The 72,089-nt window shown below is 38.8% G+C and overlaps 2 protein-coding genes across 2 annotated transcripts; both read right to left on the reverse strand.

Moving 5' to 3' along the window:
* Window positions 1-23,462: 23,462 nt before the first annotated feature.
* hs2st1b (heparan sulfate 2-O-sulfotransferase 1b) lies at window positions 23,463-33,918 on the reverse strand. The gene is made up of 7 exons (XM_018669894.2): window positions 33,290-33,918; window positions 31,372-31,610; window positions 26,866-26,951; window positions 26,301-26,439; window positions 26,076-26,173; window positions 24,831-24,988; window positions 23,463-24,740 (listed from the first exon to the last, which is right to left on the reverse strand). Exons 1-7 carry the CDS (start codon window positions 33,411-33,413, stop codon window positions 24,514-24,516), a joined length of 1,071 nt encoding a protein of 356 aa, XP_018525410.1. The 5' UTR covers window positions 33,414-33,918; the 3' UTR covers window positions 23,463-24,513.
* Window positions 33,919-39,237: 5,319 nt separating this feature from the next.
* Window positions 39,238-44,009, reverse strand: LOC108878889 (claudin-18). Its single transcript, XM_018669895.2, has 5 exons — window positions 43,706-44,009; window positions 41,220-41,384; window positions 40,984-41,122; window positions 40,786-40,899; window positions 39,238-40,114 (listed from the first exon to the last, which is right to left on the reverse strand). Exons 1-5 carry the CDS (start codon window positions 43,923-43,925, stop codon window positions 39,973-39,975), a joined length of 780 nt encoding a protein of 259 aa, XP_018525411.1. The 5' UTR covers window positions 43,926-44,009; the 3' UTR covers window positions 39,238-39,972.
* Window positions 44,010-72,089: the final 28,080 nt, after the last annotated feature.

Raw genomic sequence — 72,089 nt, forward strand, 5'->3', positions numbered from 1 at the left:
AAGCTGGAGAGCCACATTCAACATGGTGGTTAACTTCAGATTGGGATTCACTCTGTGTTATATTCTATTAACGTGACATGAGCCACAGAGAGGCCGCTTTCAATCTGCAAGTTTACACACCACAGGCAATCTTCTAACTAAACAACATGCAGGTCACCATAACATTCTCTCATGCTCATTTCATGAGATCACATTGGACTGTTTACCACAGCTACGTGTGGCCTTGTGCTCTGTTTGTGATATAGCACCACACTAACTATACTGCATGTGTGTGTGTGTGTGTGTGCGCGCGCTGTCTTTTAGAGAGAATGATATTCAGTTAGCTGGGCCAACTGATGAGGGAAGATTAGAGTTTAGATTATCTACAGATAGAGAGGACCCACTCCATGACTGCATGGAGTATGGCAGACTGGGCAGAAAGATCTCAAAATGAAATCTACTAAATGAGCAACTGGCTATTTACATAAAAACACATCAAAGGAATAGTTCCACATGTCAGGTTTATTCACCTGCTGGGAGTTAGATGAGAAAACTGATAGCCCTCTCATGTTTGTGTGGTAAATATGAGGCTAAACCCAGCTGCCAGTTAGCTTAGCCTGGCATAAAGACTGGAAAAAGGAGCAACAGCTTTTTCAATTTTAGTTTCATGCTCGTGTGTTGAGTTGAAAGCTGGAGCAATTGTTTAATCCATACAAAAATTCAAGAGTGAAAATGACAAATATGTGGTTTAATAGTTTGGAGTTATGAAATTTTTGAAATTTGTTGGCTTTGTCCAGTAACTTCATGGAGTCTTGTCATCAACTGGACCAGGCGACCTCGGCCCCAACAAGAAATAGTCTGATACTTAACCTCCATTAAAATACAGCATGTCAAGATATATAGACTTAGAGTGCTGGTAGGCAGATTTTGTTACCTGTGGACAGAGCCAAGCTAGCTATTTTCAGTGATGCTAATTTATCCAGCTGCTGCTGGTGGCAACATATTTACTGTAAAGTCATCAGAGTTATTTCAACCTTTTCATCTAACTCTCAGCAAGAGAGCAAAAGAGCGAATTTCAAAAAACATTCAACAACTGTGTCAGCCATCATATGAAAGACTGGTGGTAAGCTTGATAACATAAAAAAGAACAACAACAAAAACAACTAAAAGTCATTTCTGGTGCTTTTGTGGATGCTATAAGAGCACATTCCGTTCAGTACTTTGCAAATCAATACACTCTATTTCATGGTTATGGGAGACTACAGTCATGCAATGTGTAATTGAAATGGCATGAAAATAAGCACATTCAGAATGACTAAATTAGTGTAATCAAACCCTTCAATCTGAGTTCATGGTTGTGTTGCTTTGTCTTGTGGTATGTTCTCTGTACTCCTTCCACTTTACCATGTGGTTCAGCTCGACTTGGGTCACGAAACAATGAACCAGCCAGGAGTGTTTTGCTTGATATTCCCCTCTCAAAATATGTCTCACTTCATTTATTTGGTGGTATTGATCTTGTTCATTCATTGTTTGTAATTAAACAGAGAGCAAGTGAGTCTGAGTAAATAGAAATTAACAACTCAATAAATACCCCCTGTATGTCAGTGGATTTTTTTTAAAGCCTGTGCTGATAGTTCTTGTTTTCATCGGCCCTGGGCAATGCAACAGCTCTGAAAAATGTGTCAGGACCAATACAGTGGTCTGAAGATCAAGTGATAAAAAAAAATAAAATCAAGCAAATGTTGTATTTAAAATGATCTGTGAATCTAGTACAGCTCACTGAGCCCAGTATTTCACACAGAGTCACATGGACACAGTAGAAGTCACCAGTGAGTCACAAGAGAACAAATACCATTTCACAATCCAAAGGACTGAATTAGCAGCTTCTCTTGGCCTTAAAAATATTTTTAAGGAGTGTTTCTGAAGTGTCATTTCTTCAAACCATTATGTCAATAAAATTCTCTAGACCAAGAGATCCTACCTATAGTTTCTAAAGTTTCAGGTCACCAGTCACTTACAGAAGCAGATTTTTTTTTTCTAGATTTCTGAAAAGCATTTGAGAGTCAAGTAATATTACCAAGTAAACTGAGTGTTTTAATGGGCTGAATCATACCTCTGTACAACCATCAGTCAGCAACCCTTCACCCACCTACTGGTATCTGACAAGGGTCAATCCTAGGTCCACTTCTATTTTCTTTAAATATTAATGATGTACTTTTGTAGTGTCTTGAAACCAACATTCAGATAACTGCTGTTATATACAAATGGTAGTAATAAATCAGAAGTTGTCTCTAAACTCACAAACTCTCTTCAAAACATCTGGAAATGACTCAACAAATACTGTCAACTAAATGTGTCTAAATCAGTCCTCTGAAAAATCCTGCCTTTGAATTTAGGTTGATTCACATTTTTTTAATGTGTATTTTTTTAATTGGTCTTTGGCAAACTCTGGTATATTTATAGAAATTTATACCATCCTTGCAAATAAATGTAATCAAAAATGTTTTAGGAAATGCATTTATTTCCTTGCCAAGAGTGAGATGAGAAGATTGATATCAAGTCTCTGTGCATTGAATGTGGAGCTGAAGTTAAGGTATCTTTAGCCTAGTCTGGCATTAAGACTGGAAGCAGGGGAACTGCTAGCTTGGCTCCATCCAAAGTTCAAAAACACAGTGAAATACACCTCTACAGCTGTCTTATTTATTTATTTTATTTATTTACTTCTTCATAATGTAAAAACAGCTATTTTTGCAAGGGAGATTATGTGTTGGAACAGTTTCTTGACAAACAAAAGTTCCAGTTACAGCTGCACTGTGGTGAAAGCTGCTGTGATTTATATTTCTATATTAACAATTGATTAAATAGATTTGTCTAATGTGAAGGGTGTCATTGTAAGTGATAACCTTAACTTAACCATAGAGCAGAGTTTAATTTTAATGGACAGTATTGGTCATTCTAAATTCTCAAATGGTGTCATTATCAGGATATGTTTATATTTCCTCTATTTGTTTGCATTTTTTGGATGATCTTTCATAGTTTAACAAATTTTAAATTAGCTTTTTTCCTATAAAGGGCTTCTTATTTGATATTGCTAATCAAGAGGGGACTTTTGTTCCCAAAAAATAACTGTACTTTTAAAAGAAGTCTGTGCAGGATTTGGGCTTTTGAAGCAAACCTTTCCCTTAAAGCTGTATAATGAACCCATCTAGTCTGGCATGACATTTCTATATAAATGTAATGGATTTTGTAGGGGTTTGATGGATCAGAGTGCACATTTTCAAACACATCAGAAGCCCTTGACAGAACTGTGTGTGCACAACAGAGCCAGAAAACATCTCAGCAATGGGGGAAAAAAAAGATGCGAAATGATGGAATTCAGAAACTAAATGACAGAGAAGCAAAAACAGCCCTGCCTTTAAGTGCTTTAATCTTTGGATAATTACTTCTACCCACACATTTCAGACTCTCTGCATGCGCGCACATATAAACACAAACAGAACACCATGTGCTGCCTCTAACAACACTGCTTTAATGAAATGTCGTGAATCCTTAATGAGTCTCAATGTCTTGTGATAAATTTCATAATTATTCAACCCCACACAACTAGAGTGGGAAATTCATCAGTCAAAGCAAATTAGTTGGGATCCATTAGGGTTCAGTGTCTTGTAGGGACATTCACTTTATTAGCTCCTTACACCCATTGCCATAATTGGGAGCATATTTCATTTGGCTCTAACCCCACTTTACTGAATGGCTGCTCTTTCCCTTTTTTTTAATTTATGTGCTACATACTATGCATATAATCTCTGTAATACAGTACAATACAGTGTGGGAGGTGGGATGTTGTTCCCTTGTATAAACCAGGCTCTTTATTTAAGGAATGACATTTCTTCAACTTTGCCTCTTTAGAATTTGTTAATTTTTCTTTCAGTGAGACATGAGCCAAATCTACCTGGCCCATCTTTATTGATTCATCTAAACTTCAAATGAAGGAAGTGGTAAGAAGTGATATCTGCTCCCTTTAATGTAGATTAAAACAAGCCAATAATGAAAGAGCGTTTTGTCTTCTGTGCAAGGAGGCCATGGTCTGGGCACGCAGCTTCTTGTTGATCAGTGGGACACGGCGGAGGGGATAATTTCTTTAGGATGACTGATGACAGCTTCCACTCACAGATGCCTCTCTTGTTTGTCTTGGGGCTGCCTCGGGGTTCGCCCTATCCTCACTCTTTTTCCCGCTTGCTCTGACAACCTGCAGACATCTCAGATGAGCAGCATTCTTCCCACAGAGACACCAAGTCTCAGACATGTAAGAATGGACAGGAAAGCCTCTCTTTTTAGTGTCGAACCATGAGAAACCAATGGTGGAGAGAGGCACTTGATGGTCGATCAGTTTTTGTATTGCTTTAGAATTTTTGAGTTAGGGGACCAAGAACAAATACGAGTCAAAATGTGCTCATTATCAATACAATTTTAATTAGAATGACTGTAGTTTATTACAGTTTTCAAGAAGTACTCCATGCACAAACCTATGTCAGCCAGGTGATGGTTTCCTCTAAAGGTTTAACACTTTTGAAAAAATGTTTCAGTTGCCACTTTACAAGTCTTGGTTTGTGGGCAATGAGATTACAGAGTTTGTTGTGTTTTATCAATCAATACCATCACTGATTGTTTGGTCAAATGTCTTTAAAACAACCTACAGTAGGTTCACTCGATAAGGATGTTTGTGGCTTTTTGAAATATGACCACTGACTGTCAGGAGCAAAGGCAAATGTTATAGCACTGTAAAACCTCACTGGTGAATGTTTGGGTCAGTAAAGTGTGTGACTTTAATACGAGAGTCACTGTTGCTTTCTCTTAATTATAACAACAAACTTTCCCTAACTTTAATCAAGCAGTTATTTTAACCCAGTTAAAATAAGTAAACCTACAGTATATAATGATAATTTCTTGTGGATGAAATGTTTCAACGTACATGTCATCATCAGAACACAGTTTCATAAACATACTTTGGAAATCTTGCAAACCCAGCTGAGGTTTAACACACACACTATTCACCTTCTTTGTCCTAAACCTAGCCAAACCTTAACTAATGATCGGTTTAGTTAATTACTCACTCAGTTTGGAGAACATCTTGCTATTTGTGAGCTGGCACAAAGCCTGTGGTGGCACAAATGTGTTCACAATACAACCTTACTAAGGCTGTAGGCTTTTTTTGTTGTGCTTGGCTGGTTTGGTATTTTCATGGCCTCAGTACAAACCTATTTGCACCAAGGTGGTACAGACCAGGTGGCACAGTGCAACTTTGGTACCCATTCTGACATAAAATTTTGCTTCAGTTTGACCTGAGTTTCAGGACAACAAGGGTTTTATTAATGGGTGCTTCAGGTACAAGTAAAAAGATGACATAAAATTTGAAGGTTTGAAACAGGAGACAGCTAAAGACAGTCTGAACATGGCCTTAAAACACTTTATCAAAGGTTGGAGTTTTTTAAATTCTCTTTTTATTTTAATCTTGTGCACTCACACCATCAAGGATTTACTACACAAAAGAGCTATGATAACAAAGGATTTGAATGGTTAAATACATATCTTTTCATCAGTTTCATGATATGATTCAATAAAGAAGGCACATTGCACTGACAATAAATATTTGTGGATATTTAGTTATTGTGTTTTTATGAAACAGTAATGTTAGCAGGTCCTAGCTGCTGTCACATGGATATATTTTAGTTTTTTTAAGTAAATGGACTCTAGGATGAGACACTGTTTAATGTTGAAGGCCAAACTTACTTTCACATTTATTATCTATTGAATTATTTTTGAGTTAGTGCACACTGAACTTTCCACAGCAGCAGAGGGCCCTTCACTGAGGCCTTGCTGTAGTGTCTTAATCTCATTCTGCCCACATCATGGCCATGTTTGTCCAAAAAGCCTCCGCTGCAGAGCTGACCTGATTGGAAGGTAATAAAAATCTAAGTCGAACAAAGGAAAGAAATAAGCTACACTCAAGCACGCGCACACACATACGCACACAGAAAATAGCACCCTTATCATCCCTGTTTCATTTAGAGTTGATTGCTGTCGGATTATAATGCAATCACCACGCTGTGTGAGCCGTAACTATGGGAACTGGTTTTAACTGTTTATCTTGCCAGAGATCTTAATTTAAGTTTGAACACTCTGGATCACTTAGATGTGAGAGACAGGGGAAATTGACAAAAAGGGGACAACAAAGAGAAGGGAGGGAATGGGAGCTGTGGAAGAAAATGGAGAAACAGACACTTTCTTGTTCTTTCTGTTGTATTTCATATGCAATTTAATTTGTCTTTCAGAGAGAAAATCAATTTCTGATGACAATCCGCAGGGCAGTAATGAAAGCAGCCTAGTTCCTTTGCCATGGGAAAGTTTCTGCTTGAAGAATGCTACTAATCTTGGCAAAATGAATCATTCACACTTTATTTGGACATCTGTGTTAACCCCCTCGTCCCCACCCCTCCCTCCTCTACCCAACTTTCATTCATTTGTGACAGTTTTATTACAAGTTGTGCAGGTGGCTGGAGGCTCAGGAGCCAAAAAGAATGCTGCATGGAGATGGTCCAAAATGTTGAGGAGTTGCTGAGTTTATAATGGTGTTTCATTTGCGCTGTATGACTGTCGCCATACTAAGGATATTCTCAACTAATATACTACCAATACCTGAAAAGGCAGACTGAACAAGATTTTGTCTTCCTACAGTCCACCATCAACTTTTCTGTAGTCTACTCAACTCAAAGATGTTTGACTTGAAGGTGTGAACAAACCCAGATTAAAGTCTCTGAGGCTATGATTTCATGTAAGCCTGAACTAACCCCATCCTTAATACAGGAAATTGCACATGCTGCCACAGTATCCACAGTGTAGTTTGGGACTCACAGCAAGTAGGTTTATCACTTTTATGGCATTCCAAGAATTTCCTCAAGATATCCGCAAGCTGCCCTCATTTTGAAACTAGCAAGAAAAGTGATACTAGTATTCCACTGATTTGTCTTTAAGACTAAAGTTAAATACTTACAGTACATATGTCATTACTTTAAAATTATTAACTTAAAGTTGTAGTAGTCAGTGTTTTTAGAGTTACAAAGGGTTCAAGGGTTACAAAGGTCAGAATTCTACATTCAGTCTGCAACTAATGTTCTTACCATCACAGGTAAACTAACAGCAGTGCTCTTAGTCACCAGTGATGGGATCTCCACTGATTCATTCAGTGACAATGGTGATTTAGTATAGTCAGTTAAATTTGAAAATTGAAGACAAAGATTTGTTTGAACATACTGATCATCTCTAATGACTAATGCTGAAAACACCAGCCATAGAGAGTGTTAAAAATGGGGTTTGATTGATTGAAATCTTTTTTGTTCTTTGTTTTTGTTTTCATACTGTAGGTTTAAGAGTTTTCTTTCAGAGTGAAAGAGTCATAGCTTATGATAAGACAGTTATTTTCCTTTTTTAAAAAAAAAAATCTATTGCATAAGTGTGTTTGTCTTGGAAGATGCTAATTTATTTAAAGAGATACTCCTGAGTGAGATTAGAGATTTCTGCACACTATATCATGTAGCATTACTTGAAAATGGCGAGGTCAGCAAACAATAGGAAGTTAAGTAATGAAGAGTATACAACACTGTAAAGTATGGATTTCGGATTACCTATGATTGTGTTCCAATCATTGAAATGTCAACAGGTTTACATTTAGAAAAAAAAAATCCACCTTCATGTAATTCACCATGGATTTTATCATCAAGAAAAATATTTAGCTTTGTATTAAGTCAGCATCCCATACTGGAGTGTACATTTTTTATGGACTCCAGTTGACTTGTGAGTGAAGAAATGAATGAAACTGCAGCATGTCATGATTAAGATTTGTTATATAAAATCTGTGTCCCCAAAGACATAATTTTTATCTGGTGATTTATTGAATGTTGACTTCTTTTTGAAGTTTTTAGGTTTTAGAATATTCTATTCAAAGCTTCAACTGCTGGCTATGAATAAAGATGGTATCTACTTAATTTAGCATTCATTTTCATTCTGGCAGTTAAACAGGTTTAATCCAGATGGCTCTAAGGGGCCAAGAGGAGTTTAAATTCAAAGTTCAAAATGAAGTAAGAATTGGCAGGAACATCCTCAGTGTTAAAGCAACTGTTTAAACTGTAAGAAGAAGCTAATGAATTCTTTATGTTACATGTTTAAGATTAGAGTTATGCAAAGACTGAACTTAATGAGTATCCATCATCATTGACCCACATTGATGTAAAGCATTTCTCAGTGAAAAATCTCTTTGAAAATGGATGCGTGCATTTTACGTCATTGTATGTAGATCATAGCTGCAGTATTGTTCAAGCTTTAAAAGTTTACGTGGGAAAAGTTGTGCTGTGAAAGAGAACAAGGATAAAAAATTAAGTTCTGATTACAATTACGGGACGTGACACTTAGCTGATTTCAAATCAGCGAGGCCAAATTTCACAAAGCCTGTCAATGGTGGCAGCACGCTCGCCAGATCCCTCCCCAATCAAAAGTTTGCTCTATATAATTTTACGCAATCAGATTTCTCCACAGTCATCCAGTGCAATCAGGTAATCAGAGGGGAGCATTAACAAGACAAATGGGGTTTAAAAAGTGGGTGCACTCTGTTTGCAGGAACTTCCTATGGAGAAGCCCCCTCCCCTCCTTGATTACTTCTATCACCCTCATACAGCGCAACATCCCCACTAAATAGCTTTCTACTACAGTACAGGCAGTATGTGCAGTAGGAACCAACGTGATTGACTTTACATGTAAAAGTCGACAGGTAAATTGTTACTCTTAAGGCTATTTATGTCAAGTGATTAACTGCTCCCACTAACAGTTTCACTGAATGCGTCATGTGTACAGTAATGGCACTGCAGCCTCTTTCACACCTTTCATTAAACGTGAAATTTTCGGATCCAGATTGCACAGTCAGGGACTATTCATGCCGGGATGCATTTTCACTCCATGCGTGCAGATGCTGCATCTGTGCGAACTGATTTGCCCTGACTGCTGTATGACTTCTTTACACCTTGTGTGGTGGTATATAATTTCACCTAAATAAGCTCAATGTACTGTATAGTAGAATCCTAGAATCATATTAATACCAGGATTGGGTTGCACCAGGTTTTGTTAATGCATGAGTTTATGTGTTAAGTCCTTCTTGTAAGTGTATCACTAATTAGTTAGAACTAGCCAGTAGTTACTAATTAAATTGGATTGCATCATAAAAAAGACTAGTAATGTATAAACTGGTTGATATGAAACATCTCTAGCACCTCCAATCAAAAGCAGTGTAAGTGTAAACAGAGTCAGTACAGTATCACCAGCTTAACACAAATGACAAAACTCACAGTTTAAAACTGACTGACATAATGACAGGTTTAGATATTTTAGGAATGAGAAGATTGAGACCACTCTCTTAAAAAAAATGGATCCACAGCCAGACAGCTTAGCTTAGCACAAACACTGGAAACAGGAAACAGCTAGCCTGCCTCTTTCCAAAGATAACAAAATCTGCCGATTAGCAGCTCTAAATGTGCACCTATGGAAGTTATTGCTCTGCTGTGCGAAGCTAAGCTAACCAGCTACTAGCTTTAGCTTCATATTTATTGTACTGACTTGACACTAGTATCAATGTTCTCATGTAATTACAGAGCCAATAAGACTATTTCTTACACTGCAGATATTTGTACCTCACACCAATGCAGCACCTTACTGGAATAAGAATCTTCCATCTCAAACTTTAGTCCCTTTCACTTATAATGATATGATTCTGGGTAATCTAAGAGACTGACCTCTTCAGACACTTACCCAGTCCTTCCAGCAGATTTTCTTGGCTCTGAAATAATTAGAGAGGACGATGTGAGGATGACAAAAGACAACAGTAAAATGAAATAGGCCCTCTCTGTGGCCCTTGGGTTCTTTGCAGCAATTCTAATTAAGCCCATCCAGAAACAGAGGAGCTGGAGTGGGGCAGTTTCTCATCAGGGTCCCTCCATGAGCTTCTTTTGTCATGAACACACAGCCAATTACAAAGCTCAACAATAGAGTGGGGAAGTCTTATACCCTCCACAAAGACAGGGGACTATGGAGAACTCAAAATATCCATAAGCATGGAGTGACTTTGTGAAAACACTCTCACCTTCCTGAGAAGTGAAATCAAATATGCGTTCCTTTTTGCATGTGTGGCCCAAATTAGTGGACATGAGACTTGTAGGTTCAATTCCCAGTGGAACACATCCTAAAGTCATTTTATGTTTCCAAGGGTACACTACAGATCCAGTAACAGAGTGGTTTTCCAAATAGGCATGTTCCACTAATTAAAATGAAATAAATTTCACTGTAAAATAAATCTGTACAGCTCTCACTCTATATCAAGACAAGCCAAAGATAACCTCACTTGTTTATCATCTTTGCGTATTAGTCTTGGGGAATAATATGAGTGGCTGCATAATCTCCGAGCTTGCCAGACCATAGATTATGGAACTGTCTCTCATTTTATTCATTGTGCAAAGAGGGTAATTACCCAGAGATAAGTGTTCCTCTATCAGGGTCCAGTCACAGCGCACCGAAAGCAATCTCCTCAGACACGGGTCCCGTCCCAGGCTATTTGGGTGACACAGAGTGGGAAGTGGGTGCTGAAGGACGTCGGTTGAGCTTTGTGGTTGCCTGCGTTTGGATGAGGCCTCCTGACAGTCATGGCCAGGTGGGCCAATCTTTCAATCAGACACCCTATTTACCATTGCAAAGCTCTACTGCCCTGCCTCATTTATAGCCGCTTAGGTTGCTTGCGATGAAAAGCAGATAACAGTGTACATTCACCCCTTCCACCCCTCTCCCAAAGGAGAGGGAAAACATTCCTCTGGGGGGCTTGGACGATTATTATTTTTTGTGTCACATCAAAAATGAATGCTCCATCAGATTTGTAGAAAAATCAGACAATGTGTCAGAAAGTGCAATTAGTCACTGAAAGAGTGTTCTGGTGTCTGTATGATTTCTGATGAGGATAAGTGAGGCAAGATTAATGCTTCTACAAAAAATCAATGAGTAGAAGGAAAGCATAGTCTTTTGTATTGTGAAGACAGTTGAGCTGGACACTTACACAGAGAAACAGATGTAAATCAGGGAAACAATAGAATTCCCTCCACAAGGCTAAATGGACAGGCCTGTATAGATTTACATTTTTCCACTTGAAATCTGCCTCCTCATAGGGAGTGGGATTAACTAATCAGCTGTTAAATGTGTTTTATTGCTTTAAATCAAAAAGAAAAAATGCTTAAAATCTTAATTTGCAGAGTAACTGGTAAATTACCCATATCACCTTTACATCTGCAGAGACATGTTCATGTATTTTCATGTTAAATTCAGCCTTATTCTGAATGCTGAATATTTAAAACATGTCCCTGTGTGTTCAGTAAGTCTTACCCATGTCTAATTAATTTTCTCTGAGCTGAGCTTCCCCTTTTGTAGATGTTGAATGGTCATAAGAGGAACGTATGTCTGCCATGTCAGGGTCACAACAGGAATTCTGCCATGATTGCTTAATGAATAGCATTGAGTGAATGTCTTTAATTACACAAAATAAACATCTCACCCCCACACACCATATGGAGCCATCCCACAGATCAACCCCCCACCCAAAGTGCATACTGAAAATATGGTACAGTTTTTTTTTCTGATTTTACATTTTCATACTGACCCCTTAACATGAACAAGATTATCACAGAAAAAAGACCACCATCTTGAATAGAAATATAGAGAAAACAGCGGGCATGATATGTTGGTAATTGACAAAATACAGACAGTCTTAGGTAAATTGTTTGTATATTTACATATGTAGCTGTCACTTATACCTCTTTTGCTAGCCTCTATAAACATGCCTACCTGACATACTTGTCACCATTATGCTGCTAGCAAACAGACAGGCTGTATACAAATCTCTCGGAGTTAGTCAAATTTAGAAGGGAAAAGAAAGGCAAATGATAAAATTAGCCCAAAATGTAGCATAAACTGTCTGCTACCATGGATGTCTTATGACAGCTGGGCATAGTGTTACCGCTGCTGATTGGGCTGGTGCCAATTTGTCCCAGTGGCCACTTGTGGTACTGCAACAAGAAAATTCTCTGATACAGTCCAGATGGTGACGACCTCTGAAGGCTAAAGATTAGAATCATTGCACATTACACACTATATGATTTTACCAACACCAACTGACTCAGACTGAAACAGACCCTGTACAACCTGGTCAATTGTCATGCCTGAGGTGTGTTCCTGCCTCAAGGTGAGAAATCCCAGCAATTACTTTTGTGAGTCCAATGTTATCATTACTGTCAACAAACTGGATGCTGACCTTCATTATGATTAGCCTTGTGATCAGTACTATCAGAGGACACATCTTAGAGTAAGACTAATATGTATTAAAAGACACAAAGCAAGTTTCCATCATGTGTATTCTCTTCAAACTACATGACAGATGGGTCTCCAGAAAGTTTTAACCCCCAGGTGATGCACACTTGGAAGTATGCTAATATGCTAATGAGCTTGATTTAATGGGTTTATAGAAAATTCAGCATTACATTCATTCAAATCATGATGTTAAGTGAGTATCTCAAGCTAATAACTAGTAGAAATGCATGTATTTATTTAGATGATAAAAATTTAGTTTCCTCCAAATTGCTGTGTGAGTAACAGTTATGTAGTTTTCCTTAAATTATGAGACACACACATTGCTTTGCAAATGAGAAAGAAATAAATATTTAAAATTCAACAGTTAAGTGTCAAAGATAGTCCTCAAGTCTCTTGCAGCAGCTTCAACTCATAGACACTTTCCTACTGTAACACTACCTGATAAAATCACCTGTTCCACAAAAGAAACTCCAGATCAAAGTTAAAATAAGGACATTCACTTTAGACCAGTCATTCTATTTCCCTCGTGCCTCTAGGTTTTTGCCTCAGATGATCCCAATGAAAGTGACTGTGTCATTTGGGCACTCAGAGCAAACACAGGCAGGGCAATTGCCCCTGTGGCTGTTCATATTTTACCTTTATTTATCATGGGAAAGGTTTTGCTAAGCATGCACTTTCTTTTCTTGCTCCTGCAACCACGGATGTCTACTTTTGGACTTTGAGCAGCATTAGCAGAACAAATGGGAGCAAAGTGGTTGTTTTTGGAGGCGAAAACATTACTCATTCCTTTTCAGCACCGAGATTTTCCCAGCTGGTGTGGAGAGTCCAACAGATACAAACCGGCTAGCTTCCTCTGTGAAAGTTCGCTTTACTCATCCAAAAAACACTGTGCACATTTAAAATTTAATTGAAGTGAATTAAGGTGGTACGATATGACCATTATTGTTCTTATTTGTGGGATATACAGTAAGACCATCATTGCATCTTTACTAAATTCTCCAAACAGCATGTTGCTTTTCTCTCCCCCGCTGATTCCATGCTGTCTAACCAGTTTCTGAATAGCATCATCACTCGTCCGTCTTGCCAAAAAAATACACTCCTTCTCTCAGACAAGAGAGTAACAGCACCAAACCATTTCCTGGTGTCACATGTTTCAGCTCTGCGGGGCTGAAACAATTCTTTCTTTCATTATAATGAAACATGAGATGCCAGATAATCTCATAAATATGTGTTGTATTTCTTCTTCGGCACTCATGCTGGTCGGGAGAAAGAGGCAGGCCTTTGTTTGGAGTTTCCTGGCTCACAGGAAGTGATTGCAGTGGGACAGTGAGGGACACTCATCTCTTGGAAAGGGGGAATGCTCGAAGACGTATCCCTTTTTGATCAAGGCTTGCTGATGGATTGCCTGGAGAAAGGCAAATGGGGATCATACCGGGGCCTGATGACAAGAGGCCAATTTTGATGTCTCTTTTCTCTCATTGCGGTGCTTCTCTTTCAAGCCAAAATCTGTTTGAGCAGCCTGGGAAAATGGCCTTTTACCCACCTTCCTAGACACAGGGTTGACAGAACAACTAAGAGCTAAATGGAGATGAGATGAATGTTGAGACTAAATAAACTGCTCGTCTCTTAATTCTGGTAGCAATGAATAGACACCTGATTGCTTTGCAGATTTATTTTTCATGTTGTTATGAGGGATAAAATCTTCATCAGGAGTCCTTTAGCTGTGGTCATTCTTTTGTCTTCATCACTGGATTTGATTAATACTCATTCAGAAATGGTCACAAAAAGCACACAGGAAAAAGGAGAATTCTGTCCAGAAAAAGTGGACTGAAATGAGAGTTTTCGGCAAGGAAAAACAAGGCCACCGCTTCGTTTCATCCCAGATTGTTTAATTCAAAAATGTTGACCCATGTGAGAAACATTATATCTGAGCAACATCAAGCTCCATATTCAGTGTAACTATAACCTCAAAGGCCACATGTTCTCACAGTGTTTATAATGCATTAGTGGAACAAACTCTACACTGTACTCTCTTTACAAATCCCACCTGGCCATGTATTAGTTGCAGATGTGGCTCTCTAATTCATAATGAACTAATAATGGTTTTGTTAGTGCAAGATTGTTTTCCTTTCCTCCCTCGCACACACATAGATGGAGTTAATCTGCACTGGAGGTGTGGCAGTGCAGGAGAAGATATTGCACCCTGTATGAAACATAGACTTTGGAATGTGTTGTTGCAAGATAGCAAGCTTTGAATTGTCTCAGTGTGACTCACTCATCATGAATGGATCTGTATCATTAAATAACAGCTTTTTTCTTTGGGGAGCCACCTCTCTGTATGTGTCAAGATTATAATGACTTATTGTAAAGGGAAAAAAAATCCAAGTATGAGCTCTCCAACATACCACAGAGAAACCACAAGTTCAGCACTTTGTTTTATTGACAGTCTTTGACTGTATTTGCAGCAAATGAGACCACATGACACAGAACTGCAAATTAATGACTCCATATTTTGATGGTGCACTGATATAAAGGAGAGCTCAAGGACTAGACATATGAGATAAAGTAGAACAAAAGACTGAGATCTAAAGGCATCAATTAACAGCCTGATCCAGCTTTTATGTCAAAGGGACTGCAGTGTGAAAAAAAAAAAAAAAACACGTTGCTGAGGCATTTTTCAGCTGCATTGACACAGTCATATTGACTATATTGATGCACCCACTTTTACATTATGTTCGGTGAATCTATTGATATGTTGATTTTATCTCAAAAGATGTGCCTAATGAAGATTATCAGTGCTTTATTATTATGGTTATGAGAGTTATGCTTTTCATTGTCCATATTTTCAAACTGCATGTCTTCAAACTGAATGGGAGAAAATAGACTTTGAGGGTGAGAGCTAATCACTGTGTTCGGCAAACATAATGCTGTTTTGGTTGACAGTTGTAACAGGGTTGCAGGAGAGTAAATTTCTTAAAATCAGGAAAAAGGTGCAAACACTACAAACACAGAGCTATTGTATATCAGAACTCTGATATAGTAGCATCCAGACCAGGCTCCCTGACAGGGTAACAACTACACAGTGGATGTTCCAGTCCTGAAGGAGACGGAAGAAACAAGATGATAGATGCTGGAGGTAATAAGCTAGTCAGACATGCTAAGATTTACATCATAGCAGATGAACACACTGTTAGATCTGTTCTTTACACTTGCTCTTGTTTTTATTTGTCGTAAAGGAGAAATAGAAGAAACTGTTTTCAAAAGTCTTTAAATGCCAGGCATTGCTCTTTCTACAGCCCAATGCACACTAATACATGTGGAGAAACCCAAACCTATCTTGCCTAGTTATGGTTGCTAAGCTATATAGCAAATGGCCAGTGTATTCCAATTTCATGTCAGGCTCATCTATCAACATGGAAATCCCTTCTACTGTACATGCTGCCAAATTTAAGATCAGCCTATAACTCCTAAAAAAATCTGCTTATGATTTTAAAATATCACAGGCAAGGCCAAACACATAATGTATTTTGGATTGAGCAGCTTATTTTTATGATTTATCGGTATGGATTTGGCCAATCGCTTCTGCTAAAATCCAAACTCTGAGGAAACTGGCGTAAAGGAGGCATTTGAAAGCAAAAGGTCTGACCATGGTTCATGTTTTAAATTTATATCTAGTGTGCCTACACAGAATGACCCATCATGTATTAGATTACACTAGATTCAGAAATAGAGCCTGACACTTGAAATACTGGAAATCACATCTACTTTAGAGGTAATACTTAGCACCAGGTGCCTTAGAAACCTCTCAAATTTCCATTAGTTTGCTCTGTAGACTGGGCCTGCAAGCACACAGTTGCTCACACAGAATACATGCACTCTGACAAAGACAGACCATGGTGTATTGACGAGTATGTCATCCTGCTCCAGTTTATCAAAGGTTGGAAAGCATGTTGATGACATGCAAAGAACAAAGCCATAACACGTGTGGTGTGAAGTATTGAATTAAAACGCCTTCCTGTTACTTCCCGCATAGATTTCACCTCGCCACTTTGATGTCTGACCTGTGAGGAAGAAGTGAATGAAGCTGCACGCTCTCTGTAATAGCAGCTTGTGTGTATAGTAGAGTCTCATTAGGGAATTTTACCCCAGCGAAAGATTTCGCAATAAGGCAAACAAGGATGATAAAGAAAATGAAAGAAGGAGAGAAAGCAGGAGGAAATCCAGAAGAAAAGAAGGACTGGGGATATTGTAATTAGTTGCACCTGTTTCCTTTAACCCAGCTCCAGTTTCCCTCTACAAACGCATGCAGATTACCCATCAAAGCCCCTCGTCGCTGCCTCTGCTCAATGGATCCTTTGTTGCCAGTTGTCAGGGAGGCGGCCCACAAAAGTATGTAACACAAGCAGGCCACATTGCTCTAGAACTTACAGTACATGCAAGCCTCCACCAGCCACAGCAAGAATAATAGGGAGTGTTTGTAGACATGCAGTCTGCATCACTGCCATCTGCATGGGGGACACTGGTGGCACTTTCTTTTTTAGACGTGACCACAACAGTTCAATCATCTGTCAACAGACTAAAATGGGCCTGCATTAGCTGTTAGGGAGGAGGGACATGGGCTGCCACACAGGCCTGATACCAAGGGTGAATTTACCTTTTAGCTGGGACACATGCATATAAGCAAATGCATATGCAAAGCACTGCACTGTACTACTACTGGACTAATAGTAATACTAATACACTCTCTAACAGTTGCTAGACTCTTATTTAGGAACTATATTATGGTGAACATATCTTAAAATAAGATGTTCTATATTTTCCCTAATATCAACAGATCCCATTAAAAGCCCAAAATAACAGTGTATTAATTCCTCTACCAAATATATTCCTCTGCGCCATAGGCATTCATTGTTGTCCAAAAACTATTAAAACCACATCAGTGAACCACAGTTATTCTATAGGTGTAGTTTTCCTTCATTACCATGAATGTGAGCACTGAAGTTTATTTAGAATCAGTCCCATATACATACCATCCAGCTGCCATAAATGTAGTTGAGCTCAATAAAGTGTATTAATCTGCAGCTGAAAATAGTCCCCTGCAAATGCACTTTTTACCGCTGTTTAAAGAATATTTGTTAAAAACTACAGTTCCCAGCTGTTTTACAAAATGGTTGGCCTGGTTTTAAAAAAGATGACAGCATGCAGAATGTTTGTAATTTACATGTTTAGTAGGAGCCACTTGGCTTGGTGATAAATCAGAGAGTATTGTGAGATTGTCTAATGCATTGTTGATTTTATATTGATTTTTTACTTTATGATGTTGACAATAATAAAATGTTTGTCTTTTAAGGCAAATATAACTGAAAATTTTACAAATAATAACAAATAAAATAGATGCTACAAAAAGATATGATTTAATCACTGCATATTTTATTCGGCTGATGTACTGGTGAGTCATTATAAACTCATGCTGTGTAGCCAAACACTGTTAAACTTCACAGAAGTGCATTTTAAATTGTAGCAGATTCCAAAGTCAAAAACTCTAATTGAAGTCATCAATAAACAGTACTGTTAGTTTAATTGTTAAATTGAAATAAAAAAAAATCTTCACACTCAATTTATTTATATTACTCTTCTTGATCTTTCACTTGCTCATTTTATTATTCAGGTTTCAAAACTAAAAAGCTTTTATTCAGGTTTAACAAAAATAATAATTTATTGACATAATCCATTACATTCTTATTTTCAAAATGTTGAATGTTTTTTTTAAAACATCCAATACCCTTTTACTGCCTTTTGGCACTCTTTGGCCTCCATACATTAACATTTACTGAAACTTTTTAAATCAGCATCAGTTCAAAATCATTTTAAATCAGTTCAGCATCACTTGTTTCAGCTACTGGTCATTTTGTTTTTCATGTAGAGTTCTGTTACTACAGCATGTGTAATGTGTATATAATACTTTTATTTTTGTTGTTACTTCATGGTTCATATTGTATGTACTATATGCTCCTGGTGTGAAGTATTTACATACCTTTTTGTTGCTATGATGTTTTAATTTTCCAGTGAGACTGAGCCTCTGTTTATCTTATGCTCATGAACTACCAATGAACTTCTGATAAAGATGCTGACCACTGCTGCAGCAACATGAATGCATTGCATCAAAGATCTCAGTCAATGTATATTGACTCCTAGTTGATGGCCTCAGTAGCATGTATGGATTGTCCATGTTTCAATTTGTAGATGATCTGGATCCAGCAGCTTTCCTATTTCCTCCATACGGTCACCACATAATTGAAAACATTTAGAGGGCTGACATTTTGGTCACACTGTTCCTGATTCCAGATCAGCCAGTTGTCTGCACAGCTGCTGCAATCTAATAGTATTCATTTGAAGAGACTGTCCTTGATTAGGTTATTATCAAGATCATTTAGCGTTTCAATAAGAGCAGTACAGGGAGGAGTGACGGCAATGTGGTGGTACAGTGGTATTCTCTCTAACTGAATTGGTTGCTGATAGGTTCACATGCTCACCTCATGGAATGTATCTGACAATGAACACCGCGGTGGAGGCAGGGGGTAAAGGGGGAGAGACCATTCTGCATTCAAGCGCTAATTAGAAAAATTAGATCTATGAAAGGCAGTGAGTGATCTAGGCCTTCAACCTACGTCTGTGTACCGCTGTAGCAGCACAAAGAGGAGGCAACAATGAGCATTGAGGAGGAGGGAGGGGGGATAAATAATTTAATCCATTATCTACTCTGCAAAGCTCATCAGCACTGCTACACAATGGCCACGATTGAATTGCTGATTGCATTTCTCTCCTACCCTCCAGGAGAAAATGCCCATGCTCCACTATGTGCTCTCAGCCTGCCAGCACAACCAAGAGCAAGAGAAAGACAGAGAGAGAGAGGGAGGGAGAGACAGAGTAGTGTAGAGTGTCTTCCACCAAGGTCAAACTACAATGCAGCAATCTAATTAAGAGTATCAGAGAGTTTCCTGTATGGGGTCAACCTCCCTGTTGTGCTCACAGACTCATATTGTCCATTATGTATTACATCATGTACTCCTACATGTAAATGATGGATGTGATGCTGATTAAATCTTTTTATTTCATCTTCCCCTCCCATATTCTTTTTTAACTGATAAGAATATATCTATAAAAAGAGTTGTGGCACTGTTGTCTCTCTGTGATAGTTTGACCAGCAGTATGTATAAATGGATTACTGTAAGGCAAGATATAGTCTGTGATCTCTGTTTAACCATTGCTAATGACAGGGCTCTTTGGATGGAAATGTCATTCAGTCAGTCCTCCAGTTTGGTACAAACTGAAGCATGTCGTCATCATACTTTTTTTTCATACATTTGTGGTTCCCACAGGATAAATCATACTAACTTTGGTGATCCCCTGCCTTTTCATTGCTCACATTTTTTACATTTCTGATGAAATATCTCAACATCTATGTAATGGATTGTCACAAAATTTTGTACAGGCAGGTTTCCAGAGGATGAATCCTACTAACCTTGGCAATCCTCTGACTTTTACTTTAGCAGTAACATGAGCTTATATGAGTGTGATGTGTTGACTATTGGATGGATTGCCATGACATTTGGTACACACATTCATGCCCCCCTCAGGATGAACAGACATAACTTAAGCACCATCATCAGGTCAAATTTTTAGTTAATCCAAATGTTGGGTAGAGACAAAATACCTGCAAAACGAATGACTGTTTTTTGTGTTACGTGCTAGTTAGCGAATGTTAGTATGCTAACACAAAAAAATAAAATGGCCTCTCATGTATTAGCTTTGTGACTTGAATGTAACTCTAAAGCTAATGCATGAAAGGCAAAGTCTCAGGCTGAACTGTGCCTAAGTAGACCCTCAGAGAGCTGCTAGCATGGCTGTAGACTCTTAGTCTTGTTTAACTGTCCTCTTCACATCATCACGTCAGTGTAACAGGCTACAAGGCAAGAAACCATTAATGGATGATTCCCCCACTCTCCCACCCCATCAATTGCAATCTATCATCTGTACCAGGCTCCAGTAAAATAGGAATATCAGGGACACTTGAGGTATTCTTGGCCCAGTGCCTCTGACATGCTGGCTTAATTTTACCTTCCATTTCAGTGTGGCACATTTACATAAAACACAGCGAAAAGTAGTACACATAATAGTCCCCTTTGGCTAAACGCTTTAAGGTCCTGTCCACAGTCCCAGTGAGGGGCAGTCAAGCTGCCTCTGCTCTGCTCTGCTCTGTTTGTTTTATGGAGCAGTAGTTAAACCACTTTGAGGTCAGCTAGCTGCAAAAACTGTGCTGGGTCTCCTATGGTCTGCTGAAAAAGGGTCCAAAACCAATCCAGAGAGCCATTTCTAGAAGTCCAGCCAACATTCATTGACAAAAAGAGGTCATTATTCTGCATGCAGCTCCAGCAATAACAGGAGTAAATGCTCTGGATGGGTTGTAATGGAGACATTTTACTTATGTTAGAGCTGCTGCCCCTGCAGATCAATTCCTCTTGCAAAGGTGCTGCTGCAGGAAGGAGCACATCATTAAAAAAGCCCAAAATGTCCCCTTTCACAACATGCAGGGTACTCCATTTGCACACCCTGAATTAATTTGAGTGCTGTCATTATGCAAGTACAGCACAAATTGCCCAAGACCAAGTGAAACTATTTATAGCTATCACAAGGCCTGAGAGCCAAGTGTGCCTAATGGTGTAATTTGTATTGTTAATGGTAATGCACTATTAGTTTGTTCCATTTGGCTTTGCACAGGTGCATTAATGGGGGCTTGGTGAACCGTTTCAGTCAGTCCAAGCCCACATGCTGCTCTATGGAGGCTTTCGGCAGCACCACGGCTCCCTCTAGTGGCTCACAGCACAACAGCAAAACAGAAAACAAAGACAAAAACTCAACACTTGAGACAGAGGCTGGAGCCAAGGTTAGGGGAGAATCTGTTTTTTTTTTCCCCCAACAACAAAAGCCAAACCTTTTAATAAATGGATAAAATCAAGAAATCTTAGTGTGACAGAAAGACCTGCAGAGTCCTTAAAACTGCACAGAAGCAAAAAGTCATTAACAAACAGCCCCCACAACTGTCAAACAACAACAACAAAGCAGGATAGACTTTTGAAATATTGTGTTGCTAATTAACCTTCAAGCTCATCAGCCACAATCAATATAGACTGTAGCCTTTTTTTTCTAATTGAGATGAAGTAATTATCAGACTGTATTCATCTCGTTAATGAAACAATGTTCCAATATGCCTGCAGCAAAACTGTTAATTGAGTTCTATTTTCTGAGACGAGCAGCCTCTCCTTGTGTCCATGGCCACAAAGCGTCAAATATGGGTTGGGGCCTTTGTGCTTGTCTCTGTGTAGACACAAGAACAGGCTGTGGACTGGTGGAGCGTGCTACTGCTCTCTCCCTGCAGACAATTCTCCCTCCCTCCTGTCTATTCTCCCATCAGAGAGGAGGCAAGAGTTGGTAATACCGCTGACTTCAGCAGATCATCCCGTCCCAGTCTGTTATTTCACGGTTTCAGTGGTTAAGTACTCCCTGTTGAGTAAGATATAGCGAGGCAATTATTCTGTAATTATGGAGCCAAAAGACGAGAAATGGAGTCAAGAGTTACTGGGCTCATGTAAATCACTGTAAGAGACCCCAAAAGGGTAAAAAACAAGCCTGATTGTATGCATATGGGAGCAGGAGTGGGACTATGTACTCAATGTAATACAATATCCCATACTAACAAAGTCAACTTTAAAAACCTGTGGTAAAAGAGAGAAAAAGAAATAGACAACAGCTGAAACAATCCATTAACCACTTTTCCTACAGAAAATTGATCTGGATTTTTTGCTCTTAATTTTGTATCTTTGGGTTTAGACTTTTCAGACAAAAATTAAGGTAACAATTTTTTTTTACTGTTCACAGACATTTTACAGAACAAATGATTTATCAATGAACAGAGAAAAACAAATTCTGTAATGAAAATAATTACCAGCTACAGCCCTGGTATGGAGCATGAAAGACACAGGCTTTTTCCAGGCTTATAAAAGATGCAGCTGAGTTGCACTGTGGGAAATGTAGGATCCCTGGTTTTTGGAGGCTTGACCCATTTTAAAAACTGAAAGTCAGGATGCTTCACCCTCTGCTGCTTTGACCATTCTTTTTAGAAGTGGTTTAGTCTAAAGCCTGTATGGAGAAACCATCTTTTTGTGGCTTTTTAGGGACCTCTGAGTTTATTGGTTGCTCCAACTCTTTGGTCCAAACTGCACTCAAACAAGACTGAAATACCAAACCCTCCATCCAACATCCATTCAACAAATATTGGATTGATTTCCATGAAATTTAGTACACTCACGGTCCCTGACTTTTCCAAATGGTTCCACCACGATAACATTCGTGATATTACAATTTTGAAGCACATGCTGTAATTTCTAAGAACTGTTGATACAGAGCAGAGAGTAAGATATTTAATATCAATATCAAGTTCTTGTCAGTTTAACCAGGATTTTTTCTATATCATGTGATAGCCATTTGTAGAGGTTCTGTCATGACTGCATAGTGTGCAGACATGAATAATATTCATGCTCAACAGACATGTCATAAATGTCAACTTCCAGGCAGGGATTGTCTTAACAAAAGATGCTACTGGGTTGCATTATGGGAAATGGAGTAACCCTGTATTTTAATTTGCTCTAGGGACTAGGAGGGCTTTCAGATCAGGGACCCCTGCCCAGATTCAAGCACACTTAAGCCCAAAGTCCAGCAAGTTTGACTAGTATGCACACTGTATACTACTACCCGGTGCACACCCAGGTCCACATGAATGGTACTCCAATTTTGGCCAGTTTATATTGTAGTGAACACACAAACAGGAAATGTTTAAAATCTCTCTCCAGCAAGCCCCCCAGCTTTAAAAAAGTGCAACAGTAAATCTCTCCTTATCAGTGCAATCGTGAGTTACACACACATTAGACACAATCGGCATCTCTTAGTAGAGAATAGAGCAAGAATAAAATTACCCAAGATATTTGCAGTTTGTGTTTATGTTTAGGCTGTTAATGTGGTAAGTGTAAAACAGAGCAAAAACAGGTAATGCAGTTAAAAAGAATACACCAAAATAAGAGGAAACATGATTGTGAGATCACTGGAAAATGAAAACAAACAAAAAAATGTTCTATACATTGTAATAAAGGCACTATCAGTTCAACCTCACACTGTGTCTCTTTCTGCTGGAGATAACCCTGTGACCAAGTCAAAGCTCTGTTTAACCCTGTACTCAAACATTCTCTTCTCTGTTGATTAGTACCTTTCTCCTGCTCCATGTTGTCCATTCACAGGCTAAAAAACAGCAGCCATCTGTTATAACAAAGATGCACATAACTAGCTCTGTGATAAAATATTGTTAGAATGTGTTAAACATGTCTAAAAATTGAGAAAATCTCAGTGGGATAAAAAATTACTAGTCACGCACCAAGGGATGCAATGGTCCAATCTATTTTCTGTTGCTACCATTTGGTCCAAAAACATACCACTGCATGTTAACACAGTATGTTCAAATGCAGCTTTGTTTTCTTGTATTCAAAGTTACATCTTCTGTAATTTGTAAACAAGTACTGGTGCACCTAAAATGTAGTGTGCCAAAAAAACAAAAATACATAAACCAGATGAGCTTATTTCCATTTCCAATCTGTCAGCGCACAGAAAGACACATTGAAATATGGTTTGAAACTTGTTCAACTAGTTGAGTTTGCTGCTTTTATCTCAGTGGTCTGCTCTGAGCAGAAATACTTTCTCACAACTCAGACTGACAGTCTGTCCATGTTAGGTTTTCTCAACAGCTGCGCCAGCAATAAAAAAAATTAGACACATTCCTTGTAGAAATTCCACTGTACAGTCTGAAAAGGTTTCTCTGTACTATAACAGGATCAAAATTAGAATCCCAGAAAAGCTGAGGTACAGGAACAATAAGTCCAGCATTCACCAGCATCACTTAGTGTCTCTTTATGTCCCAGTGTATATGACTTCTAACAGAGTTTTTTCTCGTGCAGCCCCTGTCACTATTTTCTGGCTACACTTTCAGTTCACTTTGGGATAGATCTTTTCATAGAAGAAGCTCTGGGCCAGGACATAAAGTTCTCCATCCTTCTCCCTGACAGCGTGGGCACGCACAAACTGAAACTGTTCGAGTGCAAACTCGTAAAACTCATTTTCGATTTTCCAGATGTCAGATTGCTGCAGCTTGGCTATTGTCTCTTTGGTGGGAGGCTTCTTCTCAGTGGTCTTTCGCAGATGGGACTTCTTTCCTGGAATAACACAAGACAGTCTGCCAGTCTGGGCAACACAAGGTTATTACTGATCAGTGGCGAAGCAAAATGAATGCACTGTGTTAGTACCTGTCTTGTAGAGCTCTGTGGCTCCCTTGAAGAATCGTGGCAGTGCTGCCTCCAGGATCATGATGAAGTCCTCCAACTCCTCAGTTACTCCAACAAGCAGGTACTCATTTACCAGGTTGTATTTGGCCTGTTCCAGGGCCCATCTACTGCCCGCATTCCTGCACACAAAGTGGCAAACACTGAACATAAAACACTATTAGTATATGTGAGATCAATCCAGATGGAGGTTTCCACTGTGTTTCTGTTTCTTTTTGTGGGACACTTAAACCAGATTACACTGGTTTCTACATTCTTACTATCAGATAAAACAGATAATAAATAGTAAAAACAGACATTATGCTTATTCATACAAGCCTCATGTGTATGACAATAATGCCAAAGTGCTGGTAACTCACATTGCACAGTATTTTTGATATCTGGCTGATGACCCTATGGTAGAGTTGACAGTTCAGCACTATAGATTGAAACCTTCTATTGGTCTTTTATTGATATGAAAAACACACTGCCCATTCCTTATTTTTTACAAACATCAAACATAATCCAGAGTGGTGTTTCTTCTTCCATAACACTAAGACTCTTTCAAATTGCATTGCGCTATTTCAAATCACAATCGGAAACAAAAACAAGAGCACTTGTTTGCCATATGTCCCCCCATGAACTCCACTTTTACCTCATTAATATGCAAATGTGTGCAGCGAGGCACTCCAAAAAAAATCTGAATCAGATCTATTCCATATTGGGTTACCTGTGGTGTAAGTATGAAGTTTCTACTATGCATTGTTCTTGAGTGATTGTGCTTACAAGTAAAATCAGTTTCCTCCTAATTAAACTAATTAGCTCCTTAATTAGCAGATATTTTTTATACCAACATGTTTGCCTTTGCATACCACATTTCTGGAATCAATCAGCACTGCTTAGCTTCTAGTGTTAGGGAGTTACAGCAATTTTTGAAAAATCAGTGTTCACTCATTATGATGCAAATGTATGCAGAAAGGTGCTCCAAAATCTAATCAGATCATCTGCTCCATATGGAGTACCTGTGGTGCAGGTATGAGGTTTCTGTCACTGATAGTTTTTGAGTTATTGTGTTCACAAGAATGTTTCTACAGAGTCACAGAGTAAGAGACACCATGATGACATAATGTCCTGTGGATCAGATGCCTTGGTGGTGGGATATAACAATTAATTGTTAAACCCTAGTGTACATTAACTGTGATTGTGATGAGGCAGGTGCAGCCCACTCACCAGCACTCTGAATGGTGGCCACAGAAGAAGGGGATCTGCAACCAGAGTTTCTCAGGAGCGCAGTCAGACCCCCCTGATGACACACACTCATCAAAGGTCTGAAAGACAACACAAACGCTTCTTTTCATCAATGAATGAATGAGTGAATGTGCTGACTAACAAAAGGCCTGGAGGGCTGTCAGACAAAATATTAATGACTTGTAACGATGAGCCATAAATAAAGACCTTTTTATCCCCTTGTTTTCTTCGTCTAAGGCCAGGTCTGTAGTCATCTCCAAAACGTAGGAAGTAGTAGTAGGACACCAGCCGCTCTATGGGGTCTCGCACCACATTTATGTACATCGGTTTACTCTTCACACCATATCTACAGAAGGAAAAGTGTTGACATATTTTTTAAAGGTTCTATTTACACTATATAAATAGAACCTATATCTATTTAAACCGACACTGGTTCAAAGACCAAATGACGTAAGACCCTTTATATACCAACGTCATAGTGAGTCTAGTCCACATTAGAATCAGCTTTTCCATTAGTGAAAGGGTGGCAGCATCAGGGAGGACTGAGAGTGCAACTTAACAGGATCTCTCTCACTGAAAAACACTTAAACCATTAGGATAATTACCTGTGATCACTGAAATGATAGTGTCAGGGGAGATAAGGAGAACAATGCTATTAATCAACACTAAAGCACACGTTAACAATCAATACATGACCTCCCTTTATCTGCTCTGCTAACTGTTTGTAACTAATCTGGATATTAATGGTATTACAGGAAATGAAGGGCCTTACTTTGAGAAGTCCAGATAAGCTACATGGCCGTGGTAGAAGCCGGGCTTCATCTCTCTCCATGAGGTGACATTCCTGACAAAGCGCACCTGTAGCCAAAGATAATGGAAACTAATTACGCAGAAGGGAAAGTGCAGGAAATGGAAAAACAAAACAACCACAAAACACAGGGACAGAGAAGTTAAAATGGCACTATGCACTATCCATATCAGTTTTTGACATGACTGTAGCTCAGAATGATTAATCAGCATAGTTCATATACAGAATAAAGGTCTTTATGGTAGAGTGGCTAGACAGAAGCCTCTGAAGCCTCAGAAGCCACAACATTCAAAGAACTCAGAGTATGAGGAAAAACATTCTCTGGTGCTGATGGGACAAAAATTTAATCTTATGGGCAGTGAAGCACAGTGGTGGCAGCATTATGCTACAGGGTGCTTCTCAGTGGCAGGGAGACTAGTTAGAACTGAGGGAAGGATGAACACAGCCCAATGCAGAGAGAGGTCCTTGAAGAAAACTTAGTCCTGAATGGACACAACCTGAGACTAGGGGCATGGTTCACCGCTACAGTTGACAGAATTCAGGAATGTCCTCGGGACAAGCCTGTGACTGTCCTTGAAAGGCCCAGCCAAAGCCCAGAGCATTTGTGGAGACCTGAAGATGACAGTGCACAGATGCTTCCCATTCAATCTGACAGTTGAGAGGATCTGCCAGAAAGAATGTGATAAACAGCCAAAATGTGGTGTGGTATAGACTTACCAAAGAGGACTTGAAGCTGTAATTACTGCTAAAGGGGCTTCTACAAAGTACTGAATTAAGAGTCTGAATACTTCATGTAAATGAGATTTCAGTTTTGGATTGTTAATAGATTTCCAAAAAAAGCTAAAAACATGCATTCACTTTGTAAATGTTGGTTATTAAGTGTAGACTGATGGACAAAAATAGCAATTTAATCAATTTACAATTAAATATACAATACAACAAACTGCGTAAAAAGTGAAGAGGTCTGAGTTCTTTCTGAGGATACTGTACATTAGCTTTTTTTTTTAAATTACTTTCTCCTTTTTAATAAAATTAAATTTTGTAGTAAGGTCTCCTAGTTTCAGTCACTCTCTGCCATCTTATCATCTTATCTTATTGTTCCTTGTGAAAGTAAGTAGTTAGTGCTGACTTAAAATGTCATATTTGCATATTTACTTTTCTACAAGGGGCTAGAGTACTTTCCTGCTTTATATTTGATGTCCAATCCTCACATTCTTTGTAGGGGACAGTAACTATACATTACGTTATATTTTTCAACCCTGAATCACAAATAGGTGAGATTTAATTTTTAAAAATGATAATGTATTAAAAATGACAGTATGATCTGAAAGTCAAATGCAACAACACACTCTGGTAAGTGACTGAAGGAAACTCGTGAGAGAATCAGAGCATCTCTTGTATGGATTATAGTGGCAGGACAAGGAGGGCCATCTTAGTGAGAACATCAAACTGAAAATACAGGGGATTCTGAATAGTGAGGAGAACTGACCCCCTGTGCCCCCAACAGAAATGATGCCCTGTGTCAACAGTATAAAACCTATAACACAGCACTTCAATTTACAGTATGTTTTCAGCTGTGACTCGATGATCAAAAGGATGGGGGTACGTTTCAACAGCTGTTTAATGTCTCACATAAATGTGCCTTGAAGTACAATTTTCATCAGTTAAAATTGAGCAGAACTAATTTCCACCCACTGCCCTTTTAACTCTGAATAGCCTTTCTACAGACCAGCACACCACCTCCATTCATTACTGTTATCTTTGACACACACTCTGTGGTTTGAGAGAGCAAAAAGTATGACAAAGTAAAACATATTCACCAGTGTTGGCCAAGCTAAATGCTATTACTGGAAACAAATTTGAGTGTTCCTGTACAAAAATGACTTGGACTGGGATGTTGCAGCGGCACACTGAGTCTTTCCCCTCGTCTCTGTTTTATCATGTGCAGAGGAAGTAGACTGCTTGTGGGATGGAGGGGGCAGACTGTTTGTGAGATGGCAGACAGGATATTACCTTGGCACTAGCAGCCAAAAATAACACTAGCATAGCTTTGGGACATTTACACTACATGTCCTAAGCTGCACTAACAACAGTATAAACGCACCCAGTGTAACAGGCAGAAATGTATGATGATGACACACATACTCTCTGAAGCTTTTAAAACATGAACAGGGTCTGGATATTTGCAGAAGAAAGGCACAAACTTTTTCCCTAAACAAAACATTGACATTTTTCATCATGTTAACTGTGGAAGCAAACATGACAGAAACAGACCACGACACAACTGACAAAGGTGATTCACTTGTTTTAAGAATTATAATTAATCACTTTATCTATCTATCTCTCTCTCTCTCTCTCTCTCTCTCTCTCTCTCTCTCAATTCAATTCAATTTGGCTTTATTGGCATGACGTTTTACATAAAACATGTTGCCAAAGCATAAAATGACACATGTACATTAGAACATCAGTAAATACAGTGATAACTATATACGGTAAGATAATAATAAAGAATGAGAAATAACAAAACAAAACAAACAAAAACAAAACAAAAAAAAAAAACAAGAAAACAAAATATATACATATACATGTGTATGTATATAAATACACACATACAGAATCCCTACATTAAATTAAGTCTCTTTTTGTGACATGCTGACAATTTCTTTATATTTTGTGGAAATAATTTCTGTTCATTTCACTGTTTACAGTGTGTACAATTCTGTTTGATCTTTCACATTGTCTTTTTGGGTCCGTTCAATTGCATTATGTCTAGTTATATTGTTTGTCTTTTTATAGGATGTTTTATTTGGCTTAGATATTGGGCTAACTGGAATTCTCTGTGTAGTAAATTATAGCATTCTAATTTATTTATTTAATTTTTTTCTCTCTCTCTCTCTCAGCAGTCAAATCGGCAAAGTCTAAGACAGTAATTTGTTTTTCATTGTTTTGGTTCTGTACTTCAGCATTTTGGATTTAAAATGAAGCCATAGCTCTAAGGTTAGTGCTGAGTTTCAGCTTTAAGGAACACTGAGGCTGGTTATTATCCATGCTGGACAATCAGCAGAGGACAAAGATAAAAATAATGGATTAATGGCTTGCCGGACAAATGCTACTCAATACCCTCCAGCAACTATTCTTCATGTTTTCCCACCTGCTCTGATATTCTACACTAACATTAAGAGTCAAGCATCAGTTGAGGCAGCAGATTTATGAACAAGCTGGACTATGGAATCAGACATGAACCTGGCAGTAAGTTTGTGATGACTTCATCATGAACAGTCTGAGACTACTGACTGTGAGGAGTGTTGAGGACCACACAGCAGGCTCTTACCTGGTGAGGTTTGGAGGTAGAAAAATGGTTTGTTAACATAGGATCAAACATTATGTAATAACTACATAACTGGACAAGGTCTCAAGAGTTTTGGGCCACAGGTTGTATCTTTATTTTTACTTTTATTTGACCAGGAAGTCTCTTGAGATATATTATCTCTTTTAAAAGAGAGACCTGGCCAAAATGTCAACGTAAAATAAGTGGCACACAGTTCTGTTTAGAACAGACGTCATTAACTTACAAGAAACTGGCTTCGGGTAAACAATATTAGTTTTTAGTCATTTAGTTTTTTTTTAATACACAGAGGAAAACATAACTCAAAAGTGTAAAAAGTTGACAATAGGCTTAGTAGATTATTCTTGAATTAAGGGTTTCATACAGGTTCATGTGAGCTATAAAAAACAATGCACTGTGTCCTTTACCAGCAGTAGCACTGTCTGAATGAAGACAACATGGACTGTGATTTTTTTTCTTTTTGTTAACAAATCATGTTGTTAAGAATCACAGGAGAAAACGATGCAATCTCATTTTAACCACAATCATACAGCCCTGTCATTTTCTTACTCTACAAGATCTCCTACATAGGTCACCGACAGATTTGAAAGATACGCAGATGACAGACAGAATTCACAATCACAGACTTAACAAACATTGCGTGTGAAGTACTGCATTGCACAGACGTTACATAAGGCTATTGATAGGGTAGAGTTCAAAGCCCCTATAATTTTTCCAAGTATCAAAGCTCTTACATTCATGTGAAAATGTTTCATGTTACAACTAGTCCAACTCTGACCACAACAATGGACTATTTTTAATTCCAGATTTTCAGTTGTGATGATCAAAGTGCCCACAAGCCTGTCATGAGCTGAGCGTTTGTTGTGCCAACAAAGAACTCATCCATCTTTGCTTCTTTGTTGTATTAAGTTCAGTATGATGAGTATTATGACAGAAATGTGCTCTAATTTGGAAATGTGAGAGGTGGAGTCTAGTTTCTTACTACCACCTTCATAAGCTGTTCAAATACAGTAAAATAGTTTACATGCTGTAATAAATGATGACCTTTACTGTTCTGAAAGTGATTATGACTTTGCCTAATTTGCACCACTGCTTCTAAATGCAGTAATAGTCAGTGTTCTTACCTGGTCTTGTAAAGACATGACAGGGTTGTTTTTGGTTGTGTTGATGTGCAGGACATGGAAACGATTTTTCCCACACAGGTCGTAGGCAATGTTAGTGAAGGACGTACTGGCAGTCTTGGGCACTCTGTTATAGATGATGACCATGTCATCTTTTTCTGCCAGTGGTGATAGTTCCCTCCCAGCATCTTCATTGTGACGCTGCTCTACTTCAGCTACCTCATGTCTTGCAATGGCCCGTTCTGAAGAGGTGGAAAACATTATGTATATACAAATGATGATCAGACATAAAAGGCCCTCAAACATAGCAAACTATGATATTTTGGTTGTTTAAGGCAAGTGTTTCTAAACTGAATTAATATAAACTTCAATTTATACAGTTATGAACTGACTGCTTTTCTCTGCAGACTGGATTTTAATGAGTTGAAAGTTATTTGATGCTTATTGTTATTCTCATTTGGCAGCACACACAGCAGGTGTGAGGCCACCAACACAACAATAAAGACAAACACAAAGGTACATCCATTGTATAAATGAACAAGTGGTTTTAGAATTAAGGTCAGTGAGGCTTGTTAGCATGCCTTAATTAAGGAAAACAACATACCTAGTCCTTCAAAACACAATAACATCAAAACAAGTAATTAATCTTTTGATGACAATATTGACAGCAGGCATAATTAAAAGTGTGTTTTTCTCTCTCCCCTTTCCTCCTCTGCAATGTTAATTAAAGTCAATTACAGGAATGGCCTTGTGAGTATCTGATGCTCAGTGTAATGCAGGCAGTCTGCTGCCAGGCAAACCTTTCAATGTCTGACATCATGAGGACAGGGAAAGCTCAAAGGTTGGTGGTCGTGTGTCTGCAGGATTTCTACACCTCTCCATGCTTCTTTTTTCTGTCTTGAAGCATGCTTATGTATTATTAAGTGATGTATGCACTAATATACCTAATTTCACTTAACACTTTGTTTTACTGAACTGCAGTATGGAGAAAGTTACAATACAAAATAAGGCTTTTTAAACAGCACCTGTCAACTTCAAACGAGTACTGCTGCACAGTGGACCAAATAGCTGATTCTATTATGATTACAATCGGGTGTGTCTATGTTGCTGCTTATGTCTACAATGTTTGACTGACATTTGAATATCAGTTAATGGGTGGGTCAGGTCCAATGCTCTCATTTATAGTCTTGCTGTGGTTTTTACAAGCATCCTCCTTAGTCTATTAAACGTGTTTGTATCACAGAGCTGAAGCATAATGGCTGGCACAGTTTCCAGAGTGACATCCCAGCCAGCAGTCTCCACATGAGATGAATTTTAAGAGAGAGGCCAAATTACCCATACATAAATTTGCCTGAAAGTAAATGTTTCTTCACCTCCCAGCCCACTGTACGCTATCTGCAACCTACAGTATTATGCTGGTTTGAGGTCATTTACATTCACTCACTGCAGTACAGTGGGCATGATGCGCCTGTTTGGACTGAATGCATATTCATCCAAAAATGCTTCATGCCTGATCAGCCACATAGAATACATAGAGTTCTAACATTTGAATGACATTTGGAGAGCAATGTACTGAGTGTATACACTGATCTATTTGTCTTTCTGGATATGCTGTTGATGATGATGTATTTATTAGAAAACTGAAAATATTAATGTCTAAAATAAAAGAAGGTAATATTATCTTCTGCATTAGTCAGTGGCTGCTTATTCAATGTAACACAGACATCAGAAGCCATTTAAATAACCCATCAGTACAAAGTAAGACATTTGTGTGTTCAAACTCCACTCTTATGCTCATGGACATTATTTCTGACATCATTTTCTTAAAGAAACATAAAGAAACAAGCATTTTGCATTTACACAATAATGCAAAGCAATAATCTCATGTTTCCAAAGTTAACCATCTTTGTTTTGGTCTTACCGAGTTTGACTCGTGACTCCTCTAGATTCTGGATCTGGTTCTCAATGAAGAGCATCGCCACTCCAAATGCCAAAACAGCCAAAAGCTGGATCTTGGGCGGCATCGTGGTCCTTAAAAGCCCCATCAATCAACCAGATGAATCATTCCGCGGACACAACAGTGCAGGGTCTCAGGTCCACTGCTAATGGCTAACCAAGCAGAGCGCCTACTAGCTTGTGCGACTGTAAAACTAAGTTGAATGACTTTGAGCAAATCAATACAAATTTCGCAACGTTAGCTGTTATGCGCCATTGGTTGTTAGAGCAATTAACAGCCGTACGGGATTAATTTAAGGTTAGCAAAACAAACTAACATTAGCTAGCTTCTCTACTAACTAACATTATAAAGCCACATAAAGCGCAGGCTAGCGTCTTTTAAATATGAAGACCGTGGTCATTCCGCGTTTTTAATTCGCGCTTGCTTTCTTTTAACCCCGCTGACCGCATGCAGACTCCATGACAGTCCATCCATTTAAACAAGATATAAAGCTGGAGGGAAAAACATCGTTTAAGGGCGACTTTAAACTACAGTTCTGGGCAGGACTGTGGGCAGTAGCTTGTTGCAGCAAGTAGCATCACTGAAGTGTAGCTGCTTCTTCTTCTCTATGTTTACGGGAGTATCACAAACCTGTGTTAAACGTTCATCGTTAAAGGCGCCACCTACTGGACTGGAGCATGTATCATGAGACAAAATAACTGCATAAAATAATAGAAAATAAAAATTACAAAGAAAATATAAAACACAAGGTTAAACCTGTTACCCTCTCTTCAGAACTGTTATCATGTTAGCACTGCTTGGGTCTTTTAATTTCTTCTGATCTATCACCAGCTCTCAGCAGTCTTTTTAGGCTCCATTCCTGTCCTGCCTCATTAATCTCATCTCGTGTCTCCATCTCTGTATTTATTAAAATGCAAATCATGTTCTCACTCTTCCACTACATTACACCACTGACACAGACTGAATGATCTCTTTCCAATTAAACACAGAGAGGAATGAAACATGGCCACACTTTAACAACTATGTTGGTATAATACTGTCACCTCACAGCAAGATGGTTCTGGGTTAGAACCTGGTCTGTCCAGGGCTTTTCTGTGTGGAGTTTGCATGTTCTCCCTGTGCCTGTGTGGGGTTCTTTCTGTGTACTTTGGCTTCCTCCCACAATCCAAAGACATGCAGGTTAGGTTAACTGGTGACTCTAAACTGCCCGTAGGTGTAAGTGTATATGTTAGCCCCGTGATAGACTGCTGTAAGTAACTGCAAAACAAAATACAAATGAAAAACATGTGCAGTTGTACTTTCTTTATTTTCTACTATTTTAGTGACAGCACAGATTTCACAGTATTTATACAAACAAACATATCATGTAATTGATCATTTGCATTAATCAAAGAAATATGTGGAGGTGATATATATCTGCATATGATATACCTACCATGTTAGATTTTATTAGAACTTGAATGAACATACAGTTCTTACTGACATTATAATATGGATAAATTGATGAACAAAATTGAGCTCAGGTAATACTGACAGAAATGTCTATTAGTTAAGATCAAGTAATTTGAATGTAGTTTTGGCACATTTCACAGAAACTGGGCTGATGATAACATCAGAGGAACTTAGGGTTACTGATACAACAACACTCTGAGGTATTTAATGGAGCTGATCACAGCCTCAAAGGTCAAACAGAAGCCCATGCTCTGCTGGGTATAACCACTGATTACAAGCTTGTTTCCTCATCCACTGTGAGGAGGGAAGTGTATTAAGATAACTCACTGAATTATCAGAAAATTGGGGATGTGCCAGCTAACCATAAGTTCTCCTCTTAACTTTGTCTGTGATTCAAATCAGGACAACTTCTGCTTAGTATGTACTGTATAGAAACCTTTCAGAGCATGTAGCTCTCTGGCCATGCAACAAGCTCTAAGGCCCAGTGGCAGCTAAACAGGAGAAAGTATGTGAAACATGGTATATCCTACTATATCTTCAAATTTTCATCACTGTATGAACCCTTACAAAATGAACTCAAATCTATTTGTTTTTTAACTCCGGCCTCTCACCTACACACCTACCTACCTCCTATATAATAATAAAGAGATGAGAACTTAGTTATAGTATGTACAATGCAGGGATGCCCTGTGTGAGGTGTTTGTGGTCCCAGGAGGCGAGAGTTATTGGGTGAATTTGAAACTACTACACCATCTTCATTGAACATTACAATGTTCAGTTTTTTTTGAAACTGCTTCAAAGATTTGCTGAGTCACCTGCATGATGGCTGCTGTTTTAGATGTTCTTTAATTGTTCTGTAGAATACTGAGGGAACACTGTTTCTAATATTTTGTCCACCCAAGTTATATCATTGGGTTGAGGGTTGAGTAAATATTAGAACCACCCAAGACAAAGACTGAATCCAGTCTTAAGTCTCATGGCATCAGAGACTTTGACCCAAGTCTGTAAGCTTGTGTTTTTTAGGCTTGTTGCATCTAAAAGCCTTTTCACAGCAGACATTTCAACTTGTCATAACAGGTGTTACTAGAAACATTAACAATGGCTCTTTTGTGGTTTAGGTCTTCCATTAAGTCATGAAAGTGCGAGAGTGAGCCAGCATGCACACTACTGGGTAGCATCTAGTCATTTTAGTATCTACGTTTCTATTGTGATGTGTCAAAATGAGTTTAGCTCACAGTTTCAAGAATAACTTTCATTTGCCGCAAAAAGCAAATGAGATGATCAAGTGTGTAAAGTATATCTAAATTTTAGACTTTGTTGTTTTATCTTTAGCAACATGTGATGCTTCTTTAATCTCTTTCCCCTTTTAATATAAATTTCCATCCCTGAGTAGAAGCAGATCATTTGATCACTACATACACATTTTATTCATCAGAACTTATTTTTGTTTGCAATAACTGCCTTTGACATGTATTATTAACTGCTGGTTTAGCTTGTTATGTTAATTTCACAACATCGGGTTTTGTCACTACAAGGCTCTGAATAATTTTCAGCCCATACAAATGTTCTCTTTATACAGCAGATAAAATTCTCTAGGTCCCAGGTTGAATGGGATTTGGCATGAGATCAGTTGCCTAGCAGGAGTCTCCCTCACACTCACAGACTGTAAACATGTACGATTGAAAGGTCAAGACTAACCATTGCACAACCCCAAGTTTCTTGTCTTCTGATCACATACTTAAACATTTAGGATGTGATAATATTGTACTTTTTTTCTCCTCCTGTGCTCTTTAACGCGTACATTGTTACTGATGAGATTAATGTGGCTAAGCTTGATGTGGCGTGTCCCAGCCTCCTCCCACAGCTGCCCAGTTCCATTGTTTCACTACTTGCCTTCAGGGTTTGTGCTGCCTCAGCTGGAACACAGCTGTTGTCTGAGCTGGAGGCATTTTTCCACTGACAGCAACAACTGTAACTGGAGCTCTGCTTTTATCTTGCGTCACTATAACTTGTGTCTTGCTGTTGCTGAGATCTGATTCTTTGCTACTGGATTCAATGTAGGAGCTGACATGTAGGCAAAGGTACTAAACAACAACAGTCTTCAGCTCTTTACATTTGTATCTGACTAAGTTTGCAGCATTGGAAGTGCTGTAACTGACATGTACTGTAACAACAAAACAGACTGTGGGCCTACAATGTAACGTTACACTCAATGAGACAACATGCACTGTAATGTGATTAGTTAAAAACTGCCAACAAATTTCCAACTTTGTGTCAGTTTGAAAAAATAGCTGGCAAAGAAATGAAGAGTTTATTCTCTTTATATTAAAGCCAGCCTGCATTTGTTCGGCTCCTACCAGACAGGAGCACCCTAAAAGCCCAGTGAATTCACATTTAGGACAAGTGCCAACATTTTTTTCTTTTTATTAAATCACTAGCAATAGCAATCCACTGAAAATGTAACTGTTTACAACTTAAAGGATTTTGTCAGTCAGTATGTTAGCAATTCAATGCAAATTTTAAAGCTAACTGCTGGAGATTAACTTGAAGTGAACTCTAGTACAATACATCAAATTGTACCATTCATGTTTGATATTGTACATGTTCCCTCACACAAAAAGAAAAGATAGATAATGAATATCAATAAGTGAGATAAGTAATTCATGTTCTTACCAACATTTTACACACAAACTTCATCATCTCATAACAAGTGCCTCCAATTACATGGCCTGCCTGTGAGCATTATGCCTCTAATTAGTTGGGGCTAATGTTGTAAATGGTGGTTATCACCAGGCTTCCAAATTTACACCAAAAAAAGTGAACACCAAGAAACAAAATGTGGCCAACCAAGGTCTCAGAGTGATGTGGAGAAAGGAAGACAGTGGAAAGATAAAGAAGGACCCCTTCTTGTAGGAGTTAAAAATGAAATATTTCACCATGCTCACAGTACTTTAATGTAATGATTTTTTCTATGCCAGTAGGTGGTGCCAGAGTTCCAAGGATGAAGTAATATTGGTTGAATTTGCATCGTCTAACCTCAACAAGACAAAGTGATTTTTTTGATCCAAGTAAACTGGAAGTAAAACTCAGCAAACTCAGGTTTGCAGAATCTCTCTGAGCACTAAAACTGAGATGTAACAGTCCTGAGTTTAGGCTGGATAGTTCAGACAGAGGACCTATGTGCAGGTGTTCTTATGGGTGACCAAAAGAAAACCCCTACAAACCATTATGTATCTCTAACTGCAGTTAGAATTATATATCCAAATCATGAACTCACTCCAACTAATAGTACATCTCACATATCTCATTTTCTCACCATCTTTCTTTATTCAGTCATTCATTGGCTAAATTTCTGTCAGGTTTGACAAACATTTCCTGATTGTTACATATCATGTAGAACAGGTCATTTCCACAACATGGTAAGCAGTAAAATTTATTTCTATATGATATTCCATCAGTCTTTCCACAATGTGTGATGCATTGGAAAATACCTTAAGGACTCATACAGTAGATAATCTTGTACAAAAGTGTTACACCATTGTCCAGTGTGCCCTTACCTGAACTCTCAACTCCTGAGACGAGCAGGTGATATTAGAGTGTGTTCACTGCAGGCCAAGCCCAGTCTCCTCTAACATGGAGGAGACTCTGAAAAAGACTAAATGGAAAAGCAGCTTAAGAAAAGGTTTGTCACTTCTTAATGCATAACTATTACTTTGCTAGAATTTACAAGACAATTAATGATTCCCTTTTAGTGTGATTAAATGTTACTATTCACTTATTACTTTAATTAATTGTTTTATCAAGGAATGTGATTTCATGCAAATTATCTAAACCCTTTTCTGCCTCTTTCCTGGGAAATTAACATATGTCCCAGAGGATTAACAGGAAGACTGTTGCCTTGGTCCAGATGCGTACAGAGCACAGCATCTGACAAGTGAACGAGGCTCACATCAAAAATACATCTCTGCTGTTGTCTATCTGAGGGGAACGTTTATTCAATTTTCATGAAACAATGTGAGAATTGTTTTATTTATCATATGGTGCTGGGGGGCTGTAGATAACAGGTAACTACCATGGATAAACTGGTGACCACTGCATTTTCTCTTGATAACACTAATAGGATAAACAACAACACAATCATCTATATGGGTGTTTGTTTTGGATGGTTTGTATGACGAGATATGTAAGAAAAATCTGGGAAAAATCTCTTTCTGGTGAACAGTGGATGTAATTTAAATTTCTATCACTGATTTAAAATGTGCAGTGTCAAATCATTTAAAACGTTCTTTCCATTAAATTAATCACATTCTGAAAAAGACGAAGAAGAAGAAAGTGTAAAAAAGACCATGAGCAGAAGACATGCTAAACTAATTAAACCTGCCCACTGAATTAAAAATAAGTGTGTTTTTCTTATAATATAGTTTATACAGACATAAATTGGAGTTACCAGACAATCCTTGTTAATGAAGTTATGACTGTTTTATTTATATAGACATGCATGGCGAAATACATGAAGAAAAACGCATGTATCTAGTTATGCTATCGTAACAAATGTTTTGTCATTTAGGCTAACAATATTGGCATTATGTTTTATAATTTTGTATTTTCAACAGCTTACATCATTATGAAACAGCATTTTGAAGGTCAGGCAAGATGTCAGCCGTATATTGTCACTTTTCCTCCTCATTCTAGTCATGAAATATATTAACAAGCTAATGTTACTTTTGCAGTTGTTTTGGTTAGCTACACAAGATTCCCCTGACAGTGTACATTTTTTGAACTAATCACTACATGAGACATAGATTGTGTGGAGTTTACTTTTTTAAATGAAGAGATCTTAGATTATCTTACTACTATCCACATTGTGTTACATATTGTGGTCATAAATATTAACAAAGAATCACCAAGAATAACTATAGTTTTTATTTGACAAAGACAAAGAAAAAAGAAACGAAAAAAATGAATCACTAAAAAGATCATTATTATTATTATTATTATATAATCCTTATTTGATAATAAGGATTATATAATGCTACTGTAAAAATATTTTAAAAAATACACACCTTAAATGCAGTTCTGTCCAATTAAAGCACAGAGAAATAAAAAAATAACCACTTTTCCCGTGAATGGGAGCAAAAAACAAGAGAAAACTCATGGATCATTACAGAACTGTAGAATATAAAAGGTAAATGATTCTACACATAGTCAAATCGCTGGTTTGATTGCCTTCCATCCACACTCTGAGCCTTGTAGGAATCATTGTAGGCTGGACGTGATCTGATGTCCGACTTGTAGACAGTGTGGTGAGAGGCAGCTTTGTAGGCCATCCCATCATACCTAAAGAATATCAGAGGATAATTAATATCAAATAAAAGACAGACATGAACAAGAGCTGGATTAAGAGTCTGGACTTTTTGGGCCATGGGGTGAGTTGTAACATCTAGACTTACAGCAGCTCCATGGACATTTCTAATGTGAATATTAAAGGAGTCAGAAAGATTATGACTGAAAACAGGCGTGACTAGGGGAGGAACATAAGGACCTCTGTGTACTGTTTTGCAAACAGCCTTGTAAGCATTTGCAACCTTGCATTATATATTCAGAGAAAAAAAATACAGACACAAAAAGGTGTGCATTTACATTTTGCTGAGTATGTGTCCTTAAATTTTAAGGGAAGTAAGATTTTACTACCGCATAGAATGACAAAATATATTCAGGAGTGTTATATATTGTTGTCCACCTTTGTCAGAAACCAATATTTCTGTCTCTCAGTGCTGTCTTTTTACAGCAGAGAACATACAATCTGCGACAGTACAATATTTTGCATGTAGTGCCTGCTTACTAGACATTTCTGTTTGCCTATTGCTCTATTTAGCAACTTGCTCATTTCTGTTACTTTTCTATATAAGAGGAGAGAAGTTCTGTTGTCAAAAGTTGCTGCAGTTCTTACCAGTCCTGCTAAAGGTCACAAGAAGTCACAGATTATTTCTTTCAGTGGCTGAACGTACCGTTGCTTCCTGTCTGGAGTCATTCCACGGCAGGCCAGACACATCATGATCCCTCCGATGACCAAAATAGCTGCACCAATCCAGCCCACAAAAAGTGCAGGGCCAAAAGTATACCTGAAAATAGAGAATAGTTATGTTATTGAAACAGTTGTAGGAGATAAAATGTCACAGTATACATTCATCTTAATTGATGTTTACCTTGGAGTCAGAGCCCCTGTGAGTCCACCGATGTTCGCTCCTCCAAACATACTGAACCCACCATCGGCATACGTCGTGAACCGAAAACTTTGCACAATCAAGTTAGCAAAGGCCGACACCCCAGCAATGCCACAGACACCTAAAATGTAACCAAAGCAGAACAATCCTATGGAATTAGAACTAAATGGTTTAGTTGAAATAACAGAACTAGACATCTGGGCAAAGCTTTTGGGCACCTGCAAGAAGAAACATGATCCCGGCTGTCAGAGTCATTGTAGCTTTGAGGTTGTCCTCCATGTTCCCCATTTTCAAGCACTTCAGTGCAAATATGGCGATCAGACAGCCGATGGCTCCAAGAACAATGCCAACAATCATCAAGGCTCGGACGGCTTGGAGCAAAGCTGAAAGTCAAAGTTATACAATTCAGAAAATTTCTCATCACATTATCTACTCATCAAATTGATTTGCAACTTATCAGTGTGGAGTTGTAGATACTAACATGAGTACATTTACTCAAGTACCATACTTAGGTTACTGTTTTACTGTTGTAGTTTTGTAGTTTATGCCACTTAATACTTCAAATCAATAACATTTCGGGCAGAAATAGTGTATTTTTTTCCTCTGCTACTGATTAATTATTCATTCAATTATTTTACAAAAAAAACCATATGATAATATGACAAATTAAATATATTTTTGTAGATGAAACTGACCAACAGGAAAATAAGATTCACATCTGCCAGCTACAACATTAAAATACTGCTCACACATTCACTCACGCACTCACACGCATCAATATTAATAATCTGTAAATACAACATATTGTACATTCAGCAATAATGTAACACTGAAAGGTTCTGTTAAACATAGTGAATACTTTAACTTTTAAAACATTAAAGTAAAAGTAGATTAGATTAAAAGTATTATCAGCTAAATATACTTAAGTAAATGATCTAAGTATTTCTTCCACCACTGCCAATGAGCAATAAATCATACAACACTATAAATCATTTTCAGTCCTAACAGTAACTAAAAATGACAAAAGATACACAGGCAGCATCATATGGAATTAGAAATAAATGGTTTAGTTGAAATAAAAAAAGAAAGAAAGAAAGAAAGAACAAAAAGAAAGAAAGATGTTTTGTATTTCCTTTCATGACAGGTCAACTGCTATTCAAATATTCCAGTGAAGATATTGTCTAACTTTTAAGAGACAAGATATATCTTCATTAAATAAGGTTTTAATTAATTTAAATTAAAAAACTTGGACCATTCTTGTCTCACATATCATCTCTAGCTCTATCACTAGCTAAAGTTCAAATTCAAATGTCAAACAAAAGCACATGAATAAATCCATACAATATATACATACATACAGGAGCAACGAGACAAAAGTAAATGACTTTAGGTTCAGTGAAAAAGGTCTTTAGGTCACTCTTAAATGAGCTAATTGGAACTCCTCACACAGAGCAGCAGTGAAAAATACCATTAGTTCTATTGATGCACATGTATGTCAAGAATATTCTTTAAAAGAGGCTTAAGAAGCTCAACACACATGGCACTCACTTTCAATTACAGTAAGAAAAAAGATGAATTATGAAAAAAAGAATATTGCAATTATGTTTTTTGCCCCTAGCAGCAGTGATATAAAAATTCCTAAATCAAGGCACCAGGTAATAAAACATACTGACCTAAATGCCATCTTTCCATGGCCGGAGATATTGTACCTGTATTATTCTAGACTTAAGCCTTTAAAACCTTATATACAATGTGCTCTACACTACATTCAGCTGTTAAGTACAGAGTGTGGAAATGTACTTTACATTGTGTGACAGTCTGGTAAAGCTTGTGCTTGCTCAGCTAAGCTTTAGATGTTTCATCAAATTTCCATTTGATTCCGGAGAGACACCATCTTTTCTGCAGTCGACTGCATTTTTATGCAGTAGGGGAAATGGAGAAAATCTGCCCTAAAACCTTCCAAATATTCTAAAGTACCTTCCAAGGTCCTTTAGAAAATGTTCTCCTAATCCAACCTGGTGGAGAAATATTCGATAAACGTCTTTTTTTTCCCCCTGGAAGTGTAATTCTCTTACCTGGCAGTCCTAGTATGGTAAAATAAGGCCTGCACTGTGTTGTACCGTATGCTGTTCCTACACATGAGTTCCACAACCCAGAATAAGTGTAAACATTTGTTACAACTGTAAGAGATCTGTCTTGTAAGCTCCACATGTCCATTGCTGTTGCTGCCGATATTAGAAATTGCCCCAGTGCAGACAACATGAATCCCATTAACTGAATCATTGAGACAGCCATTTTAGATGTCCCGCTCAAAGTTACCGCTAATGTCACAGAGTCATGAAATGGCAGTGTTGGTGCTGCTGCTTATCGTTATGTAGGCCTCAACAAGGAACAGGTCTTATCAGATGTTTACTCAAAATTTTCATGAGTCTTTGTCCCAGTTTCGGGAACAGCGATGAGTTTCCACCCCTTCGTGACAGAGGGTGTGGTCTGACATTTCCTTATTTTTTGCTCATCATTATGAAGAAACATCCACCCAAAATGGTTTAATATGTTCCTCTCAGTCAATTAGCTTTTGGCCAGAGACTACTTTTTTCTGGCTAACCTACAAACTATCTAAGCTTTTTCTCTCCTTATGGATCCATAATGTAATTCCTTTCTCTACATGCTGCTTCTGTGTTACTAATGACAAGATAAAGCATACCTGGCAGTCCCAGAATGGTGAAATATGGCCGGCACTCTGTGAATCCAGAGCTCTGTCGGACACATGACCTCCACAGGCCTGAGTATGAGTACACGGCCGTCACTGGGTTGTCGAAGAGGTCTTCTGTCGCCCACTGGTCCATCCCTGTTGCAGCAATTATTCCTGCCACTCCTAACAAACTCAGTAGGAAGCCCATCACCTGACACAGAGTGGCTGCCATGGTGCTATCTTTTCTGTTAAAAACTCTGTCTAGAACTGTCACTCCAAAAGTGGCCTCTCCTCAGCCCTGTGGCTATGTGTTTGAATATGGTATCAGCAGGTGTGAAGTCAAGTAGGACTTCACCAGTGGCCCTATTTGTTAGCACATAGCTCAGTCATGTACAAAAGAAGTTGGGTGGAGCGTATCCGTATCAGCTAAATGTGACTAATGTTGCTTACTAATTCTAGCTGGTAACATGAACGTGATGTGGTGTTCTGACTGATCATCACCGAGAGTCGCTTTTCTTGTTTGTTTGTTTTTTAAAGGTATATTGTGTTTGTCAAAAACTTCTGAGGCCACAGCAAACTTCTTACTACTTTATACTAAACTATTATTGGTAAAAAAAAAAAAAAATTCTGATTGGTGCTAATAAGAATGTGACATCACAAGTCCCTCCAAGTCCCTTAAAAACACTAACATTGACTGAAAGGTTTGTGTTCATATTAGCAACAAGTCAATATGCTCAGGGGTTTTGCTGCTACAGTCCTACTCGGTCTGGTATGACCAGTACCATTCTGTTTCAATCTTTAGCTAATGTTAGCAAAAATGTATATAGGAGCAAATGTGTAGCTGATACCACTAAGTCAATTGACAGTGACTTACTTTATGAGACTTCTCTACCAGTGCTAGCGTTAGACTATGTATTAGCATTTACCATCATCCTTTCATCATCACTTTAACCACAGTGGTTGCTGTTTGGAAGAAGTCTCAATATCTCATTTTGAAGCTCTTTTGACATGGTTCTGATCTGTGCAACATGTTTTATATTTGACACAACCATGAAGACATTTAGGTTAAAAAATCTGCTCTTGCCTGAATATAGTCTGCTGCCTGTGAGACTTAATTCATATATGCTGGCAAAATTATGTGAGCAGTAAGTAAATAACATCAACAACAATGTTTCTTGTTAACAGCATCTTGGTCATGTCCTGATGGTGAGAAGCCTGAGCATGGCCTGGTATGTGTCATTACCAGGAAGGATACTGAGAGATGTAAATGTGTTCTCCCACTTCCTGCTGATAATTGCTGTCTGCCAAAATTGTAACACTTAGGTAACACTCACATTACACTGTGCTGATTCATTTTGTATACTTTCCAGGATAAAAATGAACTGAAACAGCCTTCCTGAAATAGAGCATTAACATATGCTTGTATTCATAATCATTCTTGCTTTTACAAGCTCTAATGACTGCTATAAACATGCCTTTCAAGAGTCTCAAGTTATTTTGAGGATTATTCTGCACAAAACTGCATTTTGACTTGTTAAAATTGTTTCATTTTAGAGACTTAACATTAACAGATTAAGCATTATTATGTGCCTTGGCCACTCTATGGTAAACGATACTAAATGACACTGTTGTTGGGGTGGGTGCTCTGTATCTGCAGCCAGTCAGGAAAAAGTAAATACTGATATGATTGTAATGAACTGAAACCAATTTGACTGGGGCTGATATGTGGAGGAGAATGTGTGAGACACCAGGACGGAATCGAAACCAGGTTGAGGTTTTGTTCAGTGTGTGCAACACAACTTGTACTGATGAATGTGTACATTTTATTTTAAACACATATAATGTGCCATAGCTTAACATAAGAATCAATGTCAGGTGTCTCATGACTTCTATATAAGTTGTTTTTCTAGTTTTTTCCACGTAATGTAGCACTCACAATTATTTATTAGTTAATTCATTCATTCATTCATTATCTATACAGCTTATCCATTAACAGTTATTAGTTATTCATAAGAAACCAGATTTTTTTTCTTCATCTATTGAAGTTAGACAATGTTTCTGACTGCTGGTGGTAAAAGAAGATATGATTAATTATCTAATTAGACAGTTACCAAATAATTAAGTCTTATTTTGAGAATGATATGATAGGATATGGAATATATATATATCCCTAACAGTGACCAGAATTTCAATTAATTTTAGAAATTGTTACCAGAATCTCAGCAGTCACCCTCAGTACAAGTACTACATAAATAATTCATCATGCTGCTATCAGGAAAATCCACATGAGCTAAAGACAAGTGGCAAATAAGGTTAAATAAATATGTTTACAAAAAGACTTGGATTTTCAGGTCACTCTTTGCGCACATGAAAGTATTGAGAGAGTTCAAATGACCCACCCAGGAAACCATATCCCACACACTCACATAGGCAACCTGGTTTGATCACTGTCAGTAAATAACAGTAGCCCGCTACATGCTGTGCTAATGATTTTTGCCACAGAGCCATTTGTCCCCCAGCAGGCTGAACCTTAAGCAAACAACTGTAGGAGCCACTGTTTACTTATCATGAGCTGCCCATAGACATATACAAGAAAAGAAAAGCCACTTCACACAAATGTATGTGCCAAGTAGCTACAATAATAAGACTTATTTGATGTAAAGATTTAGTTTCACTCTGAATAAAACTTCATCCAAATCCAATGGAGATCCAGACATTTTCAAAAATACAGTCAGGCTGAGTTTTAGGGAATGTTTAAAAAGAAGTATTTCTTCTGATGGAATAGCAAACCAGAGAAAACACTTCAGGCTTGAATTTTTATGGGACATCATATAGCTCCCTTGATGAGCCAGAATAAGCCAATACAGAATAAGATCATTTTAACAACCTTTACAAACTGCAAACATAACAGCGACATATTGTTATCTTATGAAAATGATCTGGCAATCATGTTAGAAAACAATTGCAATTTACAATTTACATGCCAAGCAGAATTTGGAGTTGTGTTTATGTCCACCTGATGAATTTAAGTCCAATATTCATTGTCCTCTTGGCTCTGTTTTGTCTACAGCAATTCAGTGAGGATCACGTGACTGACCAAGGTAGCCAGGCTGATATGACTGCTCATTAATGGTCTGTTCAAACAGGGGAGTGAAGCGAATTTTTGGTGTGCATAATTCATGAGAAATTTGCCCTAAACAGCTGAAATATGAACTATATCTTAGCTGCAAGCTAGCTAGCAACAGATGCACCAACCACATGTGTGTGACTGCTTGTGTGTTTGTGTTCAGCTCCAGGTAAATTTGCATCTAATTGCATTGCATGTGCATCTTTTCTTTGTATGCAATTCTGAACAGGGCTGGAAGTTTTTTTGCTAGGTGACAGACCCACATTAAAGAACTTGTAGGAAAATGATGTGTGAATAATAATAGAACTGTAACATAAACAGTTCTTGTAAACAGGTTTCTCTCAATATTATCATCTTTTTTTTATTATTTGTTTGAAACAAAATTTGTCAAAAGTAAATACAGATGGAAGAACAAAGAAATGCGGCAGGTTGATTAATACATTTTACTATGTCCAGTTTGCTTTTCTACCACATGTCAAGTTGTTGTGCTTATAGAGCAGACAGTTGGCTGCACATAAATGTCTGCACAAGGGTCCATGCAGACCCTCACGGATTTGGGCAGAAAATCTATATTACATCACACGGACTCCTGCCTCTAGCAGCTGGAGTAATTAGTAAGTAAGTAAGTAGTAACATTGTTTCTTCCATTACCATAACCTTAATCGTGTCTTCATATTGTAATCATGATGACGAAGATCCTCTAACCTTAAGGAAGTACTTACCCAAACCATGATAGACCTAACCAAATGGATTTGGTGCCTAAACAAAATCAAACCATGACCTCTCCACAACCTTAACCGTGTGTTTACTATTGTTACTATGACAACCAAGGTTTGCTGCACTTACCACTAGTATCAAAGAAGGTGCAGAGCATCTGCAGCTGGTATGCTCCTTATGGGTCCTTCCAAAGGTAGAGACAAACAATCTGCCGTATATGGTGGTTGAGGTTGGAGGAGTTGTTGCCAAAGTATTACTAATAAATAAGACCTTTAGCAGTCTCTACTGGTCATGTAATCCACACCTTGCGGGTCACAGCAGTCTGTCAAAGGTCTCCCAAAAATATCTCCCACTTTAGCTCCCTGACTAGCTGACTATGTTGACCACCTGGATGCTAACAGAGTGCTGTTTGGTGTTAGGCAGGTGGTGTACAGTGGGTTTATCAAAACTTAAACAGTGAACTTAAACAGTAAAGTTGCAAAGTTGTGGGCTATAAAATCAACACAGTGAGTTACAAGATGCTAAATCCCCTGTTGGGTGATAATTATCATTGTCATTTCATACATTTTAATATAACAAGACTAAGTGTTTACAACCATGCTATCAGCTCTGTGAGGTTAGATGAAGAGGAGATGAGATGAATGGTCATGAGATGAATGTGTGTAGCTAATTTTGTGGCAATCCATTCAGTATTTGTTGGGGTATTTCAGTGTGGACCAAAGTGGTGGACCAAACAACAGACAGAAAGAGCTACACTGCCATCTCTACAGCATGGCTAAAAACATTAACTAGACCAGCTTTGCAGCAACGTCAGAAGAAACAAAAGGAGAAAACAGTGAATAAGGGGTTATACTTTGATACTGAGTCCTTCCTGATGTAATCCTACAAGCAGAATGTTATATAGCAGGGCATGGAGCATAATCTGTTGTCATTTTCATTGGTTTAAAAAAAAAAAAGAAAAAAGTTTGGGTGACAGACCTTGAAAGAAACATTTCCACACCAGCTTCTATTTTGAACTCCAGTCAAGAGTTCCATTACCACTCAGGCTACAATAAGAAAACACTAGAAAGAGATGTGCTGAAATGATGAAAGGCTGACTCTGAAAATGGTAGAAAAATGGCCCATTTACTTCTGTACACCTTTTGGGAGTCTAAATGGATTTTTATTCAGTAATCAATGCACTGTTGGCTGATGGACACTAGAGGGCAGAGTGAGTGCAGAGAACACAGGCAGCCTTCACAGCAGGGAGCAGACTTGCTGGGAGTGTGATAAGGAGGCCTTTCACGTAACAAGGCCTGGGGAGAATGTGCTGTTTCTCTGAGGGCATCAGGAACTTCTACAAAATATGAGCAGGTCAGGAGGAGGACGATCAGGATTTCAATACATATTTCCCTCTATGAATATGGGTGCACATGCCAGAAATCAGTATGAATTAATAATGTTATAGCATTTGGTTGACTAAAAAAACTGATTCAATGTGAGCCAGAAGGCAGACTGAGTGATCTAGTTGTGGTAAATGAGTCACGAGTTCCCACTTTCGCCCACTTCGCACCTCCAAACAATGAACGCTACCTGGGCAGCCAGGGAGACGAACACAGCCCCCACAAATCTGTTACATTTGAAGAATGAGAGAAAACTTCAAAAATCCCTGAGCAATTAACCAATCACAGTCCAGCAGGACAGTGTGACAGAGTGCACACATCATTGGTCGACAGGCTCGCATCCGTTATGCTTTCAGTGGGGCGAGATCTAAATTAGAGAGCCAATTAACTCTGCTAATAGCCCTCTCCTATTTAATCTGGAAGACAATGGGGATTGAAGAAGAAGCTTTTACAATATCCTCTTTCTGCCACGATTCTGAGGGTCTGCATTTGCCTCCTTGTTTTCACTTCAATTAGCCCAGTGCTTTCTATGATTAAGTACCTATAATTATTTTTCAATTAAGGCTTTGATCTGGTGTGTACTGTATACAGCTCCTAAGCGTGCCTGAAAGAATGAGGATGAAACAGTAAATTTGTTCCCTTCTGTGTTGTGTTGATGAGGGTGCAAGTGAGATTAAGCTTGCATAGCTGTTTGGAGAGATGCTGCAGCCACAGAACTTGATCAAACATTGACAAGATTTTTCTTTCCAGCATTAAACTTCTTTTTAAAATATATTTCTATGGTTCTTCCACATAAATAGAACTACTCATGTTAAATGCATCAGTAATGTTCATGAGAAAATGTCACCCCTCTAGTGATTTTACTTGATATCATGGCATCACTTTCATTATTTCAATCACTCTCCTGTATTTTAAACTGCTGTAATTTGTCCAAACATAAATCATGTGAAGATCAATATGAATGGACCAATCCGTAGCTGTGTCCCTGTTTGATACTATATATTAATTGTATGAAGGTTTTGTGATTAGTGAAAAACTGGTTACTAAAAAATGCAGATGGTAAGAACGCTCAGGAAATATAATGGAAAACAAGATAATTCAGGATTAAATGTGTAGGAAAAATATTTTATTTTCTCTTTGTGAAGTTCAAATAGGAGTGGCATTCTTAAACCTAAGTTTGATTCATTATGCATGTTTTTCATTCAATTACAGTATTTTATTATATTTATTAATTAATGTAATTTTTATCAAGTCCACAGTTTTTAAGATTATAATGTATTGCTTTTGGTTTAGTGATTAAGTGTTTTTTTTTTTTCCTTCTCTGATCTATTTTGTGTGTGTGTGTGTATGTGTGTGTGGACAGTGTACAGTGAACTGCAGTATGCAGATAAATTAATCTGTATCGTATCAAATTTAATTGGGTTGATCTGACATCCACCTGCATCTTCTTGTGACAGTTGATTTTTTCATATACAAACTGCCAAACAGTACACTATGATGATCAGTATGTAGTGCAAACTGTACACAGTTAGTATGTAGTGAGGAATTGGGACACTATTTAGTTCCTTGAAAAGTTTGTTAAATTTTGATTCCACAAAACACTACTTTTTAATGCAACTTAGCAATCTTCAACGTTGCTCAGTTTCAGCTGTGGTCAGTCAAACTGCCAGAGGAAGGCGACGGAGTTACCACAGACTAAGTCCATGGTCGTACAAAGCAAGAACATGTATCTACTGCACACTGGGGGAGTGAATTTCTCCTTATGATACATATTTTTCAGTTTGTGGTCTAGTATTACTATTTGCCCTTTTCAGTTTATATTATGTTGTCATTAAGATAGCTATGGCATTACATACATATTACTGTACTATATAAAGTATTGTATAGCTGGAATGCAATCAGTTATTAGCAGTGGTGGGAGAAGTGCTCAGATCCTTTACTTGAGTAGCAATATCTCTCTAAAAATATGTATGCATGTTAAGGTATTCATTCAACATTTTATGCAAACAGAAGTATTAAAAGTAAAATTTACTTTAAAAATCTCAATTTATCATAGCATACATCAAACTACTGGATTAATATCAATACTGTGTAGAATGCATTTCAATGTTGTATCTTGGGTAGTTTCATCTGTAACAATGGGTCATATTTTGTAAGAGATATCAATAAGTAATATATCGAAATATAGTGTATATATAGTGGTGAAAAAAGTACAGTATTTTCCTCAGAAATTTGGTGGAAATATAAAGTAGCATGTAATACCCAAGTACAAGTACTTGAAAATGTACTTCAGTAAAATACTTCAGGATTGGACTTAGTTACTTTCCACCACTGACTATCAAGTTAAAGTTGCATAACATGCACTGAGCCTTTGATATAAGTTACTGGTGGTTCAGTAATGGTTTGCTCATATTTGTACTCAGAATTCATAATTTCCTAAAACACTACAGTGTACTCTTGGGTGGTGCACCAAAGCTGAGGTAAAACTCAATCAGCAAAACAAAACATGTGATGGTAAAACAAACAACAAACAAGCAAAGGTGGTTGATCCTCTCATGTACAACAAGGTACTTAATAACACTTACAGGCTGTTAGAATTCCTCAGTTTACCCACTACTACCTGACCTGGAAGGTAGATCAAAAGCGCAGTGACGTGCAGGGTGAAATGACAGTCTGAGTTAATTATCTGTAAAGCTGCAAGGATTAGAGGAATTCACAATAAAATACAACACAGGAGGAGAGGCTTTCTAGAAGGAAGGCCTAGGATCTAATACTAAGACTCACCCAAAGAGAGAGACTGTGTTAAAAATCAACATAGAAATGAATGAATAAATGAATGTTTTTCTAATCTACGCATTATGAAAGAAATCCTAGTTCTGTAATTTTACTGTACAAAAGTGATTAAAGTATCTAAAATAGCTCAAAATCAATGTCTAATGATGTTTTATTACAACTGTTTACTTCAAAATGGCATGCATCCATAGGAATTAAAATCAAGTGACAGCAAAACAGAAACCTACCCATCCCACCTTCAAATTCTATTAAAAGTTTTAAACAAAAAAGTATGTATATGAGCATGTTCAAGTTTGATTTCCATTATATTTATGTCTACTTCCTGTATTTGAAACTGGGATTCTCCTACCTAGCAAAGGGTGAGAAATAGAAATCCATTGAGAGGCCAGTAATTAACTCCTTTACTGTAATTAAAACACTAGAGTCTCTTATGGGTGTCAAGCTCCTAATGAGTTGTGACATTTTAGAGGCTCCACATACCCAAAACTGTACTGTCAACTGTGCGCTACCTATATGGAGACAGTCCTGCTCAGTGCAAAGGACGCGTTTACAGCTGGGCAAGGAGGAAGGCAAAAATAAAAGGAGAGGAGAAGAAAGAGGAAGATGGGACGCTTTCATTGCCCTGGAAGGGTAGAGAGAGGGGGAAATAATGAAATATCAGGTCTTTGTGAAAAATAGAAAAATAAAAATGGGAGGTGCAGGTAGCGGTGTGGTTGGGAGGAGGAGGAGGGGGGTTAAGAATTGTGTCTGAAACATTTTGTATGACCTCCTCCCTCGCCCATCCATCAGGCAGGCTGGCTCATTATTCTAACTAGCCAGTTCTTTTCTTCTGTTGCGGGACGCCATCAGCTGCAATCTGCATGCCAATTATCGGCCAGACCCCCTGATACCCCTGCATGGAAAATGATCTGTCAAGGAAAAAAAAAAAAAAAGAAAACGAAAAAGCGAGAAGGCTTGTGCACTGTAGCCCCAATCTCTCCACCCCCCCACCTCCCCCCATTTCCCCCCTTTTACACTCTATTCCTCTCTCTCCGCTTTCCTGTACAGCAGTGACAGGGCTTCCTAGAAAATTAATCTATGGAAAGAGAAGAAAAAAATTATAAATGTAGCTATTCTCCCACTCCGGCCGCTCAGTTCTCTGGGCTCCGGAGGGCAGGGGAAGTGGAGTTTGTGATAATTGCCAGGGAGAGGGGGGCGATAACAAAGGGACACTCTTCCCCTGAATGTTACACTAAGGGCAAGAGGAGCGGTCATGAAGCAACCATCATGCTTTTTACGCTCCCAGGTATGCTCCTTTTTTCCCTTTCATTCCCATCTATTTCATCATCAAATTACAGATGAGATGAGCTGCCATTTCAGATCACTCTCTTGATCTCTTAACTGTGCTGGATAGGCAGAACTGAGAATAAAGAAATTTGATGTCAGTGGGCCATGTGGTAATCACTACAACTGCATGAACTGTGGCACATGATCATAAACAAAACCTGAGTACATTTAAATGTCACAAATGACCACTTGCTACACCCAGCCCTCTTTACATATTGTTGCCACACCTATCATATTTCCTTTGGCACAGCACATACTGTGTGCAGTTTGCAGTGATAACAGTGGCTAATCCAAAGTGGGTCTTTGATTTCAGACAGAAATAAACAAAAACAAGTTTATAATTTCAGTTTTTATCATCCATAGCTAGCTAGCTAATTAAGCCAAAACTAGCTAGCTTTTTAGCGATTAAAGTAAGTATGCCATAAAAGGGGTCTTAAATATACACTTTATGGCTCCTTACATGATATTCTGCAAAAAGAGGACACAGCTAGATGTGTCAGGTAAAAGAAGTTAATCCATAGAAGACATGGAAAAAGTATTGTTCTTGTGTTGGAGTGTAGCAAGCTAGTTAGTTCAGTAAATATTATAGGGGTAAAAAGTTAATGATTGTTAATATAATTTAACATAACCCCGTGTGACTGCTTAGTTACCTGTATGTTTTCACTTTCTCTCATAAGAGAAAAGACTTCTAGCGTGAGGGTTGACTGGGGTGTAGCAGTATTTCTGTAACACTGGCTGGGGATGCTGGAGCGTAAACAGAGCCGCTAATGCTAGCCTAAATTCCACAGTGGATTTGCTTGTCATAAATAGGACTTTTTTACAACCTTCAAACAAATACAACCAAGTTAATACTGCTCTCTTTGGCCCAGGAAGTGGTAAGCTAGTTAGCTGAAAATGCTAAGGATTCCACCTTACATTAAATCAGTTTCATTCCTTATTTGACCTTGTGCTTTTTGGTCCTGGAAAAACTAAAATAAAAGACACCACCCCTCAGAGTCTTTAAATGTTAACTATCATACTACAACCCCATACACAGTGCCTTAGCATGTGGAAAAAGAAAGCTTGATAGACAGGCCATGCCAATGACTGGCTTAGCTAACAGTCAATTAAGTTTTAATTTTGAATGCATTTCCTTTTCACTCCAGCTATTTTTTGGAACATAATGAACATGTGGAATAGGTGGATGGAAAATTATGACTTCTGAGTGGATCAAACAATCAAACAATGGGCTATAATCATGACAACACAAATACAAAGTTACACTTTGCTGTCTGGTCTTAAAGCCAAATCCCTGTTGTCCCTTCCTTAAGAGATGAGGCAATGAATCTATGAGAATGACAGTTGAGAAAAGAACCCCACAAAGCCAACCTGATCCTGATTTGAGCACAGAGAGAAGAAGCGCTGAAGCCAGGAGAAGAACAGTCACTCGGCAGGAGCAGCGGAGAATTGGGTTTGCTCTGTCTGCCTTTGTGGTGCATGTGTGTGAGCTTTGATTAAAGACAGAAGATTCTTTAAGCACATTAGGGCCATTTTGTCCAATTGTTTCACGCCCTCTTCCATATCCACCCGCACAAAAGATACAGACTGCAGCACAAAGCGATGCTCACCCTCTTTACTCTGCTCTATCACACTGAGCAGGCCCAGTGCAAGCACAAACAGGCAAGGACCAGAGGAATTGTGCTCTTGTGTAGTACTAGTAGCCACAGAAGCCTCAGTGTAATGTCTTATCACTGTAAGGGCAGATGAAGTATTGACACACAAAGGCAAAGAAAACAAAAGGTACCATGTAGTCTCATGTTTGGAGCCTAAATGTTATATATTTTAAAGTAACATTCCCTAATAAAACATGTATGTATGTATGTATGTATGAATTCTCACAAAGGACAAGAATAATATCTTGTGAATAAACTGGTTTTTAAGGAGCACTGATATGGTCAGTCACTGATGTGTTTGTAGAGCCAGGGATTCACTTCCACACCTGCAGTGCACTAGTGTAAAATCTGTGCAGCATTAAAATAACAGCATATGTATTTCATTTGCAATCATCTCATAAATTCAAAGTCTCAGGGTCTCACGTAGAAATGTCAGCGAACAAAACTGCATTTCAATATTCGCAGAGAAGAGGAAAATGACTCTGTTAGCATACTCAGTAAGAGAGCTGAACCCAGGCCAGCCAGCCAACATACCCTAGAGTAATAATTAAGAATCCTGTCGCTGAGTTGTCAGTAGTCAATTACACCTCCTGTTCACTCGGGCGCACGATCTGACTGCAAGCAATGCGAAGACACTGGAGCTGTCATCAGAGATGGAGAAAGAGGGAAAATGACTGAAATGAAGATTACTGTGGAGTGGGGATTTTGAGCAGGGTTTAACAGTCTCTGTCAGGAGGTGAGTGCTGAATGCGAGTGACCAAGCGCCCTCCCAAACATGAAACCATTATTGCCGATTACACAGAACGGGGACTTTGGTGGTGCATTAATTGAAGCTTTGGCTCGCATCAGTTTCCAATTACTTTTATGTTAGCCTACGGTTAATGCTGTGACAATGGATGGTAAGAACATGCTCCATGGATGGAGGACTGAGTGTGAAATGAGGGAGGTTCTTGTTGTCACTGAGTGTGAATATAGTCAAATGTGTGGGGCAGAAAGCTATGGAGATATTCAACATACTGGTTTAGGCCAAACCCCAACAGCTAAATCCACTGGAGCTGATGACAGCCTACTATCCTAGTGGACATATAGTTAAAAAAATGATGGACTGTGGCCACAGAGGCACCTGGTGTTGATTGCACCAGCTGTGTTTGAGTTCAAACTTAGTCTAGTAATAACACAAGTGTTTAAGTGGATTTTTTTATTTATTTATTATTTCCTAAATATTTACACAGAGAGCAAAGTGTAACTATCTCTAACTGAGCCTACTGACAGAGCAACGTTAGCTTGCTAATACATGACTTGTGAAGTGTAGAAAAGTTTAAATGACATTATGTCAATAATATTAGCCTAAATAACAAAGTAGTGTTGGCTAGGTTAGTATAACTGGATATTTCCTATAATTCAAAATTACATGATGTTACTGAAACACATATTTCTCTTTGTATGTGCATATAAATAAAGCAATCATATCTACATTTAAATGTTACTGGCACTTGGTCTTGGTCTCCTAAAACTTTTTGTTTGGCAGTTTCTTGCAGTTTAATTAGCTTGTAATGCTTCAGTGACCTTATGTTTTTATAGGTCTTTGCTAGCTAAGACATAAGTCTTAAGACTTAAGTTTTAAGAGTGCAACCTGATTAGTAAATCACTAATTTGAAATGAACCTGGTTAACTTATGGATTCATTGTGATGAATTCATGAGTAGCTGAAACAACTGATAAGGCTGAGGAACTTGGTCATGTATTAAGAAGCCAAGAATCTAATTAAGCTAGATAAAGTAACATTTTTCCAGTGAATTCAGTCACAAATTGTTTTGCTGAATTTTAATGTCATGCTATCCTCTCTATTTTCTTTCATCTACGGTTTCATGTGGGCAAACCCAGTCTGCTGATGAAGACCAACTCATACGATCAATGGGACCCAGAACAGCAACTAAAACTGACCTTTTGGTGAGATTTTCTCAAATTAGAGAAATTAGTCACAGTAATGTGACAAATGTGATGAGATTTACAATGCTGACGATTTGCTGGTAGGTGATACTTCTGATAAATTTGCTTTTGAAAGCTTCTGTACATACATATCTAAAATCGTGAGTTCTTTTGCATTTATTTACAATTGTTAATGTGTGTGCACAGATCACATGACACATGTGACTGGTTGTATGGAGTTTTGAGACTCTTCCATGATTCTGATCACAATGTATGTGTGTTTAAGTGCTGGTGAAACTCAGAACCAAGTTTTTCAGTGCATTCAGGTGAAATTTCAAAATGGGAAAATGTATTTCCAAATATGTTTTACAGCTCAGTTTTTTTTACAGTGTTTTACATCTTTTTTAGTGTTTTACATCCTCAGTTTTTCAGACATGATTGATTTCAGTTGACCTAGAGATTAGGAGTTTGTAGTGAACTTATTACATAAACCTAAAATTCTATGAATCCTTGATTTGAGTTTCACAAAGAAAACCACTTATATGCTGCTACACCCTGCTTGACATTTACAGTTATACAGTTATATAACAGCTATATCCCTGCCTAGTGATAGCAGACTTTCACTGTTTGAGTCAATTCAATTGTATTTGTATAACCCAACAAGGGACGACCTGAAACAGAACTCCTGTTTACAGCAAAGTTTTCACACTGACCTAGTTTTGTTTCTTCTTTCCCCATTGAAAACCAAAGCTACTGTAATTATTACCTCTATAAAGGGCCACATTAAATACCCTGATGTATTATTAGCTGGATTTGGTACAAATAGATTAAACAGGAGTAAGAAAGGCTTAGGTAATTTGATAATTGCTTTTGGCACCTGTGTTTTGTTCTCTCCTCCCTGTAGCTGAGCAGAAAGAATCCCTGAGCAGAGTTTTTAGCTTTACAGTGAAGGCAGAGAGAGGGCTGAGGAGCAGCTCAGCACCCTGCTGTGTGACGCTCTGAAAAGGCTCTGCTCTCACGTCTGTTCCACATTGCCCCTGCTCAGCATGTCTTAGATTCAACCACATCCAGATTTTTATCACCGTATGAATTAAACCTTGATTTTCTGTCCACTCAGCAAGAGAGCTGCACCAGTTATATTGGGGCTACATCGTCTCACACTCTGGACAGGCAATCCACAAAGGTATGCAAGGATCATAAACTGACTTTCCTTTTTTATTATTATTTTTCTTTTTTGTGTGATGGCCTCAAAATTGCAATAAAGGTACTTGACACTGATTTGTATTTATTTATTTCATTTTTCACCTATCCTCATATTCAATCCCTTTCTGTTTCCATCTAGTCTCTGTGGATTCCTCCTTGCAGGAGGAAAAAAAAGAAAATTAAAATCCATCAGCTAATGTGTCGCCTGGTAATGAAATAAGAATCTGACACTCTCTCGCATTGAAATGCAAAAGAGGTGTCCTGGCGTTACCCTAGCAATTTATCATAAAAGCCAGTGAATTTCTACTTAATATACATGAGGTACAGTGAATTATTACAGGGCTTGCCATTATAACAAACTTCTCAAAGTGCACAGACAAAAGGGTCAAGTATATTATTTTCCCTTACGTCACTCGGATGGATGATCTAAATGGCTTTCTGAAGTTGGGAAATTTCATACTTACTTTGAATATGTTTTATACTTTGTCCCATTTTGCACAATGCAACCCTTTTTACCCTCTGTTCCCTTTTTTGGTGGAGAGAAAATGGAAGAGAGAGGGAACAGAGAGGCAGGGCAAAAAATGTCACCTGCTAGTATCTGAGTGCTTTTCCACAGCTCTAATTCATCTCTGCCAGCAGCATGTCTCTACTTTCCTTTTCTTCACTGCTGCACCAAAATGAGGCCTCGTAGTCCACTAAATTCACCCAGTCATCCGCCTCTTGGACCCTTTTTTGCAAAAGTAACATTAAACACAACAATAAAAACCCACATTAAACTGATGAAACCACAACAACTAGAAAACGTCTCATGATTAATCATTCCTTCTTAATCTTGTGATTCCGCCTGGTTAAAATAATCAATAGTTAACAATGCATGTGATTGATATATGAGCCTACTACGTTCAAAAAGTGTACTCACTAAGGGACAATGGTGAATAATGCCCAATAATATCAAGTGTGCTGTACTGTATCATTTGATTGATGAGTTTTGTCAAGCAACAGCCTAAAATAGTTTATGCATCTGTCAAATGAATGATTTATGAAAAGGGAGTTAATATAATAAAATTTATGTTACCAAGAACCTTCAAAACTTAATGCATTGTTGTTGTCACTGTGTCCACCACATAATAGTAAAATTATGATAATATGTCCCTTGTAACGCAAAAAGAATCCTGTATACAGCTTGATAAAATGAAGTGTGAAGTGTATTATTTCATGTTTTTTGCATTGTCATTTGATTATAGAGTCCTATATATTCTTCAGTGAGCAGATATATGTATGAGTATGACATATGTTTATAAATGACACATCTAAGTGTTTTGCCCTAGACTGAGGACTGTCATATCAACATATGACGCATGTAGTCACTGATAATGTATAATTTATATGACAAATTTTCACTGAGGCAGGTATAATGCCATTATCATAGTGGAGAATGTCTTTAGTCCTCCCAGGGGACATCTCAACAAATCACCATGTCTCAACCAAGCCAGGGCCAAAGATTAATGATAAACATGACAAGGACAAATTAGAATATGCAGAAGTTAGCATGTGCGAGTCACACCAAATATCCTGGAGCTAAATAAATAGACATGCATTCTGGTCTGTTCCCTGTTGTCCAATTTTATAAATAGTCCTGCCGGCCTATTTGTGAACTACTAGAGAATGTGTTCTTAAATGGACAAAGGCGTCAGCTGTCATGTGCAATAATACTGCAGACATGCAGTGAATGATTAGCATTTACATATGTCAGCACTGCTACACCAACAACAGTGGTGGAAGAAGTACACAGGTCATGCGCCTCAGTAAAACTACTAATACCAGAGTTTAAGAAGACTGATAAAACTCTTGCATCTCTCAATTACATGTCACGCTACAGCCAGGAGAAGTTAGCTTAGCATAACCTAAAGATAAGCACTGGGAGGAAATTAGCCTACCTCTCGCCAAAGATAAAACATCCACCATCAAGCAGCTCTACAGCTAACTAAATATCACACTGTATCTCATTTATTTAATGTATACAAAAAGTGGCAGAAGTGGTTTTAGCAGCAGTTATATGTGTATTTCTTGGCTTGGCACAATGATGTCCTGGAGTCTTGTCATCACACTTCACCTTGTTGGTTTCAAACTTAAGTGTTTAAAAATATAATGTTTTAATTAATGAGCTTCAGAGGTGTTGGAGGGCAAAGCCAAGCTAGCTGTTTCCACTGTTTCCAGTCTTTGAGCTAAGCTAAACTAACTGCCACCTGACAGGAGCTTCATCTTTGGTATAGAGCAAGGAATACAGTATTTTATTGATCTTTTTATCTAACCCTCAGCAAGAGAGCTAATACGTGCATTTCCCAAAATGTCAAACTATTCTACAAAGAAAAATTTGTATGAGTAAAATGTACTTTAAGTATAAAAAGTAAAAGTATCAATTACGTATAAAATTAACTCCTTTTATTTATTATATTATTTTAATCTTATTAATGCATCAATGTGTAAGCATCATTTTAAATGTTGCTATTTCTGATGGAGAATAATTTTGACTACATTAAAGCTATCAACTAAACAGAGTAAAAATAGAAAATGTCATGACAGACAAAGCAGACAATGGCAATACCTATGTAAGGCACAAGTACCTCAAGTGTGTATTTGTGTGCATTCCAGCACTGGCTAGCAATAGCACAGCAGTAACCTCTTGTTTCATATGGTGACATTCTCTCCACCCGTGCCGATTCAGAGAGGTAACTTCATTGTTTTTGATAGGGAGCATAAATCCCAATAACCATCAGTGCTGAGAGCTGAGCCATTAGCCCCCCTGAGTGACTGTCACATCCAATGGAGAAGCCACTCTTCCATCTCCACCTGAGGCTGTGGAGATGGATGGCCCGCCGCTCTGTGGTGCGCTGGCTCATTTCTGCCCCGGTACAGAAGTCACTGCTGATTAAAATATCCACACTGGGTCCTTATTTCTATTACCAGTTCACTCAGCCAGTCCAGACCCTGTCAATTAAAGCGCTTGGGCTCAGATGAATGGAGATGAGGGGGTGAATGGTAGCTGACAGAATTACAAACGCTCACAGTCACAATTTATCCTCCTGACAATTAGGAGCAATTTGTTTCATGCTAACTCATCCTTAAGGTTTCAGAAGGTCTTATTGGATATCAACAGGAGTGGCTGCAGCTGTCACAATCCCCTAAGTGCCACTCTCTATTTTGATCATACACAGTTGACTGCATTTTACAGTACATGTAATGGTTTTCTAAGTGCTGCTCTTACACCATAACACAATCTATGTTTATACAGGCTATGTTAAGAGAGAATAAGTCAAGTTATGAGTCAGTACAAAACAACTCTGGCTCCAGGACACTGATTTAGCCTGTGCAGAACTTAACTTGAAATCTGTGCTTCTTTGCTTCTTCATATACTAGATCTTATTCTGCTGTAATGTAATGCCACACACAATTAGATTCACAACGGTAATTATTATAACAGGTTATAAGGCAGCACAGAAATATGTAAGCTTTTGCAACAACCTTTTAACTCCAGCTGCAGCTATGAAAACTCAAAAATGACGGTGACTTTTCAGCGAGGATGTCTTAGGCTCTGGCACAATGGAGAACAGCTCTCAATGACTGAGCCACTTTCTTCAGCGGAACCACTAAACTTCTATGGCGATATTCTATTGTGCTTTGAAAATGGGCTTTTGAAATGCATTAGCACTACACACTTTCTGAAGAAAGACCAAGCACGGATTTGAAACATAGCGACGGGACAAAAAAGAGAAAGGGAAAAAAATGAATAAATAAAAATGGGATGCAATCATTTTTTAAAGATTCGCCCAGCCCCCTTGAGATCTCTCTGTCATTGTTTGCTGACGACTTGATGCTGCAAAGTTCTATCTGGTTTTTTTTCTTCTTCTTCTTTTTCTTCTTCCGTAGCAAATTTGTTTTCAGGCTCCATAAAATAGCCTTTTCTTATTTCAAGCAGCAGTGTATGCAGTGGAAAATCTTTCACATAATATATCCTTAAAAGCACATTACTCTGTCCCATACACCGTTAAGAGTTAAGAACACAGTTAATATTTACAGTTGAAAAAAATGGGAGAAAAGGAAAGGATTTTGCCAGGGAATAAAACACCCCCACCCACGTATACACACTCACTCTCAGTGCAGCAGTTGAACAATTGCTATTCACAATCCTATCCTTAATGCCTAAGACCAACATAAAAGAGGGGAGTTTAAGAATATAGGGATAAGCCCTTTCAGCTTTTCTAAGTCTTAAGGCTGGTTTATACTCCATGAATACTGAGCATCGGCAGCCAGTGCTGTTGCCACTCTAAATAGATATTACAATGATTTGGGAACAATGCATTCGACTGATTCCCTCAGACACAAAAATACATATATGTGTATATATAGTGAATAGGAGGCAAACATTAGCGCTCCCTGACAATACAAGCATTTTTGATGTAGAAGGGTAGAGCAAGATTAATGTCTGAGCGAGAGAAAAGGCGAGATACCACTTTGGGTGTTTGCTGGGAAAGCTGCAGCGGGAAGATGCTTTGAGAGTCTAAATCCCCCCCTGAGTACAATGCAGGGCTGCTGATACAACCAACAGACACGGGGTCACCTCCCCTCAGGGAGACAATGGAAGCACAACAACAAACTGGAGTGAGGAAGCACTGGGGACTGTGCTGGCACAAAGGCATCGAGAGGAAGGCAAAGAGGGGGAATAAAGTGGGAAAAAATGCAATTTGCCAGCGTTTTCCATCACGATTATTATTGCTAATAAGCATCAAGGGCTGCTGAATGTCAGCAGTAGCATAAAAAGGCAGAAAAAGAAAGTGACCATTCTCAGAAATCTCATCCTTTCCTTTGCATTAGCAACATTAGAAGCAAGGAAATTACATTTCAGTTCAAGTCTGCTTCTATCATGCTAAATGACAACATATGGACACATTTAATATAAGATGGTAACGTTGCATGATTCTGAAGAGGGCCGTCTTGCAGCACAAGAGAGGTATGGATAAGCAGTCCTCTTTTTTGCCATTTAAGCTTTCCAAACGGCCTCAGGGCTCCAGAACAACTCCGACCCTTGTGTCTCCTCTCCCAATCCAAGATTAGCCTGTCTTCTTGTCTTAATCCAGCAGAAACGCTGCATCCTGACTCCAACACCTCTCCACAATTACTGCACTCCATAATCCCCTGCCTGCCTCCATTTTCCCTACTGCTTTAAGAGGGGTAAAGATCAGGGGTGAGCACTCATCCCCAAGCCCTCCCCTGCCTCTCACCATGGCAGTTAAGTGTCTGTGGAAATCACAGAATGAGTAAGCCTTGTGACAGCTTATTAATACTTCTCTCTTCTCTGGGGTTTACCAATGGTCAGTCCTTAAGTATACTGTACTGGATTAAAAGGATTTGCTTGTAGCTCAGGTTGGCTTCTGTAAAGAGGTATTTCAGCGCAATTCTCCCGCTCTGTTCGTACTAAGATGTCACTTGAAGGGTCTTGAGTTGCATTGTGTACCAGACCGATGGTCTATGAGATATAATGTGGAACATGAGGCTGAGGTCTTTTTCATGGCCAGTACCTCCTATGATTTCAAGTGGCACTTGATCCTCACTGGGAGCAAAAGCACTCAAGCCTAGGTCTGAAATACAGTAACCAGATGAACTGAGTGAGCAGCTCTTTATTCTGCAAACTTTGATAGTTTTTACTGTTGTTCCAAAGAATGACCACCACAGTTCCCTTCCAGTTAAAGCTGCTGTTCACTGCAGTGTACACAGCTGAGCAACAATGACTGTGGCGCTTACAGAGACGAGAGATGTGCTTAAATGAATCATCCTGCTGGCTTAGCATAGCTTGGCTGCCTCTGTGCTCTGGATGTCTTTAATGCGTCTGTTTGCCTGCAGGCCCTCCGATTCTTTCTCCCTGCTTTCTCTGCTTTCTAGCCCCGATAGATTATACGTTTTTTTATATTTATTTCAAAACCTAAATGGACTTGAATCGATCAATACTTCATTGTGTGTGTGACGAAAGCTGCACGGGAGGGGGGCACCCAATATGACAGATGTTACAATCCAGATTTTCTTTTCATTCTTTTTCAAGTAAACACAATGGCATATCGAAAGGCATTTCAAAAGCTGTTTTAAATTGATTTAAGTTAGCTCCTTGTCATAAAGCTGTGTGTTCACAAGTATCACAAAGATGACTGGGAATGGAGAAAGAGAGTAAAAGAAAGCTGCCTCCTCCAAGGAGTCTAAGCCATTGTAGGCTTCTACCCAAGCCTTAGATTTAAAAAGGGACCAAGCCTGGACAGATTTGCTCAGAAGTCTTTTCAGAAGATATTTTTTGAGCCGGAGATAGTCATCATGGAGAATAAACAACTTACTTTCAGAGAAGGGAGGGACATGAAAGAATATGGAGGCAAAAATGTCCCACTGGTAACGAAATCAAGGAAAATAGAAGGGCATCAGAATCCTCTGAGCTCCCATATCAAATGTCCCACCCGATCTGAAATTCACAATAAAAAAGACAGCACTTGTGCATAATATAACGATTGACACGACATATCACTACAGCAGAGGAAGTAAAATGGGGAAAGGAGAGAGCCTTTTATGTTGAGAAAATATGATATGATTAGGGCGTTTGATGCTGGAAGCTACTCATATTTTTTTTCTGCATCAAAAGGTGAGATCTTAAGTTTTTCATATTTCTAGTGCTCCATCATATCGTTCAGTATCTTCAAAAATTATTACTGCTGCATAACTGAATTAATCGACAGAAGTACAATTGAGTTGGAACCTCTGTTGCCCTAGCTACAGGGACAATACCCGGGTTTCTCATCCAGTCTCATCTGTTCCATTTAGTCGACATGATTTTCGGAGCCTCTAATCTGCCATGCCTCATTCAGGCGCAGCGGTGACCACAAATATGCTGCGTCCTCAAACTGTGATAGATGGCTGAGGCGGGGGGGGGGGGGGGGGGGGGAGAGAAAAGACAGTAAGTTAGGGAGCGATAGCGCTCAGTTCTTGGAAGGGAAGGAGAGAGATGTCTTCCACTCTGCAGCGCTGGAGCCTCGGAGAGAACAAAACATGCAATTAGAGCAGCAATACACTGTGAAGTGGTCATTACTAGAGCTAATGAGCGCGCTATCTGTCCACACATTAAAGTGCTCGCTAACGAGGGCTTGTTCATCATCGGCAAACACAAGTCATCGCATAATCCTATCTCCTGTCCTCTCATCCCCATAGCAGGGGGAGAGGCTCATTTGGGCAGGCGGTGGACAAAAGAATCCAAACATGGCAGGAGGATTTGACTCAGAGAAAGCGACTTCAACACTTTAAACTTGACCGGAACACTTGTCTCTAGTAGTTCTGCCTATGTTAGCACCATGGTGAACTATATTCTTCAGAGATTACCAAAACTGTACTCTTTAAATATATGTTTCTGTATCTTAGCAGAGCACAAAAGAAGAGATAATGACCTTTTTTTCCTTTTTTTAAGTCTTCTGGCTGAACACAACTTCAGGCTTGACTACGCTCCTTGGATGAGCTCTTTGAGGACTTCTCCCAAGTTTCCACAACACAAATCAAATACCACCAGCCGCCACAAGAGGGCACTGCAGCCAAGCATTTCCCCCCCCTCCCAACATTTGCTCTTGCTGCTGCTGCTGCTGTTGTGTGGCATCCCATACTGTAAGCAGATAAAGAAAAGACAAGCGATAGTTGCATCAGATAAAAGGGGAAAGAACGCACTCCATAGGGTTCACAGATTCTTAAAGACTTATTATCTACTTCATTCACTCCTGATTGCAAAATAGTTTCATGGGCAAATCCTCCCACAGGGCGAGCCACCTCTCACTGTTAACCCCCCCCCCACTTTGTGTCCTTGTGTTCCTATTTACCCAAGAAAAAGAAGGGGTGGGGGCTGAAAGAAAGAAAGTTTAGTCTGTCAACTGTCTCTGAGCAGAGGGAAATTTGTCACAATAAAACTAAAATCTTTGGCATTCAGCAGCAGCCCTAAACAGTAAATACAGCTTCACTGTAAAAAAGTCAAGACGAGCATTTTTAAATGAGTGACTGACACAGGAGTAAATACATCTGTAGTCAAATAAAAGAATGGAAGAATGAAAGAATAAGGAGATGATTTTGGATTTATTTTTTTCTGCATGTGTATGTGTGTGTGTGTGTGTGTGTGTGTTTGTTTCCCTCCTGTCTCCACAGGGCAATGTTCTGGCAGTCACAATCGGATGAACAAGTTTTTCCTCCACCATTGTTGAGTCTCCAACACTCTGCTATGACTCATTTCATAGCCTGTAATTATGTTTGGGAGAAAACAGACTTTAATTCTCTTTAATTGTGTAAAGCTGAGGAAACCGCTGGCTTGAAAGCCGACATAATGTGTTTAACCTTGGGCACCAATATCCCCACATAAACCACAACTGTGTGAGACCTTATGAGATAAAAGTAGGAAATAGCACAATAGCAATTTGATGGGTGGAAATAAACTGGTTTTTCTGCATTGTTTTCAGTGTAGTGGAAGTGTAGGTTTAAAATTCCCTGATTTTAATTTTGATTATCTGAAAAGACAAATTCGGGTCAATATTCATTCTTTTATCCACGACCGGATACATTTTAATGAGAATAACATTATTAATAAAATCATCCAGCAGTCTAATTGTTATATGGCACTGTAGCAGACCCTGTGGAGGGAGCGTATCTGCAGTGCATCTCAGAGTGCTTCTGATTACTTCCTCTCTATTCATCATTTTGTCGTCTGGCCCCAAGGCATCAATAAACAACTGTCATGGATCCAAGTGATGGCAAATCAGTCAGCTTTCACAGCACAAAGCCACTAATGCAATTTTATTGTTCTTTACTCTATCATAATATTATATCTAACAGACAGATTAAGAAGTCTCCTGTTTGATTATCTTGCAAGTTTCAGGTAAAACTGTGTTTCTGCGAAGGAGATTAGCATCGTAGCAAACCTGGTGCTATCTCAATCTCTTTGTGGCATAATAGGGTGTGATATAGTCTATCAACTGTACCTCCACTGTGTGGATGTGTCCGTGTGTTGTATGCATAGACAGATAAACACACACATACACACAGAGTGATGTGCGATCAGAAGCATCAGAGGGTTTAGCTGCAGTAGCATTACCCCCGAGGGACTGCTGCTGTGCCTGTGCAAACATGTGAACCTCGCTCTGCCACCTGGGAGCGAAAAGGGGAAGACAATCAAGATCAGCTGCCCAGATAATCTCTGTTTAGGACACTACATGCATTTAGGCTGAAATGTGAGACTACATGGGAGTTGTTTTTGATCTGTACATATTTGTTCAGCAGCTGTATCAGGCAGCGACTGGTTTTCTGGGATGAAGTAGTGAACACGGTGGCTGGAGAGAACAGGGAAAAAAAGGAGGAGTGAGGAGGAAAACTGAAACTTGCAAGCAAGCTGAAGTATTTTAGCACGAGCATGCACGCTTGCTGGACTGAGCTCAAATAAATTCACAATTTAATAGGACTCCAGACAAAATCTGTGCACAGAACCAATTTCAAAGTGCCCATTTCGGGGTCAGTCTCATCTCAGCTGTGCTGGGCAGCAATCATGCTGCGTGCACACAAATGATGCTTAACCACAATTAACCTGGAGGGTGTGCCGTGTACTCCAGGACCATTCAATCTCACTTTCATATCACCAAGAAGTTAGAAGTTAAGAGATTGTCTTGGCTCTTCTCTCATCAAGCATCAATAATTGATTGAGGCTTCTGGGACACATTGTGTATTGTGTCTTCGAGGGTGATCGGCAAACGGACCCTCTGTGTGGGAGGAGAGGGCACCCAGTGGTGCTTTGCTTGACCCAACCAATCCTCTATTATTTATTACAGCAAAAAGGATCCTGGTGGATGGGTTAAGGAGGTCAGTCCACATTTAGTGCTTCCTCGACGGACGTCCCTGTGGTTTAGATTGAGCATTTCGCGCTACGCTGCCTCTCCCACACATGCCCTGATTTGATATTAATATCAGTCTTCCTTTTTTCTACCCTTCTCTTCATTGAGATTAGCACCTCTCTTTTTGCCCCATTCTGACGTTCATTTTGCTCTAAGAGGGACATTGTGAAACATACTTTGCTCTAGAAGAATAAAATCCTAAATTGGTGTTTTTGTGAGCACATACACTTCTATGTTAAGCTTGCATAAGTTGATGCAGTGCAAATCAACTCTTCCCCACACATTCATAAACACATGCTCACACACACACATTTTTAAAACTGGCACATGGCCAATATTTCTTCATGTAGCAGTCAGCTGAAAAAGAGAGCTGAGTTTATTATGGAGGGAAATAATGCACGATTGAGTAATGGCTTTGTGTGACATTTTCATTCCAAACAGTTAACATTAAATGAAAATGGGAAGCAGTATTCACTTAAAAGATGGCTTCATGTTCATCCTTTACCGTGCTGACAGCATTGCTGGCCAAAGGTTAGACCAAAGGCCTGCGGCAACAGCCTGGACCACACCATATCAGTTTGTCCTGTCACAGAGCCATTGTTCAACAATGACACCAGCATCCCACTCAGACATAAGCAGGGTCAAAGTTCGGACCTCCAACACTTACACAAATGGCATCTAAACGTGACCTTGGGCCCCAGGGCTAAAACAATGAGGTGAAACAACAAGGTTCCTTACTCACATTGTGTGAGTGTGGCAATAATTCTGTATGAAGTTAGACCTGTGAAATAATGACATAAAGTCATCCATCAAAGGCTAACAAAGCTGAGGCCAAAGCACTGCAAGGAAGACGGTGAGAACAAACCTTTAAGCCCCTTATCAGCTGATGAAGGAAATTACACGGCTGCAACCCTGAAACATTTAATTACCAGTTTATGTACTATCGTGCTATATCACATCTCTGCCACCACTTCTCTACAATTGCCCTAAATGCCTCGAGCAGTTTGCAGTAGCTTTCTTTCAGGTCTTTTGTTTCTGTTGGTGTCTGGGTTCTGCTTCTGTCTCATAATCATGTCTCACTTAAAGTTGATTCCTGCCTCAGATATTCTCATTTCAGAGTACACAAGAACTCATTCCTGCAACAACAACTGAGAGGACACAACAAATCAAATTTACCTTCAACAATGTGACAGATTTGAGACATTTTCAGAGAGGAAGATCCCTTCTTTACAGCACAGCTTTTCCCCGTGATTATAATCAAAGTGTGTCCTTTGTGTGAGTGTGTATACGAGTGTGTGGTTGGTAAATTTGTGTTGCCAGGTCACCTTGAGCGTTTTGGTGCACATGGCATGAGGGTCCCGTCGCTGTCTCTGGCGCGCTTCGCTGAGTACTTCCTCAAGCGCGACACTCCCACTCCAGCAGGGATTTCCACACACCAACAGCCTCTGGGCCTCCATTGCTAACCATTAGCGGCGGATTAGGAGAGCGGGTAAACGCAAGTGGAAGGGCTCTGGGGGCTAGCTATCAGGTGGCTTTCATAACTGACATCCTCAGATGACCATCCAGGGTAAGAAACCAGCTCAAACTTGCTAATAAAACTGTATTAAGATATACAGTCAAAATGTCAGCTAAAAGACGAGAAAACAACATAAAGTAGAAGGTGGCCCACTTTGTCATTTTGTTTTAAAAGCTGTCAGAGCTTTAGACTTCCCAGGTTCAGAGTGAACAGCTTTACCTCAACAGTGAGTGTCTTTCCACTCAGCATTAGCTTCTTTCTTTGACAGGAATACATTAGCAGAGCATAAAGGCAAAGTGGGTGGCTGAATTGATGATCATGGCATCGCCCCATTTAACAAGTTAAGACTTACACTGGCTTACTGGCACCAACAGCTTCCTCTTGATAAAAAAAAAAAGCTTTTGGGGCAGTGCCAGAAGATTCTATCACCACCAGCTGATAAACAAACCAATATAATTCAAGTATTTCTCTGACTTTTAATCACTAGATTAAGTGACTAAATGGGTTATGAATTCATTTTGGTTATAGAAAATGATACTGTCTGTCTTGAAATTACTCAACAAACTGCCATTAAAGTGAGCAGTAGGTGCAATGACAGTCTTAAAGGTGTAATATGCAGGATTTTCCTAAAACACAATGTATGGACTCATACAAAAGTAATCTCTCTCAGTCATCACTTATGACCTATGAGAAGTGTGTGGTGGTATATATCTGCAGAGACCCTGCCCTTTGCCTGTATTCTCTTATTTTTATTTTCTTTTGGGACGTTTCTGGGCTGCAGCCTTTAGGCAGTGGGTGTGCAGCCCCCAGCCAATAACAGCATGCAGGGTGTGAGGGGACCAGTTTACAGTCTACAGTCTCCATCTCTCTCCTCGCTCCTTGTCGGCATCATGGATGTATAAAGAGCTGCAGGCCTGTGTCTGCTTGACCGAGGGTGGGGCTGAGCTTGGGCTGCATTCATTCAAAACCCAGCAGTGTGGCACCTTTCCTCAAAGTTGAGCAGAGGTGTGGGTATGTATATTTGTGCTTTGCTAATGTTTGGTGATGGGCAGGTAGTGTACCCTGAGTTTCACAGAGCATTTTCACCAAAACAGCTGATTGTTGCATCAGGGAACAGTGCTAATGGGAGTGGAGAGTGTAACCCGAAATGTAAAAGTTGCAGGGTGGGTTAAAGGATGCTAAAAAAAACTCTAAAGGGCTAAGGGGAACTGCACACCCAAGTGATAACTATCTGCGAGTACATCAGTATGAGCGACACTTCTTACATTACACATACTCAACTGATCCAATTAAAGAAGCTTTAACATCAGTAAAAAAAACAATATTCTCCCAGAAGTACAGTGCAGTAAAATGCAATATTTGGCTTAATTAAAGAGATTTCTGAGATATACTGCTAAAACCTGTAAATCTGGTCAAAAATCTAGGTCCTAGAGCAAAGCTGTTGCTGAAATATCTTCAGCAGAAGCTAACATTGTGTCCACATAAGGAGCCCGCAGGCCTCGCAGCTAGGGGCCACTGAGGTGTAACCAAGCGAATCTGAACGTTGAGCCTCTATTTGTCAAGGAGACAAAGGTCTGGCTTTCACACCGAGGTCACAGTTGCATGGAGAAGAAAGCAGGACCCCGCCAGGTAAATAGGATGTCATTGTCCCTCAACAAAAGCATAGTCTTAACCCCGTGACCTCATCAGCTTTGGGGAATGCTTTTCTATTCTCAGTCAGTCATCAGAACAGGGAGCCTGGCTCTTTTCAAGACACTGCCCAGACAGCACAGGTATTAGTTCCCTCAGGGCCTGCTGGTGCACTTGCAGAACAGGATACAAGCAGTGCAACTTGTGGAAATATGGGTGTTTGCTTTAATGGCCTTTAACAGCTTCATAAAGGGAACGGTTATGATACTGCACCCTCTGAGAAGAAATGCTTTGATACTGAGATAATCAGATCATCAATTCCATAATTTAAATTGTGATACTGGTGTGATTTCCATGACACACAAAGACATGTTTTGCAGGTTGCCAAGAAAAACTGCACTTAGAAACTTTCAGCTGCTCGTCTGATTTCCTGGGCTTTTACTGCCCCACATTTCCTCCAAAACCCATCAAAACGACTTTCAGAAAAATGCAGTATCACTTGTTCTGTGATCACGCTAATCTGAACGCTTTAGCAGATTGAGAGCTTCGAGTGCTGAAAGCAAAGGCAACTCAATCTTAGAATTTAAAAGGCTTTTTTGCCTCATACAGCCTGCAGCCAAATGGCACTTGTGTTCTGACACGGCACATAAACACACACAAAAGAAGTTATTAGCGTAGATGCAAATCAAATTACTAGCAGTGTAAACTGCTATTCCTCCCTGCACTTGGGCCTGTAATTACTCTGGCTTATAGGACTATAATGAATGCTAATGACACACTACTGCAAGGCCATCAGCCTAACACTTGTGTGAGGTTGGGTGATTTTCACTTAAGTTATGAAAGCCCATTTTGGTCCATGTAGTTTTCCTCTTCATTCTGTACTCAGTGCAAGATTAAAGAGTACAAGCATTTTAGTGGGGAACACTTGCCTGGAATATGTTTCAACAGCAAATCATTTAAAAATTAAAGGCCATAATTGGATGCATTCAACCATATCATATATAAAGCATATTTTTGCATTTCAAAAGGGATTACAAATTCAACTACACAATGAGTCCTTGTGGAAATGACAACAGTTGCACATGCCTCAGAACAAGAATCTGTCAGTGTTCCTCGCTGAATCTAATTTCATTGAGCTGATATTCATTTTTGCTGCTAGAAAATCAATATACAAACAAATTA

The sequence above is a fragment of the Lates calcarifer genome, linkage group LG17, assembly GCF_001640805.2.
Source record: "Lates calcarifer isolate ASB-BC8 linkage group LG17, TLL_Latcal_v3, whole genome shotgun sequence".
Lineage (NCBI taxonomy): Eukaryota > Metazoa > Chordata > Actinopteri > Centropomidae > Lates > Lates calcarifer.

Bases quoted from the DNA above. Each gene is read 5' to 3' on its own strand.
- hs2st1b (XM_018669894.2), bottom strand. From the start codon at position 33,413: ATGGGGCTTTTAAGGACCACGATGCCGCCCAAGATCCAGCTTTTGGCT. The intron at 31,611-33,289 runs GTAAGACCAAAA...CCACCTCTTCAG, and splicing joins GGAGTCACGAGTCAAACTCG to AACGGGCCATTGCAAGACAT. The intron at 24,741-24,830 runs GTACTAACACAG...GTGTTATTCCAG, and splicing joins CACAGAGCTCTACAAGACAG to GAAAGAAGTCCCATCTGCGA.
- LOC108878889 (XM_018669895.2), bottom strand. From the start codon at position 43,925: ATGGCAGCCACTCTGTGTCAGGTGATGGGCTTCCTACTGAGTTTGTTA. The intron at 41,385-43,705 runs GTATGCTTTATC...TTTGACTTTCAG, and splicing joins CACCATTCTGGGACTGCCAG to CTTTGCTCCAAGCCGTCCGA. The intron at 41,123-41,219 runs GTGCCCAAAAGC...GTTACATTTTAG, and splicing joins GATCATGTTTCTTCTTGCAG to GTGTCTGTGGCATTGCTGGG.